The sequence below is a fragment of the Canis lupus genome, chromosome 5 (genome assembly GCF_003254725.2).
Source record: "Canis lupus dingo isolate Sandy chromosome 5, ASM325472v2, whole genome shotgun sequence".
Classification (NCBI taxonomy): domain Eukaryota; kingdom Metazoa; phylum Chordata; class Mammalia; order Carnivora; family Canidae; genus Canis; species Canis lupus.
The window spans coordinates 38990125-39062213 of NC_064247.1; the positions used below are offsets into that span (position 1 = coordinate 38990125).

Below are 72089 nucleotides of genomic sequence, written 5' to 3' on the forward strand. Positions count from 1 at the left end.
ATTACAAGTCAATAATCTTGAGATGAAGAAGAGCTTTCCCGTGTAACTCCAAAGGCATACTTAAACCATGGAAACACTTGTACTCTTCCACCTCTGTACATTAAAAACCATAAACAAAATGTAAAGGCTGGTGCCATATAAAGAATCCACATTCAGTACCTATGGTGAAAGTGTTGTATGATCAATATACAGGGAACTCTCAAAAATAAATGGAAAAAAAAAAGATAAATAGGGGAAACAGGCAAATTAAAAAAACAAGCAATTAACAGAAAAAATCAAGGGTCCAGGGAACAATGCTCTCCCTACATCACTAGTGTCCAAAGATGTTAAAGCAATTAAGAAGAACATTTTTATGCTACTAAATGGTAAAAAAAAAAAAAAAATCACAGTTATCAAAGTTGTAGAAAGACAGGCCCTCTCATAGAGTGCTGGCTGGAGTGCAGAGTAACACAACTTTCAGGAGGGCAATTTGACAACACACCATAAAAAAGTCTTTTTTTTTTTTTTAATGTGCATAACTTCTGATCTAGCGATTCCATATCCTTAGGAAAATATTAAAGATGTTTGCAAACATTTAGCCAACAAGATAAAATCGTGTCTGTTTTTATGATAAGAGTGAGGCATGGTATAAGTAGCCAGTGATAGAAATTGGTTATAGAACATTCTAGAATCTCAATGCAATGGTACATCAAAAAGTCATTAAAATGAAGCTGTGAAAAGAATGTTTAATGACATGGAAAATGTGCATATGATTAAGTGGAAAAAGCATAAATGAGCTGAAATGAATGAGGCACAGAGAATGATATCAGACACATAGTAGGTGCTGGCTGCTTTATTTGGAATGATTCCAATTTTGATAGGAACGCCAGTGTATAAATACAGAAATAAAACTCCGTGTATGTCAAAATACCTAGTTAGTTTAGAAATATAGAAGACATTATCTTCTTTTGTTGTCTGTATTTTCTCAAGTTCCCACAGGCAATATGTATTGTTTTTTAGGGGTAGAAAGGGAAGGTTTTCAAAAGCGATGCTGTGGGTAAACAGCCAATAACATATTTACATATGTAAATAACCATAAACATTACATATTACCCACATATGTAGCTAAACATTATATACACATAGAGTCAAAGCCAAAGCACAGAAAATAAAATGTTGACAAACCTCAGTGATCATTTCTGGGTGTTATGATAACGTGTGCATTTTAGGAGTGTGTGTGTGTGTGTGTGTGTTTCTCCATTTCCAAAATATATCATGCAAATGTTTTTCATTTATAATAAAGAAAAAGTTATTTTAAACAATAATCCCTGGGATACCACAGGACCTCCTGGAATTTAAGCAATGCTCAATTTTGCAACCCATGGTAGGGACAACGCCTCTGTCATCCTGGACCCCTTGTACTCAGTTCCCATGGAGTTACCAAGTCCCGTTGATTGCTTAGAATATGTTTTGCATTTCTCCTTTCTTTGTTTCTACTGCCATCACTCTAATTTCATTGCTCAATCGCAATTTCATAAGGCCATTTCCCTGCTCAGAGATGTCCATCAACTCCCCTCAACTCCTTGACCTGGTGATGAAGGCCTCCCCATGTTATATACCCTCCATATGAATCACAGTGAAACTGGTCCCCCTACTATTGTTCCAAAAGTACTGCGTATTGTTCCACCTTTGTTTGTGCTCAGATCACCACATACCCAAGAGTTTTTGTCCTTTCCTCTGGGTTTCCTTTGAGACAGAGCTGAAAATCCACCCTATTTGTGATTCCTGCCCTCACCGCCTCAGAGGAAATACATTTCTACTTTCCAGCCCATTTGTGTTACTCAGAGAACAAGAATAACACAAATAATCTTTTTTTTAACCTTCTCATTAGATTGATTATATTTCTTTATATCCCTTCCATAGCTCAGAAGCCTAGTAAATAGTAGAAAATGAAGGTTTGGGCGTAAACAAAAGACTTTCCAAGACAGGAAACTGGTACATTTCTAACAACACAATCCTTTATTTAGTGAATATATTAGCACTCAGTTTAAATTGCTGCCACAGGGCTTTGGTTCCACTTTTCCAGTTCCTGGTGGGGTCCCTAACAGAAGCCCACCAGCCGGAGGGTGTTGGGGAAGGTCTTGCGCATGCTCATGCATTTTTCCTGGTCAATGTACAGGGAATTGGCTTTGACAGCCAGGTCATGCTCCAGTGTGGCTTTGGTGTGGACCAGCGACTGCAGGGTGTCCTCCGCTTCCCTCAGGCGCTGCTGCAAGGTCTGGATGGTGTCATCCACCTCATACACTTCATTAACAAGACTGTGTAAGGAAAGAAGCACCCGGTTAGCTTAGCAGAAGTCACATCCCTAAGGCTGGTTATGTGCTGAATTAAGGGCCTGCATGGTTACTGAATTCCTATTAGAAGGTGGCTGCTGGGCTGAGTGCACATGCGTCATCCCAAAGTCAGAACAAATGTGCAGAGGAAGGAGTACTTGGGCTTCCTTGTAGGTCTGGTATCAGGCCAGGGCCACGTCCCTTAACAATGCCCAGGATCCAAAAGGCAAACTAAGCATATTTTAGAGATACCATCAAATTTTTGTACACACACACACACATATTAAATTATTACATTTTTTAGAAGAGGGAAAACTTATAAACATGTGACACTTTTTTAAGTAGTAAAGATGGGAAAAATCAAAACTTAGATGGACTTTCTTACGTTACTATTTTATCATGGCAATTCTTTTCATTGTTAGGAGGAGGGGGGATACCCAACTTTACTCAATGGCTAGAATTCAGCACAATTTGTCAACATATCCTGGTGGTGGCCGTGGTAGAGGTTAGTTAATGAGGCATTCCTGAAATTATAATGCCCATGCCCCCCAGCAACATCCCAAGGCAATGCCTCAAGTTCCCAGACTAAATATATTTGTAATTGTTGAAAACGTAATAGGACAAGATAATGTTTAAAATCAGCTATATAAGTGGTGAAACAGGTTGTAGCTCTAATTACCTTGTGATGATAAAAAAATGACACATTCTTCATTAAGACAAAAAGAAAAAAATCATTTCATAGAAAAATCTATCACATCTTCTCAAATTATATTAGTCAATATTGTTTTAATTTTCATTTCTCTGATTATTAGAGAAACTTCCCTGAGTGTCTACTGGCCTTGTTGCTTGCAGCATTTCTTCTGTGAACTGCTTCTCTCTTTTGCTCCTTTCTACTGAGGTATAACTATTTATCTTACTCATTTGCAAAGAGCTCTTTCCATATTAGGCATATTGATTTTTTTTTGTCTGCTTTGCTACTGACAAATTTTTTCCCTGATTTGTTTTTTGCCTTTTTAATTTTGGTTATGATGTGTTTTCTATACATAAGATTTCAAATTTTTACAGTAAGCCAAATCTTTTTCTTTGTGATTTCTTCCATTGTGTTTATATTTAGAAAGTCTTTCTCTCTCTTTTTGGGGGGTAATTAAACAGAGGCTCCTTTACCCACTGATTTGGCCAATTATATTGAAGAGAGATGACTATGTGGCCACTTAAGAGAAAAGATAGGGAACAGTTTATAAAAAGACAATAATAATAATAGTAACACATTTATTAACTACTTTGTTATATATATGGTATATAATATATATGTATTATATATACATACTCTACATGTAGTATTTATATATATAAATATATATGCATTGTATACACTATCCTAATGACTTTCCACAATCAAAAAATTTATTATTAATTTCATAACAACACCATGAAGTAGATACTATTATTATCCCCATTTTACAGATGACAAAACTGAGGTATAAGGAATTTAGGTTACTCTCCTTAGTGTTTTGCATGGAATGACCTATTGGCTGCCTTTAATTACCATGCTGCTCCCTGCCTGATCCTGGTCAGTTGAAAACACAACTCCAAATTTAACAAATTGTAAGTAGTGCTTAAATATTAAAGTTTTCTTTATTTGGGAATTCATTTATCTGCAGACTGGAGGTGCACCGAGTTAATTAAAATATACAGTAATACAGGGGTCCTGCCTGCCTCATTTAGTAAAACATGCGACTCTCAATCTCAGGGTCATGAGTTCAAGCCCCACTTTAGGTGTGGAGCCTCCTTAAAAAAATAAAAATAGAAAAATAAAATAAAACATCCACTAATGTAAAGAGAATGGTGATGATAACCACAGACCACATAAAGATGTGTGTGTCCCTAGGGATAGAAAGGAATTTCACCATCATAGAAAAATATCCAGGCCATGTTAAAATCATTATACCAAGGCAACAGTCTAGCTTCACAGAACTCTGCAACTGGAAAATAAATGTGAGAGGTCACCAAGCCCAGCTTCCTTGTTTCACAGACAAGGAGACTGAGCCAGGAGACTGATGAACTGCCTTCTCCACAGGCACGCGGCTCACATGTGTTTATAAGCTTCACACAGTTATCCAGGAAACTAAGAAGGAAATAGGGAGTCTCACTGGCCATAATAAGGAACTGGGTCCCATTTCCTGCCCCTACCATCTCAGCTCCCTGCAAGAGGCAGAAGCAGAGACCAGGGAAGTGGCTTCAGGATCCAGGACCCTTTTGGGTAAGACCATTTCTATTTGTAATCCCTACAGTGTAGGGTTACTGGGTTAACACACAGGATGCCTCAGATAAATCTGAATTTCAAAGAAATGTGCATTTTTTTAGTGTAGGTATTTTTTTAATTGTGACCAAAGACACACAACATAGAATTTACCATCTTAACCACTTTTAGGCGAACGGTTTAGTGGTGTTACCTGCATTCACACTGTTGTGCAACCATGACCACCGTCTATTCACAAAACTCTTTATCTTGCAAAACTGAAACTCGGTCCTCATTGAACACTAACTCTTCATCCCCCTGGGGCCCTGGTAATCACCATTCTACTTTCCATCTCCCTGAATATTACTGCTCTATGATCCTCATACAGGTGGAATCACGCAGTGCTTGTCCTTGTGTGACTGGCTTATTATTTCACTCAGTGTAATATCCTGAAGGTTCATCCATGTGGTAGCAGGTGTCAGAATTCCCTTCCTTTTTAAGGCTGAATAATATTCAGTCTATGTATTTTCACTTGGCACAAGGCTTTTTTTAGTAGAAGTATTTTATGCAGTATTTGGGATATATTTATACTAGAAATTATTCATTGTTTACTGAAACTCAAATTTTACTGGCCATCCTGTGTTTTGATTTGCAAAATCGGGCAACACTACCACAAGGGCCAGTGTCATACCAGCACAAAGTAGGCTCTCACAGAATATTAAGATGGCATCAAAGCAATAACTTTTCTACTCAGAACTCTCATGCTCTCTTCTTTGGCACATTTTTAAGGAGAGGCACCAAATCAGAAGCCACTGTGTAGGCTGAATGGCGGGAAGACAAGAGGGCAGGAAGGGGGGGGGTCTCATTTTGTACCCCATAGAGATCTGTATTCAATTCATTTTAACATCAGAATGCATCTTGATCTTACTTGTGAAATTAAACAAGAAAACTTTCAGAGAAAAATATGGTAAAAAGTTTGACTTAAAAGAATAAAGGAATAATCTCTTTGCAGTATTATCTTATGTTGCATAGTAGTATGAGGAAAGAGCATTCACACCTAACAATAACCTATATGCTGTAGCAACATGACGGAAGGAATGCAAGAAATACTTTGAGAAAAAAGAATTTGTACTTGTCACGGGGGAAGAAACTCACAATATGATGTTCGTTGAAAAAGTCAAGATAGGGGCATCTGGGTGGTTCAGTGAGTTAAGCGTCTGTCTTCAGCTCAGGTCATGATTTCAGGGTCCTGGGATTGAGGCCTGCATCAGACTCAACACTCCCCTCCCTTCTCCTCCCCTGCTCATGCTCACATGCATGCACTCTCTTTCTCAAATAAATAAATGAAAGAAAGAAAGAAAGAAAGAAAGAAAGAAAGAAAGAAAGGGGATAGAAAATCCCATAGGAAAAAAAAGAAAGAAAGAAAATCCCATAGGCAGCTTGATCACAATTTTGTCAACATACCTGGTGGAAATACAACAAAATGCTAACTCTGGTTTTCCCTCAATGGCAACAAAGAATCGAAGATGGGTTTTATTTTTTACTTCCTTTTTCTGATTTTTTTCCCCCATCATGAGCAGATAGATACTACTTTTAAAGCCAGAAGGAACACGGTTAAATATTTTATAAAATGGAAACACAATTTTGAGGGACTTAAAGTCTCTTTGGCTTTTAGAGACCAACACAACAAGGGCGACGGGGCCAACTTATCTTGCTGGGACAGCACGACAATCAGACTATGATGGTCTAGAAATGCCCAGGAACTGCTCTCCCATGTCTACCTCTGGGCACACCCTCCTTCAAGGATGTGCCAGCTGCTGGCTGACCCTGGCTGAGGGAGGGAGTGGAGTAGATGTGTCACCAGCACCCCAGGCCATCTGAGGTCCCATCTCAGGCCATGGGGACATGGTCTTTGCAGATGCTAAGCAAAGCATCTTGATCACCCACCACACCCACTGTGCCCTTCCTTCTCTGCTCTGCAGGCAAGTCCTTGAATATGCTTGCTCTGTCTCGGGCCTCAGCAACTTCACCCTTCCCGTCTCCACTGCCCAAAATACCCTTTTTTGTTTTTAAAATTTTTATTTATTTGAGAGAGAGAGAGAGAGAGTATGAGAGAGAGGAGCAGAGGGAGAAGTAGATCTCCTGCTGAGCTGGGAGCCTAATGCAGGGCTCAACTCCAGGACCCTGAGATCATAACATGAGCCAAAGCATCTGCTTAGCCAACTGAGCCACCAGGCATCTCAGCCCAGAACATTCTTACCCTACTTTTCATCCCACTAATTAATGCCATCCTCAAAGCCCAAATGTGAAGACACTCTTCAAGAAGTCCCTCCCTCACCCCTAGGACTATTTTGCTACCTAATGGCATGTGTTCCAAGAGCACCAACTCTTCTGCAGCCCTCCTGGCACTTGGCTGGGCCTGTTTGTTACATCTTCCCTGCAGGGCATCAACACAACAAAAGCAACAGCTCCCTGAGCCCACCTTCCTCGTGGGTGCATCTGCAGCCCCTTCTGCAGTCCACAGGCATCCCAAAAATACTTGTGGGATGAAGACCACTTCCCTGTCCCAGGTGAGGGAGGTCACAGAAGGAGATAGGGAGCTGCCTGGAAGTCCAAGTTCACAGAGTCTTCGGAGAACAAGAACCAGAGCCCAGGTGATAAAGAGGAAGCACAAGCTGGAGGGGAAGCCTGGAGGGAAGGCTGGAGGGGTCCACTTCCAAGACAGTCCAGGAGGAAGAAGACACCACAAAGGGTCCCCAGAAGGCTCAGAGAGCAACAACAAGCTGTGAAAACAGATCCACACAGCGCATCTCCCTTCGTCTTAGAACCTGCACTGTTTTCTCACTTTTTTTTTTTTTTTTTTTTTTTTTAGAAAAGGAATTGAAGATCCACAGAACGCAGGCAGCTGGTGCCTTGCCTTTCACTGCAACATGAGTACAGCTGGGAGATCCTGCACTTCCCTCCCTGTGCCTTTAGAAACACATTTTCACCCATCTTTCAAGGCCACATCTCTCCCTCGGCTTCCTTGTTCTTGGCAGATCACAGAAAGCTGTTCTGCTGAAACCACTTATTTTGGGGGGAAATTGCAGAACTGAAAAACATTTTGCATTCAAATACAAATAAAGCTACTGTCATTTTTTTTTTTAATGCACCAAGATTATTGAAGTAAAACAGAGCCTGGTCTGGCCTGCCGCCACCAAAGATGCCAAAAATGTTTAGAATTACTTTTGCAAGAACCCGTTCGGAAAATTTAAATGAAAACAAAAGTCTCAAAATGAAAACTGCAATTTTTCTCTATCCTTGCTTCCCTGAGTCTGTGGTCCTTTGGACCACGATGCTTTAAAAACAAATCTTTACAGAAACAAAAGTAGGTTTTGTCCTAAAGTCTATAAAGGAGAAATGGACATGGTATGGATTCTACAGGAAGCAAAGGGAAAGTGAATTCCATGTAGCTGTGAAGTGGAGGAAAAAAGGAAAAGTCATTCAGCTTCTGTGGAGCAACCTCCCATGCCTCATTTGTCTGAAAACTCCAATGTCAAATTAGACCACTACTCAAAATCCTTTTAAAAAGCAGCCTGGGTTTGTCTGGTGCCAGTGTGAACAATTTATGTATCCCTGTCTCTATTCCTGGTGACTCTGCAGAAACTTCCAGAGAAAGAAACTTCACTCAGCTTCCCCTAATAAGATTTGTAGAAAGCCACAATTCGTGATCTAAGCCTAACTGGCCAGATGTCTGAGCTCTCACTACCATGCTCCTCAGAAGCACGGGGACACGGCAGACGGGCCACCCGGGCACCTGCCTGGCCTCCGGAGTGGAGAACAGCTTATCCTAAATCATGAACGGGCTATATAGGAATAGGGGTTCTCTGCAACCCACTTGGGGAAACGTGTAGCCATCCTGGATGCACACCCATATGGCTATGGCCCAACAACAGCTCCACAAGGAGAAATGCAGCTAATCCATTGGCATATATTCTACAACATGCTTCTTAGCACCCAACACAGACAACATGCATGCTGTACAGTAGGGTGTTTTGCTGTAAGGATCTCCTCTGTGACCCTCAGTTTCATCCTCTGTGAGAGAGAGAGATAGGGATACAGTACCTGCCTTGCCAGCTCACTCCGTGTGGGCATTGAGGGAGTTGGATGGGATCGGGCATGCAATAGGGGGACGGATGGTAAAAGCACCATACATGTGAAAGATGGGGGAAGCAAAAGCAAATGGTTGGTTTGGTTGAAAAGAGCTCCGCAGTGAGGCAGGCAAGGGCTTAAACTGTGCCTCTACTTACCACATCACACAACCTGCTCCTGCCTCATTTTCTTTATTTGTGAAATGCAGATCATGAATGAGGGCTGAGGATGGGGCTCGCACAGAATGAGATCCATACATGGTGGCAACTACTCTACTCTTGCCATTTCAGCATCTTTCTCCTCTTCATCATTGTTGGCCTCACGACGATCTCCCTGACTTGCTTCCTAGGATCAATCCTTTGTCATGAGAAGGGAATCCCATCATGGAACCAGGTAGGGGACAACACTAGTGGCATCTCCCCGCAGCACCAGAAAGGAATTTGGAGTTCAAGAGTGGCCGCTTTGGTTCTTCCAGGTGCTATCAATTTGATTTGCTTCTGTGCAGGGCATTTCGTGACCTGAGAAGAGTGATGAAGAAATCCAGAAAGAAATGGCAAGCCGGCCAGTATTGGGAAGTTGGAAATGAAGCCAGAACGCTGGGGGAGAAAAGCTTTGCCCAATTCCTGACAAGACCATCCAAAAAGGAATGTTCAAAGTTAAAAATTATCATCATACGGGGTCTCTGGTTGTCTCAGCGGTTTAGTGCCTGCCTTTGGCCCAGGGCGCGATCCTGGAGTGCTGGGATGGAGTCCCACGTCAGGCTCCCGGCGTGGAGCCTGCTTCTCCCTCCTCCTGTGTCTCTGCCTCTCTCTCTCTCTCTCTCTCTCTCTCTCTCTCTCTCTATGTCTATCATAAATAAATAAATTTTTTTAAAATGATCGTCATAATAAAAGGCATCTAGTGTTTGGGAGATAAATGGCAGCACCAGAGTCATGCTGCCATGTATATGGGGGAGAGGACTATGCTTGATGAAGACAGCTGGTCTCAATTTCTACTGAGAACAGAACAAACTGAAATGAACCTGAGGTAGTCCTAGGGGACCATGAGGATGGTCTTAATGAGGAGAGAAGATATCAAATGCCAAGAGAGGCCAATGAGAACAAATGGGTGAGAACAAATAGAAAGGGGTCAGTGGAACTGGTAACACAAGTCCCTTTTCTAATGAGTCCCAGGCACTGAAAACCACACAGCAAGCAACATACTCTGCTGCTTATAAGAGAGGTGTTCTGGAAACTCCAGACCCCTGGGAAGCACAGAGGAACCCAGAGGACCCATCGGCCCCACTCAATGAGGCTTAACATTTATCACTTGTTTGTTTGTTTGTTTTTTTTGCATACAGTGTTGATTTTATGTCCTTTTTTCAAAAATTGTGGTAAAATGTACATAGCACAAAAAATTTACCATCTCAACTATTTTTAAGTGTACAGTGCAGTGGTGTTAAGTACTTTAAAACTGGGACACCTGGGTGGCTCAGTCATTGAGTGTCTGCCTTCGGCTCAGGGTGTGATCCCAGGGTCCCGGGATCGAGTCCCACATCAGGTTCCCCACAGGGAGCCTGCTTCTCCCTCTGCCTGTGTCTCTACCTCTGTGTGTGTGTCTCTCATGAATAAATAAATAAAATCTTTAAAAGAAAAAGTACTCTCAAACTGTTGTGTATCCATCACCACCATCCATCTCTGGAACTTAACCATCATCCCCGACTAAAACTCCATGCCCATTATTAATAATAATTAACACTTTCTTTCTTTTTTTTAAAAATTATTAACACTTTCAAAGAAGGCTCCTAGACAATGACTGTTAGTGTGCTCTTCCATGTGACAGCAGAAAGCGACTTTATAAAGAACATGGAGCCGCCACCATGGGGCAAGTGGGTTGCTCCAAGGTGCACCCTGACCTTGCCCTTCCTGCCAAGGGCACACTCCCGCCTCACCGTAGCTGAGCCATGTCCCGGCAGAGTTCTATGTTGGGTCTCCTTGTACGCTCGTCCAGTCTGGTCTGAGCCACCTTCAGGAAGGCAGACTTGTCTTTGATGGCCTTCTTGATGGATTCTATGGTCATTTCAGTCTGGAAAATCTCCTGCAGGGTCTGTATGAAAAGAAACAAATGCTTGAGGCCTCTTGCATTTAAGGCTTGAGGCCTGCCTTGCCCTCTCCACTGGGCAGGTGGATTCTCTCAAGGCCTTTTTCCCTCCCTGTCATCCAGACTCTCTGAAGAGCTGACTGTGTGTGTCTCTTCCCTCTCTAGGGGAAATCTGCCAGGCAGGGGGTATTTATACCACAGAAATGAGCAAATATGACAAAATGGCCCCCCCTCCCACCCACAGCCCCCAGATCACCTGTCGTTAAAAATTCACATGTATGCATAACTCTGAAAAAATGTGAGGCTGTGAGGTTTGAGGGGCCCTTAGGTCATCCTCACATAGCATGTCCTGCCTCTTTTTCTTCTTACCAGTGTCCACGGAGATGTTTTCCTGCTGGTGGAGGATTTGCCTTGAAGCAAATCAAGTTCAAGTTCCTGTGTGTCTCACTTATAAGGAAGGAGTACTATACAGGATGCTATTCAGAATCCTGATTTTATATTATTTTTTCTTAAAGAATGTCCCCCCAAACTGTTTAAACCTGAGTCCTTTCTTGGTCTTCTCTCCCACCTATGCTCCGACAACTCTTCTTTCTTCTACGGCTTTGACCTCTGCACTCCCAGTTCTCCAAGTCCACCTAGCACTGCCCCCTTCCTCAGCCACCTTCCTGTGGCCTGAAGACACACCCCAATGTCCCGCAAATTCTTATAAAACCTCATGTCTTTAGCACCACGCTCTCACCCAGTCCCACCTGGGTATTCTCCAGCCGGTACCCTCCCGCCTCCTGCTCCCAGTCCCCATGGCACACATTCCATAATGGTCTTATTCACTCCTTCTTTTGCGACCAGCAAATCTCCAGGTGGCCCCTCTACACCGGGACCCAGTGGCCCTCATGAAACTGCACTCTCAGAGTCAATAATAATCCTCCCCGATGTCTCCCTCTCATTGAAACTCTTACCCTGCTTGTCTTCTCTGGCCAAGCACTGTCCTAATTCCCAGCCTCTCTCTCTAGCTGCTCCTCACCACTTCCAGTGCAAGGCTGCATCTTGAACCACTTCTCTGCTCTGTCCCTTCTCCCCTCTCATGTAGTGTAACATCAGGGACTCACCACTTGTATAATCCAGGAGCCCTGAAATCCATCACTTCAGCTTTGACCTCCCTCCCAAGCTTTCAACAACCTGTTGAAGATCATTGCAGTCGTCTATCACCAAAGCCACCCTTGGGGGCTCCCTGTCCCCCTGAAGCTATCCCTATCTCTCACCAGCAGAAATAACTCTTCCTTCTGAAGCTGTTTCATCTGCAGCTCCAAGTTCTTTTTACACCTTTCTGGTCTTTTCTACTTTCATGTCTCGTCTCAATCCAAATACAAGGTGGCAGAGCTAGTGTGTTGCTGATCAGTGTATACCCCCAAAGTCCCCAGCACAGTACTTCGAATGTAGCCATTCTGGCCCAAATTCTGTCCTCTTTCCCAGCCCCAGAAAGGCTCCTGTGTTGATATCCTAATCCCCAGTATCTCAGAATGTGATTGTTTTTGGAGATGGAGCCTTTGAAAGAGGTAATTGCGTTAAAATGAGGTCACTATGGTAGGCCCCGGTGCAAAATGACTGGTGTCCTTAGAAGAAGGGGAGATTAGGACACAGGCACGCATAGAGGGAAGAGCACGTGAGGACCTAGTGGGGGTTGGCCATCTGCAAATCAAAGAGAGAGACCTCAAAAAAAATAAAATTTAAAAAAATAAATAAATAAACAAACAAATAAATGAATAAACAAACAAACAAACAAATAAATAAATAAAAACAAAGAGAGACCTCAGAAGAGATCAACTCTGCTGACACCTGGATCTTGTACATCTAGCTTCCAGAATTGTGTGTGTGTGTGGGGGGGGGGGGGGGGGAGTGACTTCTGTTGTTTAAGTCATCCAGTCTGTAGTATTTTGTTGTGACAGCCCCAGAGAACTAAAGCAGAAGTAAATAAAAATTTGTTGAACAAAGGGACTCCATCAGGTGAGCCTTCCAGAGGCCTTCAGAATAGCTTCATACTGCCCAGTGAACACCTTCCCATGGATGTCTTCTACAGTGTGGCTCCAGGCCACCTTTTCAGGCTTCTCTCCCAGGACACACACCATCCATTTACTGACCTGAACTCCACTTCTCACTGGCTACCTCCTGAGGCTTCATTCAAGACATCACCCTGCCGGAATGTTCACCTCTTTCTCCAAACCCCAACAACACTTTCTACATTTGCTGTTTGGCAACTGCAATTTCTAATTTTCTATTGATACTAATTGTTCGTGAGCTTTTCATACACGTGCACATCTTGACAAATATAAGCTCCTGGGTGGCATGCTGCCTGGCCCAATAAATATCTGTCGCCCAAAGAAAACAACATGAGAAGGGAAATTGCTGTAGTCTAAGAAAACATGGTGCCCTCAGTTGGATAATACCTCCTTCCAGCACACATGGCTGACTGTGTCAGGTCTTAAAATAAAACATGAAAACCTATAGGCAGCACAATCCACAGAAATAATAAGGGCTCCAAGACTGATACTAAATAAAGAGCTCTTTGTTTATCTTGAAACATTCAAATTCTGCATAAATCCTTCATTTTATTGTCACTCTAAAATGCTTATGCTTGGAGCACTTTAAAAAGTTCAATATCAGAAACACTCTTGATCCACCTAATAGTTTCCTGTATTTGGTTTTGTATTCCAGAAAAAGGGCCTGAAATAATTTCACAGAAAACATTCCTCCCATATGTTCTAATAATAAATTCACTTCCTAGTTACATACAGTGATTCATTAAACTTTAATCATAATATTTTTGTTTCTATTAAATGCTAGGAACCTTTCAATGCATAGTGCATTCTTTGTATTCCAAAAACCAGGGGATTCCAATTTCATTTTGACACCTGGCTACTTGGCTAAAATAAATGGTGTGCTTTGTACTGTTTTTAATTTTTCTTAGTCTGCACGGCCAGGAGGCCATGCATCTTATGGTGTCTCTCCAGGAATGGTGAGAGATCTGTGGTCCCAGAGCCCCCTCCCCTGTTCTATCTATCCAGGTCAGCTAACGGATACCACCGGCGCTTGATTTACCTTCGCTAAGTGAACCTGAATCTTATTTTTAGCATCTGCAGTCTCAGCAATGCGATTGGTGAAAGATACATTCACTTTGTTGAATTGATTCCACATCTCATTGGCAGTCACAACCAAGAGGTTTTGAATGTCATCTCTTAGCTTGGCAGAGGCTGCGCGTTCACTTTGGGAACGGAGAATATTGTCATCTGTAAATTTGGCCCAGGACTCAGGCACCGAGACTCTGGAAAAAAAAAAAAAAAAGGTAGAACCATACAATGGTAACAATGATGAATCAGCCTGGACAGTCTGTAGGCAATCATTCATTTTGTAAAAGGAGAAATCCCCTATCACTGAATCCTGGTTTTACTACATAAAATGTAAACATCAGAGGAAAGCTTATTTAAAATTTTTCTTAATTGTTCCTTATTTTCCTGCTTAGTTTCTGTAAATCCAAAACATACACCAAGTCCTCTACCACTCGTCGGCCAGGGGGCAGGGAGCAGTGGGGAAGGGATGGATGAAGGATGCGAGTATGTTGGTTCACAAGAAGTGTGTCTCCCCAGTCCAATAAGCAAATGAGAAAATATCCAGTGTCAGGAGTAATCAGAGTACTAAATGAAAGCAGCAACATACTAATAACCCTTTATCAGAATAGCAAAGACTGAAGAGAATGGTAATTTTCTGGTGTGCATGTTTTTAAAAGTTTTCTCTCAGATCTTGCAGGCAGGGTTGTTGAACTGGTACAATCATGCCAGAGGACAACAGACACCAAGAACCTATCAAATGTAACCCAGAAATTCCATTTACAGAATTTTTTTTACTGTGATATAACTAACATATAACATTGCATTAGTTTCAGGTAGATGTACAGCATAATAATTTGACACATGTCTACATTGCAAAATGATTCTCACAATAAATTTCCTTATCACCTATCGCCATACATGGTTAAAATTATTTTTTTCTTTGGATGAAAACTTACATTCTACTCTCTTAATAACTTTCAAATATACCATACAGTATCATTAACTATAGTCATGAATCTCTATTTTACATCTCTAGACTAAAAATAATGTGCTTCGTGAATTTGTGTGACATCTTTGCCCAAGACCCATGTTAATCTTCTTGACATTGTTCCAATGTGAGTATATGTGCTGCTAAAGCAATATAAAAATTTGTCCTAAGGAAATAATGCTCCCAAAAAACTGTATACTTGAGGCCATTAATGTTCAGCAATATTTATGACTATCCTTGAAAACCTTAAAACAGTCTAAGTGTCCAAAAGTAATAGAAAAAGTTGGTAAATTATCATACTTTTAAATGAGTGATCCATATGGCATGCAGACTCATGTTGTAGCATATTTTCACAGTTTTTATAAATCAGGAAATGAAAAGTCAGACAGACTATATAAACAGTATGTGTGTAATGCCATTCTTTAAAAATATAAATCTGTATCTATATGTGTGGAACAATATTGGAAGGACTAAGGCAGCCCAGGTGGCTCAGCAGTTTAGTGCCGCCTTCAGCCCAGGGTATGATCCTGGAGACCCGGGCTCGAGTCCCACATCAGGCTCCCTGCGTGGAGCCTGCTTCTCCCTCTGCCTGTGTCTCTGCCTCTCTCTCTCTCTCAATCCCTCTGTGTGTGTGTGTCTCATGTATAAATAAATAAAATCTTTAAAAAATATATTGGAAAGACTAACAGGTCACATTGGGTATGGTGGGCTTATGGGTGGCATTTCTTTGTTGGTATTATAGGAAATCACATAAGACTCTAACCGTTGACTAGTTGTTAGCTCAGGCCACAATGACCCAAAATAACACCCTATGTGCTCCATATCCTGACATTCCATGAAGGATGGCTAAAAACTCATGCTGGAAATAGAGAAGGCCCTTGATGGAGGGCAAGGTGCTCAGAGCATGTGGTTAGATCATAGCACATCCCCTGCCCCAGAAGGAGAAGAGGAAGATGCTTCTTGTTCACTTCAAGCCAAGTAAAAGGCATTTCAAGGGGACCACTTAGGGCATAGGGTTTGAATCTGATTCATACCTGAAGAATCTAAAAATCAAAGTTGGCACATGCTGCTTTGGGGGTAACCAGCCCTACAAAAGAGAATCCATTTGGGGGTCACTTTAAAAGGGAGGGGGCATAAGCATGGGAAGGAAAACAGGGAACTCTTCAAGGTGACAAAAATATTCTTCATCTCGACCATGGTCACGGTTGCATAGGCATAGAAATTTGTCAAAATTCACCAAAATGCATTTTAGTGTAGGTGAATTTCACTTCAATCAAGTCGATCAACTCAGGTTTTTGTTTTTGTTTTGTTTTGTTTTTAAGGGAATGACTAGAGAAAGACCATGAACCCAAGACTGCATCCAGAGCCCTGGCAAAGACACCATTGGTGGAGCAAGTTTAACAAGTGGTGGTAATAAAACATGATGCTGTTTTTTAGCTTGTACCCTATGGAATCCAGAGCATCCAATACATTGGCAACAGTTTATTTTCTTTACGCGTATATGTGTTTCCTAGGTTTTTCTGCTTCAAGTAACTGTTATTTTCACAATTAGAAATACAAATAACAAATATCCTCTTTTTTGAGCTTTAGAAAAGATTTATTATTGAAGTACAGTTGACTTACAATGTCCTATTAGTTTGCGGTACAACACAGTGATTCTGCTATTCTATATGTTACTCAGTGCTCACCACAATAAGTGTAAGTAACAAATATTCTTTTACAAAACAATATAGGATGCAAGTATCAAAGCCTGACTGAGGAATACTCCTGGTTACGGAAGACTCATCCAAAGCAGGGTGTGTCTTTTACCTTCCCACATCTTCCCATGTTTTGCACTTTCACCTGTAAGCTGCATCATTTTGAAGGGAGAGAGGATGAATTAAATGACATCGAGATCCCAGAAGTGGCTTGTGCCTGACTTACGTTGCATCAACCCGCTCCACTCCGCGAAAGTAGCTCACACCATCTGACGTGTTTCGCAGATTGTGGCATTTATCGTCGATTCGGTAGGCTGCCTGTTTATCACTCAGATCCTTCTCCAGCTCGTGCTGGGAGGCTCTATTAGCTCTGTAACATAGGGGTGGGGAAATGGAGTTTCAGGTTTAGGTAGTCATTTGATATAAGGAAGAGTAATTGCCCTTCTGTGCTGGGACCCACCCACTCCTGTAGGTCTCTCCTCTTTCACACCATGTCCAGCCTCCCAGTTAAAAGGAGACTTCCCTGGAGATGTCCATACATGTGAGTAATTAGAACCTAGCCCACGCTGCCCCTCCCATGCGTGGTGGGCCTTGGGAAAGAAGAGGTGCAGATAAACAGAAGGTGGGTATCTGGAGCCCCAGGGCTGGGGTCCATCTTCCTAACACAAACACCGATCCAGATAGGACACTGGTTTAAAGTAATATGGCCACATCTGTGCCTCTCTTTGCTTCTTCTTTTTCCTCTTCTATATCCTAATTCCTCCATTCTTTAAGGGACAATTCCCCCAAGAAGTTCTGAGACATTTATAAAGGGCCTCTCTCTCCATCTGTATGTGAACTCCATTTATGGTCACATGAGGCCTAAGAAGTTGGCCAAGTTTGCCAGGAGATAGAAATAAAGCATCAATATTGAGCCCTGGGGCAGGAGACAGAGGGCTTGAAAGGAGATCAGGAATTGGGGGGCCTCCTGGCTCATCTGCTCCAGCAGCCACCACCCTCCTGGGAAGGAAGAGGCACTGAGATGCATGGTGTTCCCTGTCCTGCCAAACAGAGAGGAGACCTGACAACTCACTACCAAACAGACAGGCCCATGGCATGGGCATGGGTGACAGGTGAGCCACATCTTTATTAAGGCAGCAGTTTATTCAACAAGTTACTGAGTGTCTACTACCTGTCAGGCACTGTTCTCCAAGCCTGAATGCGTCAATGGACAGAGCAAACAGCTCTTCTCCAAAGAAGCTTACACTCTACAGAGAGGAGATAGGCAATATCCCTCATGAATAAGCAAATCATGCAGCCTGTTAGCTTAACAACACAGAAAACAAAGCAGAAAAAAAGGAAGCAAGAGTGTGAGTGATTTAAATAAGACAGTCAGGGTAGGACTCCTTAAGGAGGCAATGCTTGAGCAAAGACTTGCAGGGGGAAGAAGCAGATCATGCAGAGCTGTGTTGGAGGACATTGGAAGAAGTCAAGTTTTCCTCCAAGTGAAGTGAGGGACGGCTGATTTACAATTTTAAAGGATTGTTTGGTGCAGGGGGGCAGGGAGATCCCTTAGCAGATAGGTACAGTGAGCCAGGTGAGAAATAGTAGCAGTTTGGACCAAGGGGTAGCAGTGAAGGAGGTGACAAGTGTTCGGATTCTTAGTATATTTTAAAGAGAAAGCCAAGAGACTCAGCTAGGAGATTAAACATCAGTGGAGGGAAAAGAGGTAGAAGCTGAGTAATTAGAATAGCAGAATTCCATTGACAGAGGTGGGAAAGTTTTTTGGGGAGAAGACAAAAGTTCAGCCAATACACTGAGCTTGAGCATCCATTAAACATCCAAGTGCAATACCAAGGAGGCTGTTGGAATTTGAGAGAGAAGTCTGGGCTGGAAATAAAAATTGGGGGATCATTAGCATATAGATAGTATTTGAAAAAGCAGGATGAATGGATGATCTTCATTGTTTTGGTATTCCTGGCCACTCAAAATGCTGCTGGCATACAGAAGCCATGTGGTAAAGCCTACGCTGAATTTGAATAGATTAATTCCAGCTGCAGCTTCCCCATAGCCCATACTTTTAGGTAAGTCACTTGATCTATGAGAGTTCATTTGTGTGTGTGTGTGTGTGTGTGTGTGTGTGTGTGTGTGTGTGTGTAAAATGGAAATAAAGGTAGCAACATGCCAGTAGCTCACATTTTGTGAATCCTAAAACAATTTTGTGGATTCTAAAGCACATACAACAGATAAAGACACCTCCCTTTGCTATTTGTTTGGTCTCCCATCTCAGGTTATTGTGTTCAAACTCTAGGATTAAAGGCCTTTCTCATTTGTGGTTCTGGGACCAAGATGCCCCATAGCCTTCTTCTCTTGGGCTGACATAACCTTGACCTCCTCTGACCTAACATCAGAACCTTCTTAGGAAGAAGGTGCTTTAGGCAGCACCCCATTGTTCTGTCTTATAGCCCAAGATGGGAAAAAATCTTGGCTGCCATGTTGGTGACTAATGACATTCCATTTCCAACTGAGATCCAAACTGAGGCCTTCATTGTGGGTTCCAAAGCAAATAGAGTTGAAAAGCCCTCTTCCTATCACCTTCAATGGACCAAAACCAATGACTACATTAAGGATCTCATACATTCTGAAGAAACCATCCCAGGAAATGAGGTAGACATTTTATTCATTGTATATTAATGTTTTTAAAGGATCACAACAAAGGTTCCACACAGTGCATACATGGAGACAGAACTTCCTGCAAAGACTTCAAACAGGGTCAGGAATGAGGCGATTTGGTAGCAGAGACTGATAGGAAGATGTGGATGTTTCACAGTGGAACAATCTGGATGAGAAGAGTGAAGAATGTGGAGGAGGAGCTGCAGATTTTAGGTTATAAAAGAAAATAGGATTGGGACATGGACCCTCCAAAAAAACTGAACAGACACCATTCTGTGAACCATGCTAAACTGTAGTTCTCCAATTTCTAGGCAGCAGAAGCCATAAAGGAGTATCAGATCTGCACTGCCTTGTATTTGAAGCTCTGGTAAACTCTAGAGTTAACCAAACCACGCATAGTCAGTCATCCTTAACTAATCTTCTACCTATCCTCAACATTTCTGGCTAAAGAGCCCTTCTAGTCACAGCAAGAGAGAGATCCCAGACATCTAAACCTCTCCGACTTGCAGACCTTGGTGGGCAAATAAAACAAGCAATACTGATACCTCTAAAATATGTATTCCTTCTGGGGTATCACAAATTATCCTTGACAATATCTGTTTAAACAGAAGCATCCTTTCCTTTGGGTGACATATTTGATGCTGCTTTCCGTGGCCATAACCAGGTGAACATTCATCTTTCTAGTCACGTTAGGAAAGAGGCTCAACCAATGTGTTTTCTAAGCTGAGAGCTGTTATCATTGCATAAAATCTTCCTTTGATTATTATTCCCCCCCCATCGCAATCCCCACCACAAATATCAAGTACCTACTATCTACTATTGCCAAGGAAAGAGGGCTATGTATCCTGGTAGAGAGTAGGATGGGTGAACGATTACAAAGTTGCAGTGGTGTGACCAAAGCACCAGGGAGCAGGGACCAGGGTAATCAGAGAAGGCTGAGTATTTAAGGAGTTCTGGAAAGAATCATAAAAGTGAGCCATAGTTCATTACTTTTCCAGCTGTTGTGATGAAAATTCACAAGTTAACCTCTCCTCAAAGAATGAAAGTCCTTTGAGTTCAAAGAAATCTTATCCATACTCCAAGTTAGGGCTGAAATCCTTTCTATAGCATCTCAAAATTGATTTTCTTTAAGATTTTATTTATTTGAGAAAGAGAGCACATGCAAGAAGGGAGAAGGAGTAGAGGGGGAGGGAGTCTCAAGTAGATCCGTCCTGAGCATGGAGCCTGACTTGGGGCTTGATTTCACAACCCTGACATTATGACCTGAGCTGAAACCAAGAGCCTGACACAACCAACTGAGACACCCAGGCACCCCTCAAAATTATTTATTTAACTACAAATTTAAAGCAAGCACTCCAAGTACTCATCTTAGCCTCCAAATAAAAATGTATATGTGTGTGAGTATGTATGTGTATCCATATATAAGAAATCCTTACATAAGAAGCTAGGATAAATTTGAATGGGAGACACAAAAGCACTATTTCAAGACAGATTTTCAATTGTATATAGAGTTAAAGGTCTTACGCAAGTTGAGCAATGGCCTTATCCAAATGCAGCTTCATCCTTTCTTGACAACACAGAATAATATCAACTTCCTACTTGATTGAAAAAAAAACACACACATTAATGTTTTCATCATCAGGTATAACATCCAAAGTCAAAAATGTAACAAAACATTGACAAAGGAAAACTTCATTCCTGGAAAAAAATGTCAAGTTAAACAAGAAAACAGGGGCACTTGAGTGGCACAATCTGTTAAGCACCATGATCTCAGGGCCCTGGGATTGAGCCTCGAGCCTCAAATAGGGCTCCCTGCTCAGCAGGGAGCCTTCTTCTTCCTCTCCCTCTCCCTCTGCTCATGCTCTCTCTCTCTCTTTCAAATAAATAAAATCTTTTTAAAAATAAAATAAAATAAAACAAGAAGACAATCTTTACATCCACTTATTTATCTCTATGCCCTCATGATACTGCAACCTAAACATCAGACTGAGGTTCATCCCTTTATAGGGCTATAGGAAAATTATTTTATGGAACAATTTGGGACAGGAATAAAAACTGTAGGATTTGTCTTTATTTTTCTCTCTGGCCCTTAAGTAAAACAATAAGTAAATAAATTCTGATGATGTGCAAGGTTGAATTTAATGCATGCTTCTTTTATAATAATTATTCTTCCATGACAAAGTAAACTGGTGAGCCAAAGGGGCAGCCAAAAAGGGACTTTCTTCTGGCAGTGTATGTAACCTCCGACAGATCCAGCTCTTTGGTCCAAGTGGAAACTTGATTTCCACACTGGGAGGCCCACCCTCCCCGCTCAGCCACTACACTCATACAAACACCTTTATACACCACTCTACTTGACCACACACCCGGCATTCTAATGCTGCTAGGAATATAGACACTATTACATAGCATGTGTTGTATCCGAGACGTCTTAAGTAAGCATTTTTTGCTTCCTTCTGAAATTCAAGTTCACATTAGAAAATCGAGAAACTCCAAATAGTACCAAGAAGACACTTAGATAAGTGCACATGGTCACTGTTACCGCTTTTTCAAGCACAGAGTGATCACACCATGTGTATTGTTTTGCAGCCTGCCTTTTCATTTTTTTTTATATTTTAAGATTTTATTTATTTATTGAGACAGAGAGAGTATGAGTGGTGGGGAGAGGCAGAAAGAGAATCTGAAGCAGATTCCCTGCTAAATGCCAGCCTGACACAGGGCTCAATCTCATGACTCTGAGATTATGACCTGAGATGAGATCAGGAGTCAGACACTTAACTGACTGAGCCGCCCAGGTGGCCCCCACCTTTCCATTTTAAATCTGAACATTTTCCCATGACATTAAACTATACCATGATGAACAACTTCAGTAAATTGTAAGGCGTATACCTTTTTTTCAAGATTTTGGCAAATACAGCCAATTGCCCTCCAGAGAAGTTGTACCCACTCACAATAATAAATGAGAGTACACTTCCTCACTTTACCTATTAAATGGTCACTATCAAATCCTCTTCATTTTTGCTAGGGTGATAGGACCCCTCCCACAAACAACAAACCTCATGAAATTTGCAGGTTAATATTTTAACTATGTATTTGCTCATCATTTAGCTTTGTTCTGTTGTGAACTACAGTTCACTCTGCTTCTCCACTTTTTCTGTTGTTATTCCTTATTAATTTATAAGGATTCTTATATTTAAAATTCATTCCTTTCCCATCATAGATGTTATAAATATATACGTAAATATATATAATATGAAAATATATCTATATTTTTAACCTGCTTGTCCCTTGCCTTTATATTCTGCATAGTGACTTTGACATGCAGACGTTTGTGATTCCTATGAGGTCAAATGTATTTGACCCCTTTTGGTCTCTGTCTTTGTTAATTTGATTATAAAGGGCTTCTCCATTCCAGTATCATTCCAATATCAATTATTACTCAACTGTATAGTCTTCTTATTCTCTTATTGCTTCACATAAAAATATGCCTAGAGTTCATTTCACTGTAACCCTACCGACTAATTCTTTGATCTGAATTAGTGGAATAAATGAAAAGCTACATTCCCACCACATGTTGTCATCAAGGCTCGCCCTGTTCTTACGGGCAGCAAAGGTTTCTCACACATTCTCACAGTGAGTTGTGCATCAGTCTTTGCTTTTAATGTTGTTCAATCTTCATTTTTTTTCTATGGCGTGGTGTGTGTGTGTGTGTGTGTGTGTGTGTGTGTGTGTGTGTGTGTAGTTATTTTACTAAGCTATTTGCCAAAGGATGCATGGGCTATTGCTTAGAAAATACTATTTAACACCCAAAATCCTAGTGAGCTTTTATACTATGTATACACAATGCACATAGTGGGAATTTCTGGGACTTTTAATGGGGGGGAAATGCATTTAATGAAACTCTTGCTATAAAAAAATATTCTTCAACAATAATTTCTATATTTGAATTTAAATAATGCCATATGGTGAATGTCAGATGGTTGAGGGCAGACGGGTTCATGGAAATAGGGAATGCCTACAACCAAAGACTTTTGGAACTGTCTCCAGTGTTAATTTATCTATTAATCTGTACTCAAAGGTTCAATTGGGGGATCCCTGGGTGGCGCAGCGGTTTGGCGCCTGCCTTTGGCCCGGGGCGCGATCCTGGAGACCTGGGATCGAATCCCACATCGGGCTCCCGGTGCATGGAGCCTGCTTCTCCCTCTGCCTGTGTCTCTGCCTCTCTCTCTCTCTCTGTGACTATCATAAATAAATAAATAAATAAATAAATAAATAAATAAATAAATAAATAAAAAGGTTCAATTGGCTTTAAAAAGTTCAAGGAGTTGGGGTCTTTGGGTGGCTCAGTGGTTGAGTGTCTGCCTTCAGCTCAGGTTGTGATCCTAAGGTCCTGGGATCAAGTCCCACAACAGGCTCCCTGCAGGGAGAAGCCCACAGGAAGCCTGCTTCTCCCTCTACCTGTGTCTCTGTTTCCCATGAATAAAAAAAAAAGTTCAAGATGTTAACCTGGTCTGGGAGGACCAAAAAGACGGTACCCTAATCAGTCCCCCAAGAGAAGCCATTCTGTAAGAATTTGGTGAATATCACTGATTGAATGTAAAAGTTGACAGAATTCATGAGAAAATATTTCAATATGGCCACCTTCTTTAAAAGCAGGGCTTTTAAAAAATAAAAAAATAAAAGGGCTTTTAAGGCAACTTCTTTTCTTTCTTTCTTTCTTTCTTTCATTCTTTCTTTCTTCCTCTTTTTTTTTTTTTAGTTATTCCAAAAAATTAGACCAGTGTTGGTAAAAAGAAAAGATATGCTAATATCACTACTTTGAGTAAGCAAAGTATACACTCATTACTTGAAATTATTGGCAATGACCAAGGCACCCCTCAATTGACGAACCATTACTTTCATTGCAGATTTAGTTATTTTGAGACAAAGTAACCTCTGCTACTGGTCTAAGAAAATATGAAACCTCTAAAGCAGTAGTGGTTGTTTGAAAAATAGATTTATCAAGATATAATTCATGTACATTAAAAATCTTCTATTTGACTGCAATGATTTTTAGTATATTCAGTTATGTAACCATCATAGAACAAATTGTAGAACATTCTCATCACCCTCCAAAGAAAAAACACACTTCTTACATGTTACCCCAGTTTCCAATCCCCTGAGCCAGTTTCTCCTAGGCTATCATTAATCTATTCTCAGTCTCTGTAGATTTCCCTAATTTGGACATTTCATAGAAACGGAATCCTGCAATATGCGGTCTTTTGTGACTGACTTCTTCACTTAGCATAAATTTTCAAGGATCATCCATGTAGCAGAATGTTTCGGCACTTTTTAGGGCTGAATCACATTCTATTGCATGGCTGCACCTCATTTTAGAGATCACTCAGCTGACAGACATTTGTGTTGTTTCTAAATGGCTGTTATGAATAAATAATGCTGCTATGAGCATTCATGTACAAGTTCTTGTGTGGGCATGTACTTTTTTTCCTCTTGGGCAGATACATAGGAGTGGACCTACTGAATCATGTGGCACCTCTGGGTTTAACCATTTTCCAGAGGAGGTGTATCATTTTACAGCCCCATTAGCACATTCTCACCATCACTTGTTATTATCTGTGTTTAAGTATAGCCATCCTAAAGGGTGTGAAGTGGAATTTCATTGTTGTTTAATTTGCCTTTCCCTGATGAACTATTGATGACCAATCTTTACTGTCCTTTACTGTCCTTATTGGCCATGTGTATATTCACTTTGGAGAACTCCCTATTCAGATCCTTTGACTATCTTGAGTTGGGTTATTTGGTGGGGTTTTTTTGTTTTTGTTTTTGGGTTTGTTTGTTTTTTTAGCTTTAGTTTTAAGAGTACTTTACATACTATAAATACAAGTCCCTTATCAGATATATGATTTCAGAAGATTTTCTTCCTTTCTATGCATTGTCTTTTCACTTTGTTGATGATGTTCTTTGACGCATCAAAGTTCGTCATTTTAATGATCAATTTCTCTTTTTTCTTACGTTGTGTGTGCTTTGTGCTTTTGGTATCTGTTTTAAGAAATGATTGCCTAGTCCAATGTCACTAATATTTATGCCTATGTTTTCTTCTAAGAGTTTTACAATTGTAGCTCTTACATTTAAGTCTTTGATCCATTTTTATTCATTTTTTTTATATATGGTGTGATGTAGAAGTCCAATGTCAGTCTTTTGGTCATGGACACCCAACTGTCCAATCACCATTTGTTGATAAGAGTATTCCCTTCCCATTGAATCGTCTCAGCACCCTTGTTGAAAGTGAATGGATTGTGAAAGGGAAGGTTTATTTCTGGATTCTCAAATTCTATTCCATTAACCTATATGTCTATCTTTATTGTCTCATGTATTGCAGCTTTGAAGTAATTTTTAAATCAAGAAGTGTGGGTCCTCTGTCTTCTTTTTCTTTTTCTTTTTTTAATATTTTTTTAAAAAATTTTTTATTTATTAAAAAAAATTTTATTTATTTATGATAATCACAGAGAGAGAGAGAGAGAGAGAGAGAGAGAGAGAGAGGCAGAGACACAGGCAGAGGGAGAAGCAGGCTCCATGCACCCGGAGCCCGACATGGGATTCGATTCCGGGTCTCTAGGATCGCGCCCTGGGCCAAAGGCAGGCGCCAAACCGCTGCGCCATCCAGGGATCCCTGTCTTCTTTTTCAATATTATTTTGGCTGTCCTGAATCCCTTGAATTTACAGTGATTTTCACGGACAGCTTGTCAATTTTTACAAAGAAGTCAGCTGGGGGGATCCCTGGGTGGCGCAGCGGTTTAGCGCCTGCCTTTGGCCCAGGGCGCGATCCTGGAGACCCGGGATCGAATCCCATGTCAGGCTCCGGGTGCATGGAGCCTGCTTCTCCCTCTGCCTGTGTCTCTGCCTCTCTCTCTCTCTCTCTCTGCCTGTGTCTCTGCCTCTCTCTCTCTCTCTCTCTCTCTCTCTCTGTGACTATCATTAAAAAAAAAAAAAAAAAGAAGTCAGCTGGGATTTTGATGAAGATTCTGTTGAATCTATGGTCCATGTGGGGAAGTACTGCCACCCTACCACTATTTAAGTCTTCCAATGCATGCACGTGATATGTCTACTTACTCAGATCTTAATGAATTCCTATCAATAATATTTTGTAGTTTTAAAGCAGTGGTTCTGAGTTCTGGCTGTTAATTAAAATTTTCTGGGGAATATTTTTAATACATATGCCTATTCCTCACTCCAGATTTGAATCAGAATCTGTGGGTGTAGGACCCAGTTATTGATGTTTTTAAAACCTTCAGGTGCAATCAATCTTTAAAGCTAGCATAATACATTAAAAGTGGCAAAGTTAAAAAAAAAAAAACCTCTTGTAAATAACCAACAGATATTCTGATGAAGTTAAAAATTGTTAGAACCACGTATAATTTACTTCACAGAACATCTAGGATCAGTAAGAATAAGAGGCCAAGGGATATTTTCTGGTAAATACTTCCCCCTTTTAATGACAAAGTAGATGACAGATCATTTCAAGATGGGAGATTCATCAGAGGCAGGAAAGGAAGAAACAGCAGAACGTGGACCTATTCCCATAAAGCTACTTGATCCAAGATATCTTACTCTTACTCACTCATGTGCAGCAATAGGCACTGTAGCTTTTACAAAAGAGATTGCATAGCTTTTTTGTAGTGGCCAAAACTTTCCTGAATTTATTGTTTCCACTCATATGTCTTTTGAAGAATCAGGCAGAAGAGGAAAGCAAAGAGCAAAGAAAAAAACTCCTGCTTATCATCCATAATGCAGTAGGTCACTAAAATATAATTTAATGCAATGTTAAAATGGACCCTGATGACTTGTGAAGGTAATATTACTGATGACCAGATTGCTAGCTCATCGTATTTACTTTCTTACCAAGGATTCTTTCTTTTTTTTTTTTTTTTTACCAAGGACTGGCCTATCACAGAAAGGCAAACAGGCAGAACCCAGCAAAGCTGGTTCAGGGATCATGTATTGATTTCTTGCAGCAGAAATTCAGCAAATCGAGTAGGAAACGGGACTGAGAAGGACTGAGAGCCAGACAATGGAAGGCCATAGAAATTAGGGAGTCAAGGAAGAGATTTTAGTGGATGGAACCACTGGTGATCATGGTAGTACAGATTCAAGTGAATGGAGGATATTTGGGGATTTTGCATTCACCAGCTCTGATGGAGGAAAAGATGGTTTTGAGCAATGGTAGGAGAGAATGGAGTGCAAAGGGGAAGAACAATTTAAGGAGCTGGAAACTGATTACAAAGGGTGAAGAGAGTCAGCAAGCCATGCTTCAAGTGACTGGAGAACCTTGGTACCATCAGTAGGAAGGGGAAGGCAGAAGGAATCAGGGTAGAAGAAATGTATACTTGTAGGCTTCATGAGTATTAACCAAAAAAAGGGAGACAGGTAGCAGGGTTACCAACATAAACATATTTGACAGGGACTTAGGGACACAGAACTAATGCATAATAGAGTGTCTGGCCTGAAAAAGAGATTAGGAAGAGCCGAGGCTTTTTTCAGTGGCTGAAATCTTAAGGAATGGCATAGATCTCATGGGATTAAGTCTGGGAAGTGAAAGCAAGAGAACTTAGAACTAAATCACATTTAATTGGTGGAGGTGGAAGAGACCCTAGCAGGAGAATCAGCACAGTAGTGCAAATATAACTATCTGCTTCTGGATGACAATTTGGCTATATAGGAAAACTTCCCAAATGCATATGCCTTTGGCACATCAATTACGTTTCTTGAAATGTATTCTTAGGAAATAATCAGAAATACATAGAGTTATCAATAAGAATATTTTTGTACACAGCTGTGTTATTAAGATAGCAAAAAAACAAAAGGGGGACTGTGATAGGGAAACAAACCTAACTACTCAAAAAAGAGAGGGTTTTTTTGTTTTGTTTTGTCTGTTTGTTTTTTTAATGATAGCACCTTCACATTGTGGAACACAGTGTAACCATTAAAATCATGCATATCATACATATGCATATGAAAGTATATCTAATGCTATAGGAAAATTACCCCAATGCAATTCTTAAATGAATAAAGCACTTTTAGAGGGGAAGGATGAATAGGTTAAGCACAAAAGATTGTTAAGGAAGTGAAAATTCTCTGTACACTACAATGATGAGTATGTCATTATATCTTTATCCAAACCCATAGAATCTCTACCAAGAGTGAATGCTAGGGGTATACCAGACTTTGGATGACAATGATATATTAATGTAGATTCATCAATGGTTACAAATGTACCACTCTGGTCAGGGATGTTGGTAATGGGGGATACTGTGCCTACGTGGGTGCAGAGGTTATATGGGAAATCTCTACGCCTTTCCCTCAATTTTGTGGTGTCCTTAAAACTGCTCTAGAAAAATTACATCTTTAGAAAGAATGACACAATCGCCAAACTGTGGAAGGAGCCATGATGTCCTTCGACAGATGAGTAGAGAAGATGTGGTCTATATATACAATGGAATATTACTCAGCCATCAGAAAGGACAAATACCCACCATTTGCTTCAATATGGATGGAACTGAAGAGTATTATGCTGAGTGAAGTAGGTCAATCAGAGAAAGACAATCATCATATGGTTTCACTCATATAGGGAAGAAAAGAAATAAAGAAAGGGATTATAGGGGAAAGGAGGGGAACTTAATGGGAAAAATTAGAGAGAGACACAAACCATGAAAGCTCCTAATTCTGGGAAACAAACAAAAGGTTGTGGAAGGGGAGATGGGCGGGGGATTGGGGTAACTGCGTGATGGGCACTGAAGAGGGCATTTGATGGGATGAGCACTGGGTGTTATACTATATGTTGGCAAATCGAACTTCAATAAAAACAAATGAAAAAAAAGAAATGAATAAATGGAAAAAAAAGATTGGTGTTGCCTTCCCTACAACATTTAAGAATAAACATCATTAAGCATTCACCTAGCCAAAAAAAAAAAAAAGCACTATTCAAATTATATATACGGTATAATTCTAATCTTGAAGATATGTTTGTGTGTTTTTAAGTTGTGTGGTGTCTAAGTATGGTTAATAAAAAAATTTCCTGAAATTCTCTGAATAAACTGAAATTCTCCTAAATTAACCGTGATTTCTGTCCAACTGAGCTTCAGGCAATTTTTATCTTTCTTTGTCCTATTCTGTATCTTTTGAATTCTCTCAATAAACATCCATTACTTTTATAACCCTCCCCCACAAAAAATCTTTTCCAAATGATATAAATATTTGACACTATAACTTCTTACTTATAAATGGCTTCATATAACATAATTTTTGTTTGTATACATTAAGCCGGTGTTTGCAATGACATTTTTTGTTATTGACCCTACTAACCGTCAGCAGTTCAGCTTCCACTTCATCGTGAACTAGATCGATCCCCATTCTCTTCTCTCGATGAAATAGACATTCTCGGGCTACCTACAGATACACAAAAAATGGAAAGCACTAATAGAAAGTAACAAAAATCAGTGATCAGGAAGCAGCTCTTAGGACCTGTTTCTAAAACAAGTCAATAGATATTCCCAATACCAACTTTTCAAGCCATTTTGTTGGAAATTTAGCAGGAGACCCACCATGACAACTAAGTAAATCTCTACTGATAGTTAAAAGGACAGAGTTCACTCTTCAAAGTAGTTTGGAAAAAGAATTCTAATTTGGAAAGGTGACAAAATCAAGCATATGGCATCTACTTCATTCTTACAGATCAGCATCTGACAAAATTCCTTAAACATTAATTCCTTCTACAGAAATAATAATCTGAAACATAGTTTTCAAGATATTACTTCCAAATGTTTTCTACTGAAAAGAGTGAGAAAGAAACAAATTATTATCTTTAAAGATACCAAAATATTTGTGTAGCCAAAAATCCAAGTGATTATTTTTGAAGTTCCTTTTATTGTTTTCCAAATAATGTCTCTTATCCATTAAGGAGAAAAAATATAGAAAAGTAGAAAATGATTTAACCATATTCCTATCACTGTTTTTTTGTTGTTGTTAATAACAAAACAGATTATAATGTCCTTAGAATTTTATATTATGCTTTTTAGGATTGACATTAAATAGTAGGCCCTGGTCATAAAATATTCTTTGAAACAAAGTATGCTAATGACTCTGGTGGAAAACAGCTTGGATTGCTAATAATAAATTATTGAAAGAACATTATATAAATGTTAAAATACTTTTTCAAAGACTATTTTGTGACCTGTAATAACTGCATAATGTTAACCTTTTCAGCACAAAATATAGTAGTATGTACACTGTAATCTGACATCATAATGTTGAACACCATCTTTGAGTGGATACATATTGTTTTAATAGTAAAATTCACATTTACTAGAAGATGAATTAATGGGTTGAGGGGAACACTGAGTGTTTCCATGTATATTACTAAACTGCTTTTTTTTTAAGTTTCTACTAACCCACCTTCTAGTAGGATTCTACTAATCTTACCAGCAACATAGAAAAGTATCCACCTGCTGCACTTCAGCCAACTCCAGAAGTCATCAGTTTCCACTGTTGCAAATATGATAGGCCAAAGATGGATACTTCATTGATTTAATTTTCATTTTTATTAGGGAATTTTAACTCTTTTGTCTTATATTAGTCGATCATCTGGATTTTCCCCTTAAGATGTATCTGTTTATGGGACTAATTCTAATTTTAATCAGAACCTTCTAGCACTGTGCTGATAGTAAATGTTTGAACACGTAGGAACATTTGGACAAGAATTGTAGGAAAAAATACAAATTAGAACCATCTCACTGAAAGGAATATTGAAAGGAAGAAATTAGATGTCCTCTGGAAATTCAGGTAAGTGGCTATCATTTTAAGGATACTCTAAAGTGGGGTGGGTAAGGTGGGGTGCAGAATAGACCAGGAATCCTCAATATGAGCCAAAGCATGAAGAAGTTATGGAAAGGCTTCCAATCCTCAAAAGTATTTCTTGACGTTAGTGTAAAAAGGTCTCATTTATGTACTAGCACCCTTTCTCAGGATTTCTGGTGATTGTGCTTATTTCTGTATGCTTGTGTCTGGTGGGGGGGACAGGGTGGGGGTGCACAATAAGAAGTAACAATGTACAGGGGTCTCCAACAAACTTTTCAACCCACTAGACCTCTAGCTCCTTAGTTCTCTAAATTTTTCTGTCATTGAAGTCATAATAAAGACATACTGCAAAGGCTTATCATATGGGAAGTCATATAAACGTGAAGAAAAGTGCTGTTTGCTTCAATTTTATACAGCTTCTGAAATAATTTCTGTAACTTGCGTGTCTTCAAATATAGAATGTCTTCTTTCAATGGTGGTGGGTAGAATGGGGTTGGAGACCCCCTCCTCCATCACACCCTCGAACGGTGAGGGGTAGCCAGAGGCTAGCAACAAACTAAAATGCTGCCTCCATGACCACTACAAGTGGCTTAACCTCAGGCTCATTTCTCTATTACCAAATTCACTCCATCTCCTAAGATGGTCTCACTGATTATTTCACTATGCCCCAAAAAGGAATTGTAACATATTAACAGGAGGCATTTCATGACACCGATTAAAATAATAGTACTTTTTTCTCTCAAATATTATATATGATATCCAGGGAAAGCAATGACCAGGAAGCCTATTTAGTAGATGGGAAGATGGCATTCTCACCATAAACACTGTGGGTCCTAAGGGTGTCTCTCTAATTAACCTCCTTTGCTTTGCATTCAGAATTCTTTCTACTTAAAGAGTTGTTCTGCAGGATGTGCAAAACTGGTCATGATTTTTGAAAGTAGTTAACAGATGTATTGATAGGAGGTTGGCTTCTACAGGTGAAGCAAAATATATTTCAACAGATAATAACCACAGTAATTCGACCAGTGGATTATAATCATACAAATATGTAGTGTCTTTTATCAAAGCTTATATTTACCTGAAGAGGGGCTTCTGTCTCCATCAAAGCCCTCTCCAATTTTTTCTTAACATCAGTGAGTTCATTCGTATCTCCAATCATCGCATCCAACTCATGATTGATTTCAGATTTCCAAAATCCTATGTCATTGACTCGTTCTCCCAAATTTTGGGTGGAGCCTGCCTGGGTTTTTCTTGTTTGCTGATATTTGTCTTGAATCAGGCGAGATGTATCTACCCTTAGTCTCTCTGAATTATGTCGGGAAGTGTTGGATTCATGATAGTTGGTTAAATTGGACCTGTACCAATCATCAGGAGTATACCTTGTGAAGAGAGTGGTTCTATTAGAAACAAAGGGAAGCATGGTGCTCTCGCACACCTTCTGAGATCTGGTGCAGTATGGGCCCAAGGTTGGTAAGTTGGATGCTACTTTGTAGTATGTGCTTGGTCTCCAAGGAAGGCTCAAGGTATGGGTTAAATTGTAGTGGGGGAAGCGGTCCCTGTAGCTTGATGCCACAGTACTGATGGCTGGTAGGAAGTTGGTTGGTGTTGGTCTAGGGTGGGCATAAGTTGCCGTTAACGTAGAACCTAAAGCATCCATGATGCTCAAACACTATTGTAAATCTCTCCTGTTTAAAAGGAGGGGAGGGGATATAAAAACAGACAGTCACATAAATTAATCTTAGGTGAAAATTTACAAATAAACACCACATTTGACTTATTTTAGTAGCAGCATTCCCTAACATGTTAAATATTTGTCTTAATTTGATATCCACTTTTACCAGTGCTAATATATTCCAAAAAATTTTTTTTCTATCTTTGTTTCTAGAATAAACTAAAAATTACATTTTTTAGGTTGGCCATTTTAATTTCTGAAATTTTTTAAATTTAAGTTATTATTATCCTGTAGCAAATCTAAATTAAGAGACTAAAGTATGCATTTTAACAGGGACTCAAATCTGCTATTTACTAGCTGTGAGGCATTGGACAAATTATTTAAACTATCTGTTCCTCAGTTTCCCATCTCTAAATTAAGAATAATACTACTACTTACTTCTCTGTATTCTTATGAGAGGTATTAACAGCAAAGTGTTACTTGGCAGCATTTCCTCTACCAAGTCATCCTAAATGAGCACAAAACCTGGATAATAACAACAGTGTGCTTGGTATGCAAACATAGCTCAAGGCAAATACCTGGCTCCCTTTTCTTGGCAACTTGTCACCTCTAGGCACCTTCAATATAGACATTCTAGGGCAGTTGTTAGGGCTAAGTAAGACAATGCTAAGTATTTGGAATGCTTATCATCATTCTGGGCTCAAAATAAATGTTCATTAAATGTGAGCTTTTTAAACTACTAATCCAAAAGAGTATATAAAATAAAAGATAAATATCCATCCCTCCCCCAAAGTGATCTCCAGTGAATAATTGATTCTAGTTGTTTCTTTCTAGATTTTTTCAATTCATATACCAACATATGTATTGTTTTTAAAGCTACCTTAAAAATGCACCTACTTATATACCATTTATACATATGAACAGACCTTTTTAAATATAAATACTGAATTATCTTAATGATTATATGTATCATTTAGAATACGTATATTTTAAAATATATATTTCTGACCTCTTCCCCTGTTAGAACATATAGATCCACTTTATTCTTTTGAATAATAATAATAATAATATTCTTTTCTTTGGTTGAAAAATATTCTATTGTCTGGAACTTTTGGTCATTATTAGCTAGGAAAGTCAAGATGCCACAGTCTATGGTATACTTTTCAGTATCTAAATATCATTCTGTTTGCGGGTTAGCGCCTATGGACCCATTTACTGAAAAGGAAAAATAAATCAGATATAAACATATCAGAAAAAAAAAAATCATTCAATGATTATTTAAATAGCTATGTCTTGAGGCCTTTGGTCCCCAAACCACAAAATAATCTATTTGTAGAATTGTGGTCAAATTGAAACACACTCATTCCACATATGGTGAAACAACTGCCCACTGACATGGTGGTGGCCCACACAGTCCTAACTCCCTGACCTTCTCCTAAGTCTTCCTTCCCTCAGTCCCCAAATACTTGTACTGGCCAAGCCTAGGAGTATGATGGTCAAAAGGAAACCTTAATAACCCCTTGCAGTTCTTCACTTCAGTTTGAAAGTTAAACACTGTTTTTCAAAAAAGAAAATTCAAAGCAACTTGAGACCTTAGGGTCTTCATGGCTACTTTCAGTTCTAACCTCTTCTCCAGTCAAATCTAGACATAATCTTGTCACTTTTCTTTCATAAAGAAGCTTCATGTGGGTATTGGATGACTCTTAGTTGGATTTTCTTAATTCTTGACAATAATAGCTAGCAACACACTTGGTCCTTCAACCAAGGAATTCCAAGTGTAGAATTACCACATATGTTTACCCAAAACCTATTATGTTGAAGTCTTGAAGCATCTAAACCCATGTTTGTTAAGCCATGAGTCATATACTATGAGTGGTGATTTGTGAAATGCAGAGGTTCAGAAGCCAGAGGAGACATACGGATTGACTAATTCAATATAGTTTCCAGTGATATATTTCTTAATTCAACAAAAGTTTCTAGTGATATATTTTTTAATTAGGGATGCGATATAATTTTAAATCTGGAATATGAAGCATAAATCTCCATTGTTTAAAGTACACAGATGTAGAGATCCTTGTGTGTGGCAGTAAGTTTCACATGGAGACAATATTTTACGCAAGACACATGTTCTCACACAGTTACACAATGGAAGTTCCAGCTCCAGTTAGCCATCTTGCAAGTCATTCAAGAAGACTGATTAAAAGACAATAGTATGCAACATCTTATATTTCGGTCATTATTGGTCAAGGAAACTGAGAATGTCATGTCCTAAGAAAGACCTAAAATTTCAAAATAGACTTCTGACTCCAATCATGATAGAGTAATAAAAACTAGACTTAGCTTCTTACATCTAAAAAACTAGACAAAATATATGATACACCTGTTTTGAACAATGGACAGCACAAGACTCTGATCCCTGAGAAAAGAGAAACAAATAAGGCAAGCCTTCTGATTGTCCTGGCATTCTTCCTGGAGGCAATTTCCAGATTACAGGAAAACCAGATGAAAAGTGAGCAGATCCTGGCAACTTTGTGAGTTGAAGAGATCAGAATTTCGGGAAGCTGAGACAGCTGGAAATTGTGAAGCAGGATTCCAGAATAAAGCAAGCTATGTAGAAAAAGAGCTTCCTATATAAGGGGCCCACTTGTGTCTTTGCTGAGCAATAGGTTGCACATACATGAAGGAACACTGTATGAACTTTGGCAAAGAATGATGGCTGGGTTGTCAGCTGAACAATTTCTAGAGCTCACAGAAGATGGAGAGATATTTTGAACTCAGGCCAGTCAGAGTGGAGGTGATCACTTGGAGCATTCCATGGAGACCTCAAAGGAGTCACACACTAGAGACAAGGCTGATCTATCTCTGGAGTAAAAATACTAAAAATTCATTCCAGCAAAGCTTTAAAAATAGGCCTCGGAGAGATCAAATTAATCCACAAGTAATTTAATTGCCTGACAACATCAAGACATTCAGATATATATCACAATGTCCAGCATTCAATTAAAATTATCAAACATGCCAAGCAGCAGGAAAAAAAATGTGACACATAATTAGGGAAAAAATCAGGCAACAGGAAAGATTTGATAGAACAAACAAACAATGTACAAGTATTTAAAGGAAAACAAGAGTAAAATGAACATAAAACAAGAACATAATTTTTAAAAAAGAACCACGCATAACTTTAGGAATAAAACATACAATATATACTCATACAGTTTATACTTGAACAATTTCAATGGATGAGATTAACAGCAGAGTAGACACTGGAGAAATACAGATTAGTGAGTTCAAATCTAACCAAACCAAAGCACAGACTTTTTTTAAATGAAAAAAAAAGATAGAGAGAGAGAAAATCCTCAGTAACACAGGCAAATATCAAGTAATCTAACATCATATATGCAGAGTCATATAGAAAAAGGAGGAAGACAAAAATATTTGAAGAAATAACGGCTCCATATTTGCCAAATTTGATGAAAACTATAAATCTCTAGGTCTAAGAAACTCCAAATACTCCAAGAGGATAAGCCCACACCCATTCACACATGCATGCACAAATTACTATCATCACTATCACCACCAATCCATCACCTCAAGGATCATCATAATCAAATTGCTGAAAATCAGAGAATAAAATAAAGAGAAAAACTTAAAACAGAGCAAAAAGACATGTTACATATAGAAAGGAGCAAAAATAAGAATTAGTGCAGAATTCTTGTCAAAAACTATGCAAGCCAAAGACAAACATCTTTAAATGGCTAGAAAAAAGTGTGAGCCTAGAACTCTATATCCAGTGAAAAGATCCTTCAAAGAGGAAGGTGGAATAAAATTTTTTCATAGAAATAAAGCCAAGATTATTAACCTTCAGCAGAACTAGACTAAAAGAATTCTTAAAAGGAAATTCTTCAAGCAAAAGGAAATCATACCAGATGGAGACTTGGATTTACACAAAGAAATAAACTGCCAGTAATGGCAAGTATAAAAAATATTCTTCTCTAACTTGTAAATTTCTTTAAAGGATGGCTGTGTAAAGTGAAATAATAAAAAAAAATATCGTGGAGTTTATAATAAAAAGAGAAGTAAATTATATGGTCATAATAGCACCAATAAAGGAGAGCCGAAATGGAAATGTATTATTCTAAGGGTCATAACTAAAATGAAATAATGTTACTTAAACATATACTGCAATAAGTATAAAATGCATATTGCAAACTTGAGAGCATCAGTTCTCAAGACATCACCCATAACCCAGGGACTTGCCCAAATTAAAACCTTCTCAGGGCTGACAAGGTCAAAATTATTTTCATAGTAAATGCCCAGGTGTTGTTTTCCCTTTTCACTCTCATTCTCTCACAAATTAACAAGGGAGTTTTCCAGAGTCACATGATATGTGATCACAACAGACTAAATACAGTATATAGGAGAACCCAGCTGCTAAGACAGAAATCAAAAAAAAAAAAAAAAAAAAAGACAGAAATCAAAGAATTCTAATGGAGAAGAGATTAATTCCAGAAAGATTTAAGAAGATGTCTTGTTAGCACTTGATGACTAAAGGTGGGGGGGTGGGGGATGGTGAAGAAGAAGATTTGTCTGGGGTGACTGGATAATAATGCCTTTCATAAGAGAGGGGACTATCAGAAGGGCAGATAAGAACTTTACCATGTATGTAAAATAATGCTCATCTTCTCACTAGATATTCTTTGTTTCAGAAATATAGCTTTTTAATAAAGCATTTGAGTGGGATGCCTGGGTGGCTCAGCAGTTGAGGGCCTGCCTTTGGCCCAGGGCATGATCCTGGAGTCCTGGGATCAAGTCCCACATTGAAGTCTTCTATTTTTTGTCTCCCCTCTTAGCTGGTTAGTTTTAATTCTTTTTTATTTATTTCTTAGAAAATGTTCCAGATCAGTGGTTCAAAATATTTTTAATCTTAGGATCCCTTTGTAGTCAAATAACCTCATATTGAGGATCTCAAGGAGCTTTAGTTTATGTGAATTGCATCTATTGATATTATTATATTAGCAAATAAAATTGAACAGTTAAAAATATTAAGTCTTTTAAATATAAGCATTGCAGCCCATTATATAGTTACGTAAGTCAAAAAAATTTTTTAAAGATCTTATTTATTTATTCATGAAAGACACAGAAAGAGAGGCAGATACACAGGCAGAGAGAGAAGCACTCCAGGATTGTGCTCCAAGGAGCCAAAGGCAGTCGCTCAACCACTGAGCCACCCAGGTGTCCCCAAAGGCACAGATTCTTTTTTTTTTTTTTTTTTTAAGGCACAGATTCTTAAGCTGGTTTTTATAAAGCAATATTGAACTATATGCTATCTCAAAAAAATCCATTTTAAATATAAAACACAGATAAGTTTTTAAAAGTATGGAGAAAGATATGCCATGTAAATACAAATCAAAAGAATATTGAAGGGCCTATATTAATAACAAACTAAGCAGACTTCAGGACAATAAATACTATCATGAGGAAAGAGAGAAATAAGGAGAAAGATTAATCAAGGAGATATAATGATCTTCAATTTCTATGTAACCACTAATAGAATTTTAAACACATAAAGCCACTGAGGAATGTCAACTATTCAACATGAAGGCGGAGGTCAATAAGCTGAAACTGATGTTCCAGAAAACTGACTCTGATCTGGATTACATTCAGTACAGGCTGGAATATGAAATCAAGAATAATCATCCTGATACAGCAGAGAAAAATCCAGTTACACTGTTAAAGGAATTGTCAGCAATGAAGTCTCGATATCAAACTTTGCATACACACTTTAACCAATTACTGCAGAGCAGAAAGAAACTAAGAACCACATTTTTGCTACTGTCGATAAGACTATGACCATGAAGCAAACAGACCTGGAGCTGTCACCATTCACTAAAGAAGAAAAAACTTCAGCAGAGCAATTAAAATCTTTCATGTCAAACTTATGAAGAAACTGACTTGCAAAAGGGAATTCTAATGGAGAAGAGATTAATTCCAGAAAGATTTAAGAAGATGTCTTGTTAGCAATAGATGACTAAAGGTGGGGGGGGGGGAGGTGAAGAAGAAGATTTGTCTGGGGTGACTGGATAATAATGCCTTTCATAAGAGAGGGGACTATCAGAAGGGCAGATAATATACGAATAAAGTTTAGCCAAAAGGATGGAATGGGAATAAAGGGATTTAAAAATATATATGCACACAAACTTAGTTTATAATTTCAGACAAGGAAGTCACATAACACTATTTTGTATCTGTTTTTGTGTAACTGGGATAACATTGATGTCCTGGCCTATCATGAAAGGATATTTATGTACTATCAGTCAGATATGAATTAGCATGCTTTGGAAATTAAAGGATAGAAAAAATATTTGTATTGCATTATATATGTATATAATTTTATATTTTTGAAAATTCTGATTATAGATAATAGTCACTTTATTGATGAGACTGCTAATATGTGATCTCTGGTCCTCCACAAAATCTAACTTTAGCAATAATAAATTGGATTTTCTGTGACAAAAAAATAAAAAATAAAAAAATAAACTCATAAAGCCAAAACTGATAGAACTAAAATGAGACATAGATTCACAACTATAGTCAGATATTTCAACACTCCTCTCCCGGTAATTGTTAGAACAAATAAAAAATTGGTTAATAAGTAGGCTATTTGAACAAAATAGCTAACTGTACCTAATTTACATCTATAGAATACATCACTCAAAACAGCAGATTATTTTGTATATATGAGATGCCAGATGTTAACTAAACTTATTGTGGTACCCATTTCACAATATATGTAAGACATTATGCTGTATACCTTAAACTTATACAGTGCTATATGTCAGTTTATCTCAATAAAACAGAAAGAAAAATACTTTTAAACAGCAGATTACATACTACTTCCAATTACACAGAGAATATTCACCCAAGTAAACCATATGCTGACCATTAAACAAGTTCTCAATAAACATAAAATACTGAAATGATACAGAATATGTTCTCTGACCATACTGAACTAATACAGAAGAATATTTGGAAACTTCTCAAATAGTAGGAAATTAAACACACTTTTTTTTCCTAAGTAGGCATTATGCCAAGAAATTTGACAACAGAGATGAAATGCACAAAATGCTTTAAAAACACAAATAACCAAAACTGACCAAAGAAGAAATTGATCACCTGACTAGCCCTATGGTAGTTAAAAGAGCTGAATCTAGAGTTTAAAATCTTTCCTCAAAGAAAACTTCATGCCTAAATGGGTTTGTTCATGAATTCTACCACTTTTAAGGAAATAATACCTCAGGTTTTTTTTTTTAAAGCCCATAGCTTACTTTGATGATGTGCCTTTTACAACATTTAAATTATTCTCTAAATTCTGAGTCACACATGAATAGGGCTCGTGCAGCACACACTAAGATCATTAACTGATGCTATCTATAAATGTCTCTTATTTGCAAGCAAACTTAACAAATTCTTTGGAAAAATTACTAACAATAGCTGTGGAAAAAGTCATACCCTAAGCTATGCAATTGTTTTTATTATACTTTTAGGCATGACCAAAAAGCATTTTAAGAAATGAAGTCAAATACAGTGTTTGGCTATATTTATTTAATGTGGAGTCAATAGTTATTTACCTACTGGGAAAAAATGCTATAATTGTCTTCTATAAATATTAACATGCTAAAAATATGATCAATAACACAAAGACTGTAGGTACAGGGAAGCTCCACTTATAATCCAAAAGATGACCTCAAGTTGGATAAACATATTTTATTAGCATGTTTAGGCAAGGTTTTAAAATCATAAATATTTTAAGGTATAAAAACCTGTGGATCACTTTCTACAGAAGACATGACAAGTACAGAAAGAAGATTTCTATGACTTGCTCCATACCTTGCCTCACATCACTGACCAGAAGAGGCTTGAAATAATCATATACAACTCCCCCCACTTAGCTCCTTTGGTTATATGCACCTAATTAGTCACAGTTTCAAACTGGGGCAGAAAGAAAACACTGCCCCCATACATTAATGAGGAGCAGATCTTTAAAAAATGTAGCAGATTTCAACATTTAAGCATTTTCTTTTTATGTGTATATTAAATAAGAATGCAGGAAAAGTTACATAATATATTTCTTCCAAAAAAATATTTAATATGGAACTCTCTTCACTGAAAGTGGAAAGAAAAAATAAGATACTTTGGAGATCTATGTGGCAGTTTCTAGCAAAGTTGAAAAAGCACATTCCCCATGACTCACCAATTCAACTTTTTGATATGCCTAGAGAAACTCAAGTGTGTACCCAAGAATGTAGAAGAATGTACAAGAATGTTTCTAAACATTCTTAAATTAACATAACATTTCTTACAATTTTCAGACAGTCTCAAACATACAATTTTAGACAGTCTCAACATAAGATTTCTAACAACTTTTAAACAGTCTAAAAGTTTATCAACAGAAGTAGGCATACATCATTTGTGTAAGTTCACACAAACATTATCACACAGCAGTTAAAATAAACAACCTAGAGCATGTAAAGCATGATGCCATTATACAAACTTTAAGGATAACACTATATATTTGTTTTTGGACAAATACATAAGTAGAGAAGGCATAAAAACATACAGAATATAAGTAAACACTGAATTCTGGTAGGTAAGTTCAGCTGGAAAAGAAGAAAGGGGAATGAGATTCCCAAGGGGTACATAGGAAGGAGATGTCATCCACAACTGAAACGTTGCTAGCTTGTTTGTTTAACTGAGGCCTGAGTGAGCACATGGATGCTTGGACACTCCACTTATTGCACAAAATATTTCACTTTAAAAAGAAAAGAGTAGGGACTCCTGGGTGGCTCCGTGGTTGAGCATCTGCCTTTGGCTCAGGTCCTAATCCCAGGGTCCTGGGATCAAGTCCTGCATCGGGCAGGGAGCCTGCTTCTCCCTCTGCCTGTGTCTCTGCCTCTCTCTCTCTCTGTCTCTCATGAATCAATAAATAAAATCTTTAAAAAAAAATAAAAGAGTAGAATATTTTATCACAAACCTTGAAACACTTTGCCTAGGAGTGGAACAACTTGCTTTATTCACAGCGACCCAATATTACTCATTTCTAAAGTATGTATCTACAACGATCATAAGCATCCAGGGAGAAACATAAAGGGCCTTGGTCTAAAAAAAAAAAAGGTCAAAAACCAAGTAAGAGCTTCAGGGTCAGAGGGAAACCGAACACCTGCCTTGATGGGAATGTCAGGAATTCTCTTTGGTTGGAACCCCTCCCCTTGGCCGCACTTGAAAAGCCGGCGGATGAGGCCAGACACCGCGCCCCGTGCAAAAGCCCTGCTCACTGGTGGAAGAAATCACGGAATGAGCACAGGATCCGGGGGGCAGGCGCCCCTTTGCTCGTTCTGCATTTAGAAATAACTTCTCAATCCTTGAAAAGCGTCGGAAATGTAAGCTACGAAGGCGTGGGGTGGGGGCCTGTGGAGCGGGTACCCGGGGGTTTGGACGGTTTCTGCTTTGAGGGGTGCGAGCAGGGAAGTGCAGACTGAGGAACTCCAGGGTTTCCACGGCTTCACCCCGAATTCTGGGGTCAAACGATGAGGCCTCGCCGGGGAAGGGGACGCGGTCGGGGTCGTCCCGGCGGCGGGCAGGCGCCGACCGGACCACTCACCTGTCAGCGGCCGCCGGCGAGGGGCGGGGAAGGGGCGGAGAGCGGGAAGGGTGGCTGCCCCCCACCTACCGCCCTCCGCGGCTGCGCCCCCGACCCGTCGGCGCCGGCCCCGCCCTCCCGACTGTGACGTCAGCGCCCACGGACCACTCAACGGCCGCCCCTGCCGGCTCGCTGGGAGCCGATTGGCCGGTGGGAGGAAGGGCGGGCGGCGGGAGGAACCGAGGGAAACCCTGCGGCCGGCGGTTGCCATGGACGCTCTCGCGCCTAGTAACCAAGCTCCGGGAGACCTGGCGGGTCGCGGAGGTGACGCGGGGAAGCGCAACCCAAGGGAGAGGCCGCGGAGGTAACCCTGCCGCTCCTGGGGGGCCTCTTCAGCGGCAGAGGGCTTGGTGGCCCCCATTCTAGTGCAGGATGCGGGCAAGCCTCCGCGTTTACACCTGTCTGCTGCCCAGCTGGGCTTCCCCACGGCGGCGTTATCTAGTGACCTTCTCCTCCCTGCTCACTCTAAGGGAAAGATTTGCGGTCCCCCCCCCCCCACCTCTTTTTCTTGAGCAAATATTTCCATCCACAATAGCCTCCACTAACTAGTTCATCCAGGGTCTGGGTCACCTGTCTCCTATACATCACCGTCCACCCATGCGACTTCCTTAACACCATGTGGTAGGAATTTACGTTTTACAGGAAAGAATTCAACTTGGGGAAGTTAACTGAAGAATGCACACGCACACACACACACCAGTATTGGACTGTAATAATGTAAATAATAGAAATCGTAGTTAATATTTCATGAACCTTCACTCTGTGCCATATACCATATTTTATACTAGGGCTTTACAGGCATAATCTCATTTATTTCTCTTACTAGCAATAATAATCTATTGATTATCATTACTTCTATTTTTTAGATGAGGCAATGCAGGTTTGGAGATGTTGGGTAGCTTGCTCCAGAGACACACAAACAGAGGAAGAGCCATGCTCTGAATCCGGGTCTGTCTGGTTTTAATTTCTACTATCTTTGCCTCTATATGATAAACAAATAAGCTTGAAATAAGGCATATATCAAAAACACAATACCAACTACGAAGTAGTAGCTTTAAAGGATTACACTGTGGCGGGCACTACCCTTCACAACCTTGAACTTCAACTCATCAATGCCGGTGTGAGAAATGTACTGCTGGCCCAGTTCACATTAATACCTGCTGGAGGCCTGGTGAGTTGCCTTATCTGTAACGACAGGTAAACCAGGCACTGGGGCACAGGTGCCCTGTTGGGAGGCATTAAAGTCACCTTTTATAGGATAACACCTCTAGTAAGGCAGGCTAGATAATTTCGATACCACCTGGAAGGGAGAATTAGTGGCCCACAGATCAGGATCCAATAGCTGGTCCAAGAAAGTTTATACACAACCTCCTCAAGTTCTGGGATCAGAGTCCTTGAAGAAGATGCTTGCTGTCAGCACAAAGGCCAATGGAACCATAAGATAAAGGGCCCAGATAGCTAGTGGTGGCCCACAGCTACTTTGTGAGATCTTTGAAGGTCAGCAGGGTTGTAATAGGGTTGTGGACAAGCTTCTGCTCATCCTGGATGGCAGAGAAGGAGACAGTGAGTGAGAAGCTTGCCAAAAATGAGCATGAATAAGAAAGTAAGCAGAGACCCCCATCACAGACTGCTGCTTCTCTCCTGAGAACAGCAGCCCTGTGAGACTGAGATGGAGCCAGAGAGCACCTTTCCTCAGCTCTTGAGCATAGAAAAGAAAAGTTTTACTGCATTAGTAAGGTGTTTCCCAAAATGTGTTCCCTGGTCCATTAAAGAGGCTACTCAATCAATAATAGCTCTATAATCAAATAAATTTGTGAATTTCTGACATAAAGAGACTTAAATAGGCTTTCTTTAGCACAGGAAATCTTAGTCTTCAATGTGCCCATTTGTATTTTACCCCTGGATTCCAACCATAGAGTTTTTAAAACCAGAATACTTGTTAACATCTCCATGAACACTAATATTCCACAGAACACAGTTTGGGAAACATTGGCTTAGCATTAAATGTGTCTTAAAAATATGTTTCAGTGAGAGAAAGTAAAATTGATATATGTGTCTAGCTAATTACAGACCTTCTCCAAAGCAGTGGAGAAGTAATGGGTTTATCTTTATATTCGGTGAAAGATTCTAATTCAGTTGAGGTTCGATGACAGCTCCCCATCTAAGTATCCTACCTAGGAGTGTGGGGATAGGGAGGAGGAGTCAAAGAGTGGCTCATGGAAAACTGATGGAAAAAGAACTGAGAGAGAAAGAGAGGTGAAAGAGGAGTATGGGGGTATGAGTGTGTGGGAGTGAAGGAGAATGTTTAGGAAAATGAAATAGCAAATATTGCCCGTAGAGCCAGCTGTCTCTAATCTGCCCACTCTCTAAATTCTTTTAATTCCATAATTCATTTTATGGCTATTTATATGGGGAAACTGGAAATATTGCACTGTAAAAATGTGAAAGTCTAAATCATAGAATAATGTAAGCTGTAAATTGCAGTCTAAAAATTAGAGAATAATGTAGATTCTTGAAATGTGTTCTTTATCACTGATTCTTAGAAATTACTTAGCAACAGATGCACAACATTTTACTCAAATTTGCACCATCCATATCAATGGCTTTGTTTTCCTTGAGCACTGTGTTGTCAGTATGTGAAGGCAGCAATGTCAACCTATGGACTGGATATTGGATCGACATTGACTTAATGTACAGAATACAGGACTCATGTTTACATGAGTAAACTCTGCTTCACAGAGGACTGATTGGGAAACTTGATTGAGTGTGTGATGCATTCGTTGAGAATTTTATCATTTACAACTGTAGCACAACAATATCAGCTATCACTGTTATGTTTTGCTTTTGTTACTAAGCTATTTGTAGGGGTGTGTATCACCGTCAGCCTTTTTTAACTGAATAGACTTTCTCATTGCATGAATTGCAGGGCACACCTTGTTGGGAGTACCTCCAGAGAGCCAAAGGTACATAGACTCAGCCTAGTTTAAATATCATCTTCTAACTCCTTTGTTTAGCACGTGAGGAGCTGTGATTCTAGAGGTTCCATGACATGCCCAGAATCACATTTTTTGCTGTGGCCTCCTGATCAAGTGGGAAATGATAAGCTCCCACAGGGTTTTCTTTCTTTGTGCTTCCATCAGAGTCATTATCCCATTATCATATATGTCTTTACATATCATCTCTCCCATGAACCCTAGGAGGACAGGAACGGTAAGTTTCCAGCCTTAGTCACAAGAATCATTTTGGAAGTCATTCATGCCATTGAGTGAAGTTGTAGCACACATCTTCTTTTTTGTCTTACCTGTTAACATAAATGAAGATATCAACCACCATCCAGGTTGGAACTCCCCTTGTTCAACTGCATTGAGAGGTTGGCCAGAGACAGAAGAGTTCAGCAAAAATCAGTGAAAGCACTCTGTGAAAATCAATTGGCTATCTGGAACTTAAAACACAGAGTATTGTATAGCTTATTATTATTTTATATATAAATTATGTGCTATACATCCTTTATATCATTAAAATATATAATAAAGTGGTGTATGTATATATGAATATATTTTTTCCCAGAAAGTCAGTTGTTAAATGTTTGTATTGCTGTAAGTGGGTCCCTGTTCCTATCTTTAGAGATTACTGTCTAGTAGGACGTGGGAAAACCCCCATGGTGCAGGCTCCAATGTGATGAGAGTCCTCAAAAGAGGGAACACACTGTCAGCCAGGGATTCCTAAATGGTTAATTTATAGATGATATGGAATATCGTGTAACTCTTTAAACTGAGGAGAGTTTGTGGAAATAAAAATGGAGCGAGCTGTAGACAGATGTGCTATATTTGTATCAGATATTTGAAATGGTATTTCTCAGTGATAAGAAAGTTGATTTCTTTTTGTTGACATGGTTGAAAACACTTCATCTCTTCTTAATACACTGGAAACAGCTGCAGTCTGGCCGAGTGTGAACTCTTGTCTGCTTTGTGATGGCTTTTGCCTGATTGATGCGAGCTTCTGTTGACCATTTCTGAAGGTGCCATACTGTAGACACAGGTACCAGATACTTGATGGCATCTTTTACATGCTGAACCTAAGTTTTCAACTCTGTTCGTTGTTGTTAGTGAGACAATATAGGCCGGACAAGCCATGACCACAGTGCCCTGGTGAAGAAAGCCTCTCTAGCTCATTCTTTAGGTGGCAGTAGCAGATGCTGTTAGTGCTACAATCCATGTTCCCTCAGATGCTTTGACCATTTTTTTTTAAGATTTTATGTATTTATTTGAGAAAGTACATACCCGAGAGAGCATGAGGCATGGAGAGGAGCAGAGGGAGAGGGAGAAACAGACTCGGCGCTGAGCAGAGACCCCCACCCCCACCCCCCACCAACCAGGCTCTATCCCAGGACCCTGAGCTGAAGGCAGACTTACCTGACTGAGTCACCCAGGCACCCCCACTTTGACCATTTCTTAAGCACAGCCTGTTGGTGTGCTTTCACTCATAGCAGTGGACTCTACATCTCCTTAAGGAAGGACCGCCTTCTGGCTGCCAGCATCAATTTTGCCAGCATAAGGAAAGCTGAAGTGTCTAGGAATTTGTGACTTGAGCCAACCCTTCCTCAAAGACTAATAAATTCAGGGGTATAAATACCCCCACTTCCCTGCCCATATTGTGACAACTCTGAGGGGTGACCTACCCTGTCTCCAGAGCTCCCCTACAGGACTGAACCAAACCTACCCTCCTGGAGATTTGATGATACCATAATCCTGCTTCCTCTGACTTCCCATCTAGATGTCTAGATATCACTTCCTCTATCTTTACTAATTTTTTTTCAAGGGAACACTTTCTGATAAATAATTTTTACACTAATCTTCAGGGTCAGCTTCTTGGGAACCCAACCTGTGGTGATGGCCATGCATTCTATGATGTGCTATCCACCACCATCAAGTGCTCCCTGGCCACAGTTGATTGGACCACAGGTGGGCACCTAGCTCAAAGGTAGCCCATCTGTAGTCTGGCAAGCAGACAGAGGTGGCTTAGCACAAAAGCCCATCTAACTAGATCCTTTCTCAGAACATTTGATTTTGTGCTATAAAGAGAGTAATTGAATTAACACATTTGATGTTGCAAAATTCTAGTTGAGATTCACAGATTTGGACAGCCAGGGAGCAACAAGATATTACTGTCATTGAGGCCCTATTACATCTTCAGTGACTCTCTAGTTTGCAAACATTTTCCCATTTCCATGAGATTTCTTATTTCTGCATGTCTCCTTCCTGTAACCCTCATTATTCGAGATAATCTGATCTCTCTATTTCCCCAAAGAGCCTAAAACACAAACTAGGAATCACCTCACTGGTGGCCCCAATTTTCTGGCCACTAATTGACAGATTCTTAAGGTAAAGTTTCCAGAGAATTATCTAGAAAGCCATAATGATTTGAATAGAAATAACCCGAAGACAAATTAGTGTTCTAGTAAGTTGAATAATGAAGATGGAAGGAGATACTGAAAAACTGAAAGGAGGCAGACTAGTCCTCATGCTTGAGGTAGAAAAAACATTCAAATCCTCTTCGGACTTCCAAAACCCCTTCTGTCACTTGCAGCAGCCAAGATGAAGTTCCCAAGCTAGGTAGGAGACAGATAAGGGAAAGACAGAAAAGTCCACCAACCAGGAGTGTGGAGGGAATGATATAAATCATAAATGTGGAGCCCTTTGGCTTACAGCTAACTCTTGAGCCTTTGGATGCCTTTGGTTCAGTGATGAAGGGACCACACTAGAATGGAAACTGAGCCGTGTTATCTGGGACTTGCTCCAGGTCTGCTCTATGGCTCGATTAAAAAGGAACTTCTGATCTAGTCCAGCTCACCAGGGCCCAAAAAAAGAGACAGGACTACAGGACAGACATCCTTGTTCAGAAATGGAAGTTGAATGACCTTTGAGGTATCAGGCCTGGTAGGACATAGAGGTGTGTAGTATCCATACTACAACCCTCCTTGTCAGAATGAAAGGCCAGAATTTTACAGACACAACCAGATGCAAACAACTAGAATTCAAGCTTGCCTGGAATCAACATCGTCTCTCCCACCCCTACCCGACACTTCTCTAGAATGCTCATAAAAATCCAACTGCTCTTCATAGGCTGATATTTAGTTCATCTGAGTCACAATACTAGACATCTTTGCTCTGCTAGAACATTCCCAAGTACTGAGCATTACACATCAGAATTGCCCAGAAAGCTTTTAAATTGCAGATTTTGGGGTCTCATCCCAAGAGGATTTGATTCAGTAAGTCTAGGGTGGAGCCTGGGAATCCATACAAAGGAATTTACTTGGATTTGAGCAATAATAACAGATTTTACATTTTGTTCAGATGATCCTTAAATCTTGGGGATTTTTTTTGAAGTATAATTGACCTACAGTGTTATATTAGTTTCAGGTGTATGACGTAACCAGGGCATTTTTAAAGGCAAAGAGGACATTCTGTCTCCTGATTTCCTTTGTTTGAGATAGATATTTCTAAACTTACATAACCTACATTGTAAACAAGTTGTCTTTTTTCTTGCTTGTGAATGAGATTTTTTTTTTTACTGGAGTTCAATTTGCCAACATATAGCATAACACCCAGTGCTCATCCCATAAAGTGCCCCCCTCAGTGCCCGTCACCCAGTCACCCCCACCCCCCGCCCACCTCCCTTTCCACCACCCCTTGTTCGTTTCCCAGAGTTAGGAGTCTCTCATGTTCTGTCTCCCTCTCTGATGTTTCCCACTCATTTTCTCTCCTTTCCCCTTTATTCCCTTTCAGCATTTTTTATATTCCCCAAATGAATGAGACCATATAATGTTTGTCCTTCTCTGATTGACTTATCTCACTCAGCATAACACCCTCCAGTTCCACCCACATCGAAGCATATGGTGGGTATTTGTCGTTTCTAATGGCTGAGTAATATTCCATTGCATACACATATCACACCTTCTTTATCCATTCATCTTTCAACAGACACCGAGGGTGAATGAGATTTTTTTAAGGTTACTTATGTTTCTAATTCAAATTAAGTTTCATTTTTTTTTTAAGTATCCAGGAGGAATTTTTTGTCTCTTCTGTTTCTCTCTCCCCAGGTTTGGGAGACCCATCACCAACATCCTTTGATGTCTCCCCTATATCCAGGAAGCCTCATGTGAGCATTCTCATTAGAGCTTTATTTCTAGTCTTCTGCAAACAGCAATTCTGGATGAACTGAGCAAGGGTGGAAATATTATCTCTGAACAGAGCCTACCTAGGTAGATCCATCTTCCCTCTGATTGATCAGACCCTGGCTAAAAGCATCCACATCTCACTGCCTTGAAGCTTCCCTAAGGAAGAGTCTTCAAGATTACAATGAAAACCAAAAAGCAAATCTCATCATACTCAGGAGACACTAATGCCCTCAGATTTACCCAATTACCTAGAGCCTGCTTACACTTATCTGCTGAGAATATATGCCTATATATTCTCTCTTATCTCTCCACCTCTCTCTGTGTGTGTATGTACATACATATACATATATACACCTGTATATTCTCTACTTCCTTAGAAATCATTTGAATCTAAAGTGAGAATCATCAACTCCACACTGTATCATTTCTTCTTACTTCATTCAGAACAATGTTTGAATTGTCAATCAATTCAAAGAAAAAGAGAAAAAAACAGTGAGCAACTGTATGATCTGTAGGCAATGCCAGTCCATCTCTCCACCCACCAGGACAAGAGGTGTTACAGCTGCCTATGAAAGAAAGTGCTTTCTTCCACCCTATGATTCAGTCACCAGTGCTCTGAGGGCACTAAGTGTGTCATCATGAATTTGATAAAGGATCATCTATTGCTTATCCTATGAAGGATACAATTCTGCAGACACCCCACTGCCATGGTGGCTGGTCCTCAAAAACTGTGTTTGAGTTGCACCTGTACCCTGTGGGTCAGACCACCAGTACCCATGGTCTACATGGATTACAAGTGTGCTGTCTTTAGCAGCTGGGATGACACTGGGCCTTTTGCCTCAAGCCTTGGAATGCTTCTGTATAACCCAAATACCTGCTTTCCTCTTCTCTATATGCTGTGATACAGAAGTGGTTGGGAAGCACTGCTCTAGATACACATAGGCATTTCTGAAGACCACAGTCATCTACCATAGTGACTTCCCACCCCTCCATCTGGGGTACAGCTAGGGAGATGTTTTCTACCTAAGGTGACCCCATGCCTGTTGGAAAGAACATAACCTCACTAATAAGACAGACCCAACTGGTAGTCTTGGTTTTGCCCTCCACTGGTACAAGACAGTGACCAAGTCATAGCCGCTCTGAGACTTGGTTTCCTTATCTGTAATGTAGGGATAGTAATACCACCTTCACAGGTGGTTATCCAAATTAAATGGGAACACAGATGAGATAAGAGCTCTCCTTCCCCTCACAGGAGCACATCACTGTTGCTACAGAACAAGAGAGGGGTGACGGCGGAAGATTCTTGAACCTCCACAGCCACACATGGTGGCTATTTTCTCCTGGCTTCCCCCTCCCACAGCAGCATAGCAGGAAGAGAAGCATCACATTATCTTGCAGCAGAAACATGGCAAGACAGAATTTAATTATATGTGGCTGCAAGTTAGCCACAACATTGGATGAGGTCATCAGTTCTTACAGAAAATGACCAAGGCTTCTTGAAAGGTGACAACTATTTTTAAATAACTAGACTTTTAAAAAAAAAATGTTTTCTTCTCTCCCCTCTCAGCTTAAGGCAGATTGGCCCAAGTCCTAATTTAGATCAGTGTTTCTTGTGAGTACTAGAGATTATCTTTCTTCCCCTGGTTCTCTATCCCTGGAGTTTGTATACACATCCAAGCACACAGCTTAGAAATAACAATGAAAATATATAAATTGGTATCTGAGACACATATACAGAAGCTTTAAATAACTTATTGGGTGCCACACTCTCTTGAGGGGGTGGTTAAGAGAGTCAGGAAGAGATTGCAGAGGACACAGTGACTCTACTATGGCTCTGAGAGTCGTTCTCAGAAAACGCAGAGCATTGAGGACGGGTGTTTGCTGGGTCTGGGACACCACCCGAAGTGTAACATAGCAGGTTTCTGCAGCTCAGTGGAGACTTCTAGTCTATGAGGCAAGCCTGCTAGACACCCTGGAATATGTTCCAAGGAGCATGTCGGCACTTAGGTGGTTTTAGGGCATCAATTTCCAATCTTCGGCTTCTGTACATACTCATTCCTACAACTGATCTTCCTTGAGGGGAGCAGGGTCAAGTGGTCCACTTGGTTCCCTCATCCTTTCACTAAGACCCTACGTACTTTCAAACACATGTTGGCGTCAGGTGTGAAACATCTTGGGGTGACAAACGAAGAGACAATCCAAAGGCTAGAAAGTCTATGACTGTAATAATTAGGTAATGAATTATTTTGCCAGTGTAGTGGGTTTTAGTTCATTTCCTACAAAATTAAAGGAAGTTTCAAATGGTTGTTCATCCATCAAATAATTTTTGATGATAGATGATCTTGTTATTTAAGGCATATCATTCAGAAGGAATTATATTTTAAGTTGAGTAACATTGATACAAGGATTCTTCTTTCAGTCCTATTTAATTTGTGTGAACAAAGTTTCTCAACACCAGCATCCATAAAAATGAGACATTGGCACAGACATAACATGGAAACTCAACTCAGTTTAGCAGTGACATGTGTACTAATAGTAGAATAAGTAAATCATGTCCCATCTATCTCATGGAGAGGTGTATTTCCAATAAAATGTTGCTTTGGGAGTTTAATAATAAGATAAATTTCTGTTTCTTAGGTCAATAGTATGCCAGTAATTAAAAGTTTGACATCTTTATGCTTGGAACCTTATTTGATGCTGTTATAAATGTTTCAAAATTGTTAAGTCTCACTTTTGTACATATTTCTGTTTTGTTTATATTTTCTTTTGTTTCATTTATTACAAATTTTGAATTGAATTTAAATAAAATAAAATTATGCTCTATGTTGGCAAATTGAAATTTTTAAAAGATTTTATTTATTTATTTGAGAGGGACAGTAAGCAAGCAAAAGAGAAAGAGCATGGGAACAAGGGTGAAGAGAGAGGAAGAGGGAGAAGCAGATCCCTGCTGAGCAGGGAGCCTGATGCAGAGCTCCATCCCAGGACCCTGAGATCATGACCCAAGCTAAAGGCAGACAGTTAACCAACTGAGCAACCCAGGTGCCAAGCACATTGAATTTAAATTAAAAAAAATTTTTTTGACAGAGAAACACAAGAGGCTGATCAATGGGAGATTTTCAAGCCCAAATACACATTATAAAATGCATTTCTGAGGGGCAAGCAGAATAGGAAAATGAGCTCAAAGAATTGATTAAAATTTCTGGCCATTAAGATAAGCTTGTTCATTTATTTTTAAATAGGTGATGGTGGATATCATTCGTTACGTATTTTACTGGATATATTAAAAAGAATGATGTAACAACTTTACTTTTAAATATCAGTATTGACAGTACATTTTGCAATTACTTAAACATAACTTTTTTGCACATCAACTTTAAAGAGTGCAAGAGAATATAAAATGTTTTAAAGAAATTTTTAAGATTTATGTGAGCTCCATGTTTTGAAGACTGTGGCTCTAATGTGCCCAAATGGTAATGATTTGACTCCTCCTGTCCCTATCTCCCAAGGAATTCCTGCTTCCATTTTAGCATTTGAACTCAAAGCTGCTCATCACTGTCCTATCACACAGGGATAAGCTTGGAATGATCTGTTCAGGAGGGAGGCACATTCTGGTATTATACTTTTTAGTTAATATCTTTCTACAAAAGGTAGAAATAATATGAAAAGTACTCTTTCCAGGCATAATCTTGAGATAAAAGAAGTGACAAAAATCAGAGCAGTTCCTCGGAAACACAAAACATCTGGGATGGAAGAAAAAGATTACTCCGGTAGAGGGGGAGGAAGGGCGGCCCCCACTTGTGCTTGGGCAGGAACTAGAGAGGAGAGAACAGAGAAAGGATGTGGAGGGGACATGCCAAGACAGAGCTAATCACAAGGCCAATCAGTGTGTCTCTCACCGACCCATGCTCAGGATCCCCAGGACTTACAGATAAACCTGCCCTTTATCAGTATCTCCATGAGTGAACCCCATTAGCTCCTACCAAAAAGTGGATATTGGTGCAAAAGCAACTGATTGGTAACAGATTCATCCCAATGTTGAGAAATAAGCAGGAAGTAGCAGCAGGAAGCACTGGTCCCCATAAAATTGGGGGTTTGGGGGGTGGGGGGCTTTGTTTTCCAAAATAGGCCACCAAAAGCAGAAGCTGGATACACTATAGGAAAACTTCATCAGCTGCACAGTGTTGCTATGGCCTGGCCCTGTTTGCTTTCAACGGGTAGAATAAACGAATGGAATTGTACAGACTGATGGCTTAGATCAGGTCAATGTCACAAATACACCATATTACAAAATCCTGGCTCTTCCTACATAGGCATACACACACACATGCATGTTCCCTAAGCACCTTGTGAAGAATTTTTGCTTTAACGTGGCTGCCTTCATGATTGGAGAGTTTTGTTCGCAGGTAATTAGTAATCAAAGCAAGAATGGGCCCACCCTTACCTAACCGGTGGCCACAAACTTGCTGCTCCAAGTGTGGTCTACAGACCAGCAGCAATGGCATCCCCTGGGAGTTTATAAGAAATGCAGAACCTAAGATTTTGCCTTTGTGACAAATCAACAGAATTCAAAGTTGTATCGCATGTCTAGGTGAGCTGTATGTATACTAAAGTTTGAGGTGCACTTGACAACATGGTACAGCTACTCTGAATGTAGCACAGATGAGATGAGTGTTGGATACTTGATATAAATTGCACGGCCCAGTATTTTTCTTGGGAATCAGAACTGAGAACAACAATCAGGGAAAACAATCTTCTTAGTTGTCATCCTTCCTAGTGTATTGTATAATGATATACTTATTGGACAAACATTTCATTTCGAGTGTCTGAAGCAGCTTGGATATTTGGTAAATTATAAATGTGTGTGTGCACATGCATGCACATACAAACATGCATAGCATGAAACGCACAGCACAAGGAAAGGAAACTACAGACCAATATCCCTTATGAATACAGATGCAAAACTCCTCAACAAGATACTAGCCAACCAAATCTGACAGCATACCAAAAGGATTATACCGCATGATCAAGAGAGATTCATTCCTGAAATTCAAGTGTGATTCAACGTGTAAGAAGCAATCAATGTAATACACTAAATTAATAAAACAAAGGCGAAGAAACACATGATCATCTCAGGTGATGCATAAAAAATATTTGACAAAATCTAACACTCTGTCCTGATAAAAACACTGAGAAAACTGGTACTAGAAGGTAACTTTCTCAACAGGAGAAAAGACATTTATGAAAAACCCATAGCTAACATCACAGTTAATGGTGAAAGACTGCACATTTTCCTCCTAATATCTAGAACAAGACAAGGCTGCTACTCAATATTGTACTGGAAGTACCAGAGAAAGTAGGCAATAAAAAGAGATAAAAGGCATCCAGATAAGAAAGGAAGAGGTAAAACTACCTCTCTTCACAAGTGACATGACCCTACATGCAGAAAATCCCAAAGACACAAAGAAAACCTTCTAGAGCAACAAATGAGGTCAGCAAAGTTGTAGGGTATGAGTACAACACACAAAAATCAGTTGTGATTTTATACACCAGCAATGAATAATCTGAAAAGCTAATTAAGAAAATAATTCCTGTGCAATAGCATCCAAAAATATAAAATACATTGGAATGAATTTAACCCAGGAGGTGAAAGACCTGTGAGTTGAAAACTGCAAAACGTTGCTGAAAGAAATTAAACAAGACCTAAATGAATAGAAAGCAGCCACATTCATGGATTGGTTATTGTTAAGATGGCAGCACCATTCAAAATGATCTAGAGTCAGTGCAATCCCTTTCAAAATCCCGATGGCTTTTTTTGCAGAAATGGAAAAGCTGGTCCTCAAATCCGTGTGGAATTTCCAGGAGCCCAGAATAGCCAAAACAAATTGAAAATGCAGAAGATGTGTAGAAGACTCATACTTCTCGATTTCAAAACTTTGCATAGCAAAGTAATCAAGACAATGCCACACTGGCGTAAGGAAAGATACACTCAATGAAATAGAAGTGAGAGTCCAGAAATAATCCCTGATATCTATGGCCAGCTGGTTTTCAACCAGGGTGTGAAGACCATTTGATGGGAAAAGGATAATCTCTTCCACAAACTGTCCTGAGTCAATACAGTATCTATCTACAGGCAAAAGAACAAAGTTGGACACCTATCTCATGCCATATACAAAAATTAACCAACGACCTAAATCAAAGAGCTGAAACCATAAACCTCTTAGAAGAAAGCATAGTAGTAAATCTTTACAACTTTGGATTTGGCAATGGATGAAGGAATTACTTTGTTTGCATTCTGATTGCAAAATTTTCCACATCTATAAAATTTTACTGAGTACCTTAAGAAACTTGAATTTGTTTAAGACAAGTGCTACAAAATAGCAAGTGTATGTTGAGTGGTCATACGTTCCACACAGGACAGTGTGCTTCACATGTATTATGTCACTAAAATTCAAAAGGGCAGTATTACAAAAGGGCAGTATTATTAACCCCTTTTTACAGAGGAGAAAAATGAGATTTTAGAGCTAAATTAGTCCATACAGAGCTAAGCAGTTACTACGTGATGTTGGTAGAATTTGATTCTACATCTCTCTGACACTTCCCAGTTTGCTTCCTCATAAGAAACTCGACTTTTTAACCTAGTGTTGGCTGTCTGGGGATGCTTGGCTCTTAAATCTTGGTGCAGTCCATCAGGCATGGCGTCAAGCATGGCAAGAGAAAGCACACCATCATCTCCTGTCTGGAACCCGGAGCAGCCAGCGTGGATTATTGTGGGGCTCCTTCTGACATGGGATTTCAAGTGGCGATGCTAGTCCAGAGGGGTCAGAGTGTGTTATTAAATATCACATGACCCAGAGCTTGAAGATTCTGGGTCAAACTGGAGGCTTTACTTGTTTTCCACTCAGATGCTTGTTTGATTAAAAATAACTGTAAGATTCAAGAACATGTTCTTGGATTTAAATATTCCTCAGCCATTAGAAACGACAAATACCCACCATTTGCTTCAACGTGGATGGAACTGGAGGGTATTATGCTGAGTGAAGTAAGTCAATCGGAGAAGGACAAACAGTGTATGTTCTCATTCACTTGGGGAATATAAATAATAGTGAAAGGGAATATAAGGGAAGGGAGAAGAAATGTGTGGGAAATATCAGAAAGGGAGACAGAACAGAAAGACTCCTAACTCTGGGAAACGAACTAGGGGTGGTGGAAGGGGAGGAGGGCGGGGGTGGGGGTGAATGGGTGATGGACACTGAGGGGGGCACTTGACGGGATGAGCACTGGGTGTTATTATGTATGGTGGTAAATTGAACACCAATAAAAAATTAATTTATTAAAAAAATAAAATAAAATAAATAAATAAATATAAGCTAATAGTTAACGAGAAATATGTTTAGTAGAGATGCCTCAGCCTCTACTAGGCCCACCAGCAGGGGTTCAGGCCAACACAAGAACTCAAGAAAAGTGACAATTAGTGTGTTGTTACTTAATTTGGTTTCATAACAGCCATACACATATCGACCACCCGAAATTTAACTTCGATGGTCACACAAATAAAGGAATAGTAGGCTTTTAGAACTAGAAGAAATGTCAAGTGGCTCTATTTTTCTTTCTATCTTATTCTGGTACCAACATTTTGTTCCACAGGAAGTGAAAAGTATATATACTTACACTTTTCTTCTGGAAAAAGTTAATCACTGACCTCTTCCTCTTGCTCTGCAAAGAATATTAGAAATCTAAGGAAACTCAAAAATTATACAGTTCAGTCTCATTTCTTTACAGACAAGGGAACCAAAATGAAGCCCAGGGAGTTTCAGCGAGTTGCCCAAAGTCACACTTTTGGAAGAATCTGGATCAGAACTAAGGTGCTCTGATGCCAGGGAACATTCCCCAACCCAGTTGAATGTTTTTCACAGAGCAGATGGAAGCTTCACCTCACACAGCTGACATCCTGAGACTTCCATTGGCCCTTTTTTCTCCCTCCCTCTCTCTATTAAATATTCTCTTACCTGGCTCCTTTGCTTTTTTCATTTCTACTTTTCTCTCCCACTTCAGTGGAATAAATCCTCATAGCCTATCCTATGTGAAAGTTTATGGTCAGTAAAATCTGTGATTCCCTATCTATCTGAAAATGGCATCAGTCGTCCCTCACCCTTGATTAACAGTTTGACTCAGAATTAAATTTCAGGTTGAAAATAATTTTCCTGCAGGATCTTGTCATCTGCCTTCCAGGTTGGTGTGATAGCACTGTGATTCCTAATACTTCCATATGTGATCCAGGTTTTTCTCCCCTTTTCTTCATCCTTACTGTTCTGAAATTTTATGTAGATTTGTTTCTTACACAGTTGTTGTTTGCTTATTTGATTTTTTACGGTACTGGGCACCTGGCTGGTCCTTACTATGTAGACTGCCATGTCCATCAATTCCAGAAAATCTTCCTGCACTCTTTCTTTGATAATTTTCCCCCTTCTATTTCCTCTGGAATTGGTGTTAGGTGGATTTTGTTTCTCCTGAGCTTCTAATGTTCTTACTTCTCTCCTGCTTGCCATTACTTTGTCATTTAATATTTACATTGTTGGAAGATCTCCTTGACCATGTACCCAGACTTCTTGTCTCATTTACTTTTCATTTCAAAAAGCATTTTTTTTAAGATTTTATTTACTTATTTATTAATGTGAGATACACAGAGAGAGGCAGAGACATAGGCAGAGGGAGGATTAGGCCCCTTGCAGGGAGCCTGATGTGGAACTCCATCCCAGTACTCTGAGATCACTACCTGAGCCAAAGGCAGACACTCAACCAGTGAGTCACCCAAATGCCCTTCTAAGAGCTTTTATTTATGATTCAAATCTCCCCCACCAAGAACAATGTTCTTGTATGAATGCAATGTCATCTTGTACCTCTTTGGAAGCATTAGCTGTGCAATATTTTCAGTTTCCTTCTCTTCCCAGCATAATTTCCTCCCTCTTTTCTTCTGTTCATTTTGGGCACTTGTGTCAATGGTTGATGATCATTGGCTGTCCATTCATATTTCAGAGCGAGACATCGAGAAGGCGATTAGGAGCTCCAAGTATGTGAACACATTCGTCAGCCAATGGCCTCCACACTTGGACTCCTCCAGATTTCACTGTGTGGACCTGTTTTCTCTGGGGAAGAATCCCCAAACCCTCACCCTTGTGCAGCTGCTGGCACTGTGTGAGCAGAGCATCATCTCTCTAAAATAAATAAATCTTTTTTTATTTATTTTTTAATAATAAATTTATTTTTTATTGGTGTTCAATTTGCCAACATACAGAATAATACCCAGTGCTCATCCTGTCAAGTGTCCCCCTCAGTGTCCATCACCCATTCACACCCACCCCCCGCCCTCCTCCCCTTCCACCACCCCTAGTTCGTTTCCCAGAGTTTTTTTAAATGACATTTGGGACTTTGGATCTCCAGATCTCTTCCCTTTTGTCTTATTCTTTCATCTTCTTCTTTTACAGTATAAAAATCCAGAACATAGAAGCATTATTCACAATAGGCAAAAGGTGACACAACCCAAGTGTTCTTCAGTGGATGAATGGATAAGCAAAATGGGGCATATTCATACAATGGAATGTTATTCGGCCTTTCATGAGGAGGAAATTCTGGTACAGGCTACAGTATGGATTAACCATGTAGACATTACTTAAGGGAAAATAAGCCAGTCACAAAAAGACAAATACTAGATATTCTACTTGTATAAAGTCCCCAAAGGAGTCAAATTTATAGAGACAGGAAGTAGAATGGTGGCTTCTAGGAGCTGGAGGAAAAAGGAAATGGGACATTCATGTTGAATAGAGAGAGAATTTCAGTTTCATGAGATGAAAACAGTTCTGGAGACAGATGGTAGTGATGATTGCACAAGAGTATGAATGCTTAATGCTGCTAACATGGCTAGAATGTAAACTGTATGTATATTTTACCATATTTTTAATTTTAATTTAAAAATTTATTTTCTTTTTTTAAGATTTTTAAATTTTGTTTTAGAGAGAGAAAGCTCAAGGGGGGGGGACAGAGCGAGAGAGAGAGTTTCAAGCAGACTCTGTACTGAGCACAGAGCCCAGTACAAGCCCAGGGCTTGATCTCATTGCCCTGGGATCAAGAGTGGGATGCTTAAATGACTGAGCCCCCCAGGCTCCCCTCATATTTTTCTAAATCAGAGAGAATTTCTTGGTTCAACTGTTTGAATCACAGATTTATTTTTCACATTAGTTATTTATTCTATGTATAAAAGTTTTAAAAATTATCTTCTTTTAAATGTATAGAATTTCTATTTGGATTTTTTTTTTTTTACATCAGCTGTTCTTATGGTGATCATCCAATTTATCCATCATAAGACATCAATTAATTAGTTAATCTTTATTTTAAAGTATTTTTCTGTTTTTACTTATTTCCTTAGAGGATGATTTCCCACACACATCCTATTATAATCAATGGTTGTCTTTCTGATGTATATTTGTCTGGAATGGTTGTTCTTTTTTCTTTTTAAGATTTTCTTTATTTATTCATGAGAGACACAGAGAGAGGGGCAGAGAATAAGCAGAGGGAAAAGCAGACTCCCTGTGGGGACCCTGATGTGGGACTGAATCCCAGGACCCCAGGACCATGCCCTGAGCCAAAGGCAGATGCTCAACCACTGAGCCACTCAGGTGCCCTGGAATGGTTGTTCTTATGCTTCCTTTTGTATTGAGGATTCCCTCCTTGTCTGTCTATGAAGGGGTTTATTTTCACTGCACTTTGCTCTTGGTGATTGTAAGGTGAGGTTTTCTGGCTTGGGCAGGCCTCCATCCTTCTTCAGGTTCAATAGCGTCTGGAGGTACCTCCTTCCCTCTTAGTACCCAATGCTCACTCTAACTATCTGAGTCAGGGTGCAAAAGTTATTGCTTCGGAAGTACGAGCTGGGGGAAAGGGCTGCTGGACTTTCAAATGCAGCTCCCAAGTTATGTCCCCAAGGAGAGCCCAGCAGTCCTATCTGTATCTGGGCTTTCACATGAAGACTGGGCACAGGGCTTCCTCCCACCACTCACAGCCTTTCACCACATGTCCTCCGGATGGCTTTTCTGCTGTTCTGTCTTCCCCTCCATCTTCAGAAAGTCCTCCATCCTTATTGACTCATGGAACGCAACCTTCTGTTTTTCGTGCTGTTATGGATTTATGACTTCACAAAACCTTCACATAGGAGTTCAGTCCACCTCCTTTGCCATGCCCTTCATTTGTTCTTCTTTTTAAAAACTTCCTTGGGGGAGGGCCATGTTTCTTCTTAGGTCCACACCCAGCCTATGGATGTGATATGTTTGAATGGTTTTAATACATTTGAATAATATGTTTGACTGGTTTTCCACACCTGGGCTGGGCCCACAGAGTCTGTCACAGCTGCACATGCCCAGATGGACAAAAGGGATCCTTGTGACCAGCCGAAGGTGTTTTCCTCCACAGGGTGCTAGGTGAATTAAGCCTGTCGTTTGTCACATACCACAGCCTCACAAGCACTTCCCTGGGAGTGCAGGAGACCAAGGTGCTGTGCTCTGTGGCTGCAAAAAGACCACAGAGTGGAAACACTGGCTGTTTTGATACCAATGCCATAAAGAATCAATGCACAACCATGGAGTAGAGAGAGACATAGGCGTCCTTTTGTTCAGCAGCAATTAGTGCATTCCAGTAGAGCCAGTTCTGGGCAGGGGGCAGAGGGAGTAGCCACAAAATGGCCTTTGTCCCAACTCCTCATAAAAAATTCCAGCCAGTGGGAGTGAGCACAGGCACAGTCCAGAGTGTCGATTGTAGATGTCTCGGATCTTGGCTTTTACGGTGAAACTATTCCAGGAATTCATGGAGCGTGGTCTATCGAAGGAGGAGGAAAGCAAACACCCTCTCAAGAGAAGGTGCCACTTTCAGAAGAGTTGGTTTTAGGATCAAGAACTTACTAAGCACTGGATCTCTAGAAAGCTAGGAGGGTTATTTTCTTAATAGCATATGGATGCAGCCACCCAAAGACATCTTTCCCTCTTCACTCAACCCTATTCCCACCCCCAGTTCCCTCATGCACACATAGAAATAAGTGTTTGGCCGTTTTGATTCTCATTTAGGTAATCCTAAAACTTTGGTACACGATTCTAATTGTAGACCTACATGGAACAACTTGCTCCTTAGGTAGGTATCCTCAAGTTAGAACTGGGAATACTGAAGATACAGGAGGTTAAGTAGCTGGATGAATGTTACCTGTAAGGACTGAAATTTTATTTTTTTAAAAGATGTTATTTATTTATGTATTCATTAAGACACAGAGAGAGGCAGAGGCATAGGCAGAGGGAGAAGCAGGCTCCCTGTGGGGAGACTGATGTGAGACTCGATCCTAGGACCCTGGGATCATGGCCTGAGCCAAAGGCAGATGCTCAACCACTGAGCCACCCGGTGTCCCAAGGACTGAAATTTTAATCCAGATCTGTCTACCTGAATTCTCTGTATACCAGGTCTACCACATAGAAGACCATGTGGCTGAAGAGATATATTGACACAGCAGTATGTCACCGGCCTCCAGACCTGCCCTCACTATTCACCTGTAAGGTACAAGGTGAACACATCTCTGTGCTTTGCTTTTCTCAGCTTTATAGTGGGCATGCTGACAGTGCCTCAGTCATAGAACTTCAGCAGCACTAAATGATGGGCAATGTGGTGTACTTAGCATAGTACCTGGCCCTTAGTAATCAGCCAATGAACCTATTTTCATTATGTCAAGGGCCACAGAATAAGAACCTATCCAGGATCAGTGAGCTATGCTTGGGAAGATTCTTGCAGCTCAGGGGGATTTGCACTGATGCACCCATTTTTAGTATCTTCTGGGACTAATCATATGCATTCAGAAAGCAGCTGGCTGGATTAATGGTGCAGTTTTAGCCACTCGAACATTAACTGAGTTCGGATGTCTTAACTGCTGATCACCTCTGGGTTGGGTAGAGGAGATGGATGGGAGACATCCTACTGTCCAATCTAGCTAGGACACAGTAGATTCTTTTTTTCCCAAGGAAATAGTATTCATTCCATCAAATCCAGGGAGACAGTGTGCTAACAAGAATCCTGAATGGAAGTCATGGGATCTAGACCTGAGGCTACCTCATCCACTAGCTGGTGGGGCCCAGTGGGGGGACACGACTCTAATTTCTTTATCTACACAAAGAAGAAATAACTAAATCACATCTGATTTTTTTTATTTTTATTTATTTATGATAGTCACACAGAGAGAGAGAGGCAGAGACATAGGCAGAGGGAGAAGCAGGCTCCATGCACCGGGAGCCCGACGTGGGATTCGATCCCGGGTCTCCAGGATCGTGCCCTGGGCCAAAGGCAGGCGCTAAACCGCTGCGCCACCCAGGGATCCCTCACATCTGATTTTTTAAATCACTCTAAATGTATATTTCTGCAGCTTTACTTCTTTTTCTCAAGGTCAGACTCCAGCCAACCACCACAAAAAACATGAGCACATCTGGAGCACCTGGGTGGCATAGTAGTTGAATGTCTGCCTTTGGCTTACGTCGTGATCCTGGGGTCCTGGGATCCAGTCCCACATCAGGCTTCCTATGGGGAGTTTGCTTCTCCTTCTGCCTGTGTCTCTGCCCTCTCTCTCTCTGTATCTCTCATAAATAAATAAATACATGAAATCTTTTAAAGAAATAAATGAGCACATCCAAACCTTCAAATGATATGTGGTCATTTCAAGTGAAGTGAACCAACTCTGGGTGATCAAACCTGAAACAGTAAGAGCAAACCTTGTGCAAAATAAGTAATCATAAGACACACTCAGGCCCTAACTTGGTGATAAACACCTTCTTGCCCTTGTATAGGACATTTTTTGTGTGTTCCTACTCTATTGGTTCATTTCCACTGGACTTCAGAATATAATTTAATGTTTATGAAGTCTGGAACTTTTTATCATTGGAAGGGTGGGAAAAGGGTGTGGGTTTAACATAGACACTAGGAATCACTTCACTGGTCTGTCTCAACCTACCTGATATGATTCAGAATGCTGTCATCTTCATAATATCTGTCCTTCACAGGTCACTGTGTCCTAGGGGCTTATGATAGCCTCATACAACACCCAGCTCTGCAAGGGAGACGGTTCCGCTTAAAGACTCGTGTTCCCACCCTTCTGGAGAGTCTTCACTATAATGAAATATTTTAGTACTGTTGAAGTTTAATTGGTATGATAGATATATATATATATAGATAATTGATATCAATATAGTTGGTTCTCATCATTCATGGTAGTTACAGTCTCTAAAGTCACTGAGAACCCTGAATTCGTAGATACTGAACCATTGCTTCTTGGAAAAATACAAGGCTAGGTTCCTCTGAGTCCCTGATCACAATATTTTCATTCAACCAATCAATACATAGCCCTATTTTATGTTTGCTCCCGTGTAAATCCAGTTTATTTAATATATATTGTTGATTCACTCACATTGAATTCATGGCCAATAGTGCTGTCACTCATGTCCCCACAGAGCTTACCTAGCAAATGGACTTTCTCCAGAAGACACATGACAGCTTTCTTGCACTTAGGAACACCAAATAGCATTTCAGCACTACACCTGGAAGCCACATTAAACAACAAAATCACCACCAACAACAATAACAAAAACACAAAAACATGGAAAATCTGGCATTAAATATACCCATAGAGATGACCCTGGCTTGCAGTACAGAGATCCAGAACAAGAAGGATATGACCTTGTGTTCACTTTAGACACCTCATATGTTTTTGTCACTTTATGCAGGTGTGTGTCTGAGAAGGACCAGGACAGCTATGAGTCCTAATGTAGGTGTTATAAACACATTTGAGCAAGTAGACAAATTCGCGAATATGGAATCCACAAGTAATGAGGAGAGATTGTAGTTTAAAACACCAAGGGATGGGACACCTAGGTGGCTCAGCGATTGAGCATCTGTCTTTGGCTCAGGTCATGATCCCAGAGTTCGGGGATCTGACATCAGGCTCCCTGCAAGGATCCTGCTTCTCCCTCTGCCTATGTCTCTGCCTTCTCTCTGTGTCTCTCATGAATAAATGAATAAAATCTTTTTAAAAATTAAAAAATAATAAAAAATAAAACACCAGGGCTGCCAATGAGGAGGCAAAATGATACACAGATTAAGAGCCAGGTTTTAGAGTCAGATCACATATGTTTAAATTCTGGCTCTACCACATATTATTATGTGTGCAAATTCTCCTTTACATCTTAGTTTTGTCATTGGTGACATCAGACTAATAAAAGCACTTACTACAAATGAGTTAAAATATATTAAGGTTTTCAGACTCAGAAACAGTGCCTAGCATGTAAAAGTACTTGATAACTGCTAGCTAATCTTTCTCTTGCCCCTCTGTCTTTTGCGCCTCCCCCCCACTCACCCCATTCCACCTTCTTTGAGGAAAGTAGAAAAAGTGGATTTACCCAAACCGAGAGCACCCCATTCTGGACTTCTATAATCAAAAAAGGAAAAGCAATTCCACTGGTTTTCCATCTGACAAGAAAAAAATGAAATGAAACACTAAAAACATTGATAGTATTCATTAGGATAATAAATCCACATACTTGCGAGTTTCTAGATGTTTCTGAGTATATTGCCTTTTCACTTTTGTAATAATTTATTTCTACTGGATTTTAACATAATTTTCTTGTTATGAAGCTTAATACTCTTCCCACTAGAAGACTAGGAAACTGGAATGAGGTTAATGTTTGCACAGCATGTGGCAACACCCATGTGACCCAGAGCCAGAAGGTATGATTCACTTTGTCATTCACGGCTGCTTAATCTCTAGATAAATCCTAAATAACACACCTGCCTTGGAATCTGGATCATGTAGCTGAAGAACTGCTGTCAGATGACAGCTCATCCACATCATAATTCCATCTTCTTAGAGAGTAATAAACTTCATTTCAAGGTTGGATTTGCAAACAAAAATGCATGGGGAAAAAATTCAACACTATGTGTGGTGCATGGGGACTAGAGTTAATAATCGTATCTCATCACAAGAAAAAAATTGTGACTCTGAAATGTAAGACAACAGGGTAGCTCCGGTGGCGCTGCGGTTTAGCGCCGCCTGCAGCCCAGGGCGTGAACCAGGAGACCCTGGATCGAGTCCCGCGTGGGCTCTCTGTATGATGCCTGCTTCCCCTGTGCCTGTGCTCTGCCTCTCTCTCTCTTTCTCTGTCTCAATAAATAAATAAAATCTTTTAAAAACAGATGCCTATTGAAATGTAAGACAACATTTGAGAAAGAAGAAATAAGAAAATTACAAATGACATCATTAATGGTAATTTCAAGCACTAACAGCTAAAAATTCATTATATTAATTTTAAGCATCCCTAACTCTAGAAAACAGGATTATTGAAAGTATCAAAATCATGAAGATGATCATTATCATCCTTATTAACATCTGAGCTGTCCCAGAGGAAGGGAAAGGACAAGCCAGCCTTGAGGGTAACACAAGGATTATGGTTCCATTTCCTAAGCCACATAATAAAGGGAAAAAGAGCTCCATAATACAGAGTTGTCATGATTGAACAGTTCATAGGAAATGCTTAGCACCACGATGCAGACAGTAAGTCCTCAATAAATGTTGATTACTGTTGTTGCCTGTTGTTGACCTCCCAAGGAGCACTATAGTTGGTAACTCCAATGCTACATACCTAGCCACACCTGAGGAGTCAGTATCCAAAGTCCCTTGATGGGAATATAATGTAAGCTCCTCCAAAAGGGATGGAGCCAACTCTTATCTGATAAACCTTGATCAGACTAACTAAATCTGCCCATCAGGTCATCTCTCTTTTTGAAAAATCATCAAATGATACCAAACAGTATAAAAATCCTTTCCCAGGGAACCCTGGGTGGCGCAGTGGTTTAGCGCCTGTCTTTGGCCCAGGGCGTGATCCTGGAGACCCGGGATCGAATCCCACGTCGGGCTCCCGGTGCATGGAGCCTGCTTCTCCCTCTGCCTGTGTCTCTGCCTCTCTCTCTCTCTGTGACTATCATAAATAAATAAAAATTAAAAAAAAATTTTTTTAAATCCTTTCCCAAATACTCTAAAAAGTATATATCTATATATAGATATATAAAAAATATATATCTATATATAGATATACGATGGTACTATATATATAGTACTATATATATAGATATAGATATATATATACACACACATACCATATATATATAATTTGAATTTTTTATTACAGAAATAATTCTATTACACAGTAGGAAATAGAAAATGCACATGAACGAAAAGCAATCTAAAACCCATCCACAACACCCCCACTGAGATAGCCACTATCAACATGTTTGCATATATCTTTCCAGACTTTTTCTTTACATTCTACCTGTAGGTGTATTGATTTTTCTAACCATGTTATCATATAGCTCTTTAGTTACACTATTTCGTTGGATGCATTCCATCTGTTCATATGAATTGCTCATTCTTGTCATTTTGGGGCCCTGGTGGCCTACCACAGATGTCCTAAGCATTTGTCAATTTTTTTCTGACCCAATGAGATTGGCATCATTATAACTACTTTACAAATGGAAAAATTAATGTTTTGAGAACTTTGAGTAAACTTGCCAAAGTCCACATAACCAGCAAGCATCTTGCCAGGCTTCAATTCATCACAGGCATCAAGGCCTATTCTCTAAACCAAATGTTCTTCTAGCACAGCATATGCCGTGGCTACATGTATCCACTGGGAGTGACCCATACTTTGTTTGCCCAGTCCCCCATTATTGTGCATATAGAATGTTGTCAGTTTTTCACCATTAATAACACTCTGGCACCTGTGGACAAATGTCCTTATATACACTTTACCTGATCCTTTTCTTAAAAAAACAAAACAAAACAAAAACAAAAATGATGTATTTATTTATTTGAGAAAGAGAGAGAGCAGAGGAGAGGGGCAGAAGGAGAGGGAGAAGGAGAGAGAATCCCAAGTAGACTCCATCCTGAGTAGGGGCTGGATCCCATGACCCTAAGATCATGACCTGAACAGAAACCAAGAATCAGATGCTCAATGGACTGAGCCATCCAGGCACCCCCTGGTTATTTTCTTAGGAAAAAAAAAATCCTACAGTTAGAATTGCCAGATTAAAAGACTTGCAAAAGCTCTTGATAAATAGTCTAGTTTGGTCTCCAAAAATATCGTACTATTTAAAACAATAAACCCCATGAACAATAGACGGGAGTGTTTATTTCTCTCTCCACATCATATATTCCTTTAATCACCAAATACTTATTTAGCACCTCGTTAGATGCAAGGCTCTTATTAACCTAGTGTATTTATAGTCACTGGATTTTTATTATTATGATGGGTAGAAGAGTATATATTTGTTTAGTATTGGTGGTCACAATAATCCAGGAGAAAGGCAAATAAAGAAAATTTGCAGAAGAGGAAACAGACACCCAGTGAGTTTCAGGAGCCCATCCAAAGTCATGCAGCTGGTGAGGGACAGAGCCAAGATCAGGGCCAAGCCCATCAGGATCCAAAAGCCATGTTCTTGCCTTTCTGCCACTCTGCCAACCCCAGACACCCAGGATCATCTGAGGGTTTTGTGCAATTTCCTGTCCCTTCCCCACAAGCTGCATATTTTGAGCCAAGGCCATTAAAGAGAAACGAGCAGAAGAGCTGAGTAGAGAGAGAGTTGCAAATGGGGTGATACTTCCCAAGTTTTGAGGCTGACCAACATGTTGTGGATATGCTGATTCTGTCTAAGGATCCCAGTAGCAGATTCATGTCAATGTGATGGCGATACAGTCCAGTTGCAAATAATATTGAAACTGGGGGAGATACTAGAAATCATCTGGACTAAATGCTTTATTTTAACACTGTCAAAGTGGAGAATCTGAGGGAATGGCTGCCTTGTCCAATGTTAGGTTGCTGGGTGTTAGCAACATGGTGATTAGAACCCAGGGGTCTGTAACCAGCAGGTCTGCTTTCTTTCCATGAATCTGTTCTGAACAAGCCCAGATGGTTCTCGATCCTTTCCCCCACTATCCAGAGCCTCTTCACATCCCAGTAAGCTACCAATAGAAAGGTGTAATTACACCAAGAAAAGGTGTAATTCCTATGAAGTATCTGGATCTTTAAATCCATTTCTCACCTTTTACAATCTTGCTTATAAAAATGTTTAACTCCTGTATGAAAAGCCACCAACAAAACAGAACATCAAACTGGAACCCCTAAAAATATTCATAAGACATATAGAAACATATATACAAATGTTAATTAATAAGCAGGTCATATGAATCAACAACAGCAAATGACAAACAATCCCACAGAAAAATGTGAATGGAAAGGAGTAGGCATTTCAGAGGGGAAAAAAAAAACAGAAATGGTTTATTCACTAAAATATGTTAGATCTCACTCAACCTTAAAGTCAAATCAAAATAACAAAAAATAAAAATAAAAAAATAACAGCAATTAGTCAATGATAAAATACCAAAAAGCATGAAAAATAACTACGCAACTAAATACTAAATAATCTTGTAAAATTAGGAAATAGTTCAAAAACATTTACCCATCTTTGCTTGTCCGTGCTTCCTTTCCCCGTCATTCCAGTAACATGGGATGAAATGCCTTCTACTATTTGCCATACTAATCAAACAAATTAATCTCCTTAATAGTGGAGATTATTATTATTATCTCCATCTCTTAATAGTGGCCATATGAATAGGATATTTTATTTTACTCCTGAGAAAAGAGATGAAATCTAGTTCTTACAGGAAAAAAGATGTTTCTTCAGACACAGTCACAGACTGGAGACAATATTTGTAAAACATATCCAACAAGTGATTTATATCAAGGCATGTAAAGGACGCTCACAACTTAAGAAGAAGACAAAGAACCCAATAAACATGGGCAAAATGCCTAGGCAAACACTTGACCCAAGAAGATGCACAGATAGCAAATAAACACATGAAAAGACTTGTATTATCATTAACCATGAGGGAAACTGTGCTGAGATGTCACTTATCCATTCACCACAATATCTGCAATTCAAAAGACCAACTATACCAAGTGTTGGCAAAGGATATAGGGGAACTGGACCTCTCTCTCGTACACTGCTGGTAGGAATTCTAAATGGTCCCATCACATCGGAAAATAGTTTGGCTATTTCTTACGAAGTTAAATATATATATATTAAGAGGATGAAAAGACAAGCTAAGACTGGGAGAAAATATTGGCAAATCACACATCTGATTAAGAATGGATTTATAATTTTAAGGAATCTTTCAAAACTCAAAATTAAAAAGAAAATCCCATTAGAAAACAGGCATTTTTTTTGCTGAAGAGGATATACAAATAGCAAATAGGCAACAGAAAGATGTTCAAAAGCATCAGCTACCAGAAAAATGCAAGTTAAAACCACAATAAGGCATCACCACACATCCATCAGAAGGGCAAAAATAAAAAATCATACACTCTAAGGCTATTAAGAATGTGGCGGAAACAGGTTACTTACACTTTGCCGAGGAAAATGGAAAATAGTACAGCCATTCTGGGAAACAGTGTGGCAGTTTCTTATAAAACTAAACATAACAACTACCACAGAGTGCAGTCATGGCACACTTGGGCACTAATCCCTGAAAAATGAGAATTTTGGTGTATACAAAAGCCTATACCAAAATGTTTGTAATAGCTTCATTTATCATAGACAAAAACTGGAAACAACCAAAAAAGTCCCTAAACAGATGAATGGTTAAAGAAACAGCAGTCTATCCATACCATGGAGTACTATACAGCAATAAAAAGAAACATACAACTTAGATGAATCTCAAGGAAATGATGCTGAGTGAAAAAAAAGTCAATCCCCAAAGCTACATACTCTATAATTCCAGTCATGTCACATTCTTGAAGGAACAATAATCTAGAGATAGAGAACAGATTAGTGGTTGCCAGGAACTGAGGACAGAGATGGCGTGGGGAAGAGGGGAGGTGTGTGGATATAAATGGGAACACAGGGGATCCTTGTGATGGTGCAATTAGTTTGTATCCTGACTGAGGCAGTGGATACATGAACATACTAATGGGATAAAATTGCATAGGACTAAATGCACACACACACACACACACACACACACACACAAATGAGCACAAACAAAACTGGGGGAATTTGAGCAAATCAGCGAATTATAGCAGTGTGAATATCCTGGTTGTGAAGTTGTACTTTGTTTTTGCAAAATGTCACCATTGGAGGAAATTGGGTAAAGATAAGACTTCTGACAACTGCATATGAATCTACAATTCTCCCACAATTAAAAGTTTAACTTAACAAATTTAAAAATATACTTATCATGTAATCCAGTCATTCTATTTCTGGGTATTTATCCTGGAGCAAGGGAAACATGTGTCTACATAAAAACTTGTACCTAAATTTTTAAAACAGCGTCATTTCTAAAAGCCCCAAATTGAAAACAACCCAGAGGTTCATCAACAAGTGAATGCGTAAACAAATAACAATAAAAGGGAACAAGCTATTTGCACATGCAACAACATGGACAAATCTGAAAATAATTACACTAGACAGAAATAAGACTTCAGACTGTATAGTATGGTTCCCTTTGTGAAAAATTCCAGATTGCACAAATAAACCTATAGTAATAAAAAAACAGAAGAGAGGTAGGGGCAGGGAGGAATGAGAAGGAAGGATGACAAAAAAGGACATGAAAATTTTGGTAGGTGTAATATTCATTATCTGGATTGTAGTGATTATTTCGTGGATGCACATGTATATTTGTTTATATATGTAAAAATTTGAATTGTTCATTCATGTCAGCTCTACCTCTGTAAAGCTGGTAACACACCAACCCACGCCATGTTATCCTATTCTTTTACCCATAAACTAATTCTTGGGGATTCCATATTTTTGCAGCTATTTGTGCTTCTTTATTTGTTAAATACTCACTGCTTGAATTTTCTTCATATATATCCTCCTGTCAGATTCTCTTTCTTAGGATTTGAACAACAACAAAAAAGGAATAATAGTAAGATCATCCCAACAAACTCAAGGGAGGGAGAGCAGAAGCTACTATCATCTGTCAAGGAGGAAACTCAAGTTCCGAGCAACTTGAGGATCTGCGTATGATGTGGCCCAGCACCATTTCTACCACTACCACACCTTGTACCATTCACCGTCTTACTCAGAGGCTAGGAACAGGGGAGAATATTTTCCCTTTGTCCCCACACCTCACCTCAGCCCAGGATCAAGGAATTATTGAAACCTCCAGCCTAGAACTAGATTATTCCCAAGAAAGGAGAGGTTGACAACCTGAGCAGTGAGAGTCTGAGACAGTCACTAGGTCAGGGTTGACAAGGGAGTAGGATCACTTCATAGAAGGTGAGTGGTATTCATGCACAGACTCTCACCTTCTCCAATCCTCTGCATCCCAGGCTGGATGAGTCAGTCCAGTCTTATCTGCTTGGCACTCACCAGCCTAGA

The 72089-nt window shown here is 39.7% G+C and overlaps 1 protein-coding gene, 1 non-coding gene and 1 pseudogene across 4 annotated transcripts; 1 reads left to right on the forward strand and 2 right to left on the reverse strand.

Moving 5' to 3' along the window:
- Positions 1 to 1975: 1975 nt before the first annotated feature.
- On the reverse strand, positions 1976 to 42502 carry TEKT3 (tektin 3). 3 transcript variants are annotated; one of them, XM_025428319.3, is made up of 9 exons: positions 42380 to 42495; positions 41753 to 41877; positions 32128 to 32734; positions 29559 to 29642; positions 20724 to 20794; positions 16774 to 16917; positions 13855 to 14077; positions 10613 to 10767; positions 1976 to 2297 (listed from the first exon to the last, which is right to left on the reverse strand). In XM_025428319.3, exons 3-9 carry the CDS (start codon positions 32704 to 32706, stop codon positions 2081 to 2083), a joined length of 1473 nt encoding a protein of 490 aa, XP_025284104.1. In that variant the 5' UTR covers positions 32707 to 32734; positions 41753 to 41877; positions 42380 to 42495; the 3' UTR covers positions 1976 to 2080. The 3 variants fall into 3 exon arrangements, with proteins under 3 accessions (XP_025284104.1, XP_025284105.1, XP_025284106.1); XM_025428320.3 differs by lacking the exon at positions 41753 to 41877 and having other exon boundaries at positions 42380 to 42502; XM_025428321.3 differs by lacking the exons at positions 41753 to 41877; positions 42380 to 42495 and adding an exon at positions 41943 to 41965.
- On the reverse strand, positions 14900 to 15002 carry LOC112647672 (U6 spliceosomal RNA). The gene has a single exon (XR_003128419.1). It is a non-coding gene; the product is annotated as a U6 spliceosomal RNA (small nuclear RNA).
- Positions 38311 to 38663, forward strand: LOC112647320 (spindle and kinetochore-associated protein 2-like; annotated as a pseudogene).
- Positions 42503 to 72089: the final 29587 nt, after the last annotated feature.

What these genes read in the sequence shown, in the direction of transcription:
- TEKT3 (XM_025428320.3), bottom strand. Translation starts at nt 32,706, where the DNA reads ATGGATGCTTTAGGTTCTACGTTAACGGCAACTTATGCCCACCCTAGA. An exon ending in AGACAGAAGCCCCTCTTCAG is followed by an intron (nt 29,643 to 32,127) that starts GTAAATATAAGC and finishes GTGTATCTGTAG; the next exon opens with GTAGCCCGAGAATGTCTATT. An exon ending in TGGAAGCTGAACTGCTGACG is followed by an intron (nt 20,795 to 29,558) that starts GTTAGTAGGGTC and finishes TCAATCAAGTAG; the next exon opens with GAAGTTGATATTATTCTGTG.